The sequence below is a fragment of the Ictidomys tridecemlineatus genome, chromosome Y, assembly GCF_052094955.1.
Source record: "Ictidomys tridecemlineatus isolate mIctTri1 chromosome Y, mIctTri1.hap1, whole genome shotgun sequence".
Lineage (NCBI taxonomy): Eukaryota > Metazoa > Chordata > Mammalia > Rodentia > Sciuridae > Ictidomys > Ictidomys tridecemlineatus.
The window spans coordinates 4117271-4187071 of record NC_135494.1 but is presented as its reverse complement, the minus strand read 5'-3'; the positions used below and the strand labels follow the sequence as shown (position 1 = coordinate 4187071).

Below are 69801 nucleotides of genomic sequence, written 5' to 3'. Positions count from 1 at the left end.
GGCTCAATTGCAGATTAAAAAGAAGAAAAAGGATATGTATGTAAATCCATTAGCCCCATTTATATTATTTATGGATGGCCAAAATGACCATTTAGGTCTCAAGATATTTTGGGGTGCAACTCATGGAAGACGGCAGGGCCCGTGGGTGACGCACTCGGGCTTTGCTTGCTTTGCAGCCAACCTGAGGTTGCGGGCTCCGTTTACGTGGATTCAATGTGGACACTGGAGAGCGCCCAGGAAATGAACCAAGCCAATTTGCCTCCGGCTCCTGAGGAGCAGAGAACTTTAAAAAAAAAAAAAAAATGCTCGCACAAAAATATCCTGACCTGGTACAAACGGCTCTAAAGTGGGACAAATTATATAGGTCAGGCTTTTGCTGCTGCCAAAAGCCGTTAGCTGGGTCTAGACGGTGATGCAGCTTGATACGACGAAAATTAAAAAAGGAAAGGAAGAAAAATTCTTCCTTTTTTTTAAAGAAAGAAATTGTAAAGGATGCCGTTCGGTTAGGTTTTGCACATTGAAATCTTCAGCTCAGTCTGTGCATGAAAATAAGAAAGAGGAGATTCAGCTCTCGGTGTTGGAGTTTCATGTGCACGTGACACATTGAAGGTTCTAGGGGGAGAGCATCTCCTTCCCGGAGGACTCGCGGGCCATCTCTCCGCCATTTTTAGAGAGACCCAGTCGCACCACCTCCAAAGCACAGGACCAAGCGAGCAAAACCAAGGCGCACAGACCACCCTGTTTTCCTGTCTTCCGGAGCAAAGAGTTTTGCAAGAAAACTTCGTATCTAGAAATGGAAGGAAAGGTCTCTCTTACTCCAAGTGCCCCCAGGAACTGCTGAAATAGGAATTAGCTTGTTTTCAAAGAAGAACAAAAAGCCAGGTACGGTGGCACAGCCTTGTAATAACAGCAGCTTCGGAGGCTGAGGCACAAGGATCCCAACTGGAGGCCAGCCTCAGCAACTTAGGGAGGCCCTAAGCAACTTAGCAAGATCCTGTCTCTAAATTTAAAAAAAAACAGAGAGGGCTGGGGATGTGGCTCAGTGGTTAAGCGCCCCTGGGTTCAACCACAGATTAAAAGAAGAAGAACATTGACTTAAATACATGAGCCTTGTTTATATTAGTTAAATTGGAGGCCAGCCTCAACAGTGGACCAGGGCTCCAAGCAAATTATGGAGACCCTGTCTCAAAACGAAATAAAATAAAATAAAATGGGTTGATAAGTAAGTCCACCCTGAAGTCTCTCCTAAGACCTTTTCCATGACATCAACGTAGACCTGGCCCATGAGCCCTTCAATAACTGTGTGTGGGTTCCTCTATTTACCCACTTAATTCCATATGCAGATGCTCAACCACGGAGCAATATTGTAAGAGGCGGGTCCTGTCCACACCTGGATCTCAGGACCTGTGAGTGGGACCTGGTGTGGGAACAGGGTCTCTGGGAAGTCGTTAGTGAAGGGTCCTGAGATGAGCACCTTTTAAACTCTTGAACATGCACATTTTTGGGGGGGAGGATACAATTTATTCAACAACAATGATGAGAATTTTATTTTTAAATCTATAGGTTTCATATCCTAGTAAAGAAAGGAGACTAAGCAACATGTCAACACACTCTGTCTCATCCCCAAAGCTAAATATTAAAAAACGGGGCATGAAGATGTGATTTCAAAGCAGACATATATACGAACAGGACAGTTTATGAATTTTCTCATAATGATTTTCTATTTTATATGATATATATCATAGTTTCAAAAGTATTTTAGCATTTATATTAAATGTGGATGAGCAAAACACGCAAGTGTACCTTGTCTTGTGTCAATTGCACTTAAAATTAGAAGGGGTGGGTCAGAGGGACACAGGTAAGAGATGAGGAGGGAGAGAATAAGAGATAGAAAGGGAGGAAGAGTGGAGTGAAATTGCCCAGCATTTCCTACACACGGATATGAAGAGATGACAGTGATTTCCACCTTTATGCAAATCCATAGTGCATGCATTAGCATATTCATATATGTAAAGAAGAACAGGACAGCATACAAAAAGAACAGGCTTAGGGAGAAGGGGAGGGAACGAGAAAGCCCTGGGGAATCAAGTGCAGCAAATGGTACCCCTTGCATGACCAATTATGTCAGAATAAACACCACTGATTATATATATATATATAATTTCAATGCACTTATAAAAACATTTTTTTTTTAAAAAATACTGTGCACACATTCTCCCAGGGCTCACATATTCCCTTACTGCAGACAAGTTGCCCGTTAATTTCTAGTTTGAGCACGTCTCAGAGAAGGAGTGCAAACCTGTGTTGTGTAAATTGGATTGGGAAGCATCCAAGTGCTGCAGTGTTAATCTCATGGGAACCTGATTGATGAAAACGGGCGTCTATTAAACGCTGTTTATTAAGGCGGACATTCTGAGGAAGGTTTCTCAGCCCTTAAGAGATGTTATCAGAAACGGCGACCAAAGAATCAAGATTTTGGTAGCTAGCTAGATCTGGGGAATGCTAGCTGACGCTCTGACCAACACCCACTTATTCCAACGCCAGATTCCACAATTATGACAATGAAAAGGTCATAATTTCAATTCTTCAAAGGTTGAAAGATATCTACAGGTTTTCCCACGAGTTATTTTTCTCTTTCTTTCCTGTGGCAATATTTGAGTCTAGGTGACATGGAGCACATTTCCAAAACACTTGCCCCAATCTTTTCTCTGTTCACAACATGGCCCCATGTCCTCAAAGGCTAATTCTGATATCCAGGCTCCCAAGGTGGGGTCACCTCTGCAACACTATAGCTCCTCTTATAAGACAAGGGACCAAAAAAAATGCAGATGAGGGTGTGGAGGTTGACTTGGAGCCAATTATACTCCATGCATTTATGATTATGTTCAGTGCAATCCAATATGGTGGAAGGAATGGGGATGGGTGCCGCCATTTTGGAAAGCAGCATGCAGGCTCCTCATGAGATTAAAGGTGGAACTAACCGATAATACAGCACCCCTCTGTTGAATGCACATTCAAAGGAGATAAAACAACCCCCGTGGAGAGACACCCACACGCCCGTGTTCACTGCAGCACGATTCACAACCATGAAATGGAAACTCAGTCCAGACATTCGGAGCAAAGATATGGAAACCACTGGCCTCTTCATGGATGGACAATCAGATAGAGAAAATGAGATCCAGGTTGTAGCTCCCTTATCTGAAAGGCTTTGGGACCTGAGGTGTCACAGACTTGGGAGATTCTCAGATTTGATAATATCGGTGTAGAGTTAAGAATTGGTACGTCCTTCCTTTGAGAATGTGAAATCCCACGCCATCCAAAAACCTGAAATCGTTTCAGAGCCATTCCAAAAAAGATGTTTCCGCACCCCAAATTTACTGCGTGCTTAGAAAGTTTCCAATCTAGAGATCTGATAGTTCCCATGAGCACTAGGGTTAAGGGAATTGTATTGGGCCAGGGATTTTTTTTTGCAAAAATAAAGAGATCTTTAGCTCCACGGGTCCTCAAAAAATATTAATTAATCAAATCCGATAAAAATAAAGTCTGTATTTGCTCAACTTTCCAGTCACTCTCACAAAGAACTGAGAGGCCCAGTTTATAAAGAGAAAGGGTTGAATGGGGCTCCCCCCATTTGGGAGAGGACCGGAAGGCTGAGGTGCTTGAATCCTGTTCATTTGGGAGAAGAGAATGAGAGGGAGGACGAGGAGGGGCTGGGATCCCAGGCCACACCCCCAAAGACCTAAAGATCTCTCATCAAGCCCCACCTCTTAAAGGGCCAACCACCTCCTAATAGCGCCACCTAGGGGACTCAGCTATCCACGCATGGGTCTTTGGGGGAGATTTAGCAGTGCATGAGACGATAGATGATCTAGCCACAAAGATGGTTGCTGCATCCCTAGGACATCCTTTTGCATGCTTGTCTTTATGGTGAAAGCATTCCTCTTTAAATAGGGTCCCCTGTCATTTGCCCTAGTGTCATGTATAGAAATAATGTCATGTGTTCTTTGCTTCTGGCTAGACCAGAAAAACCATGATATAATTTCCAAATTAAATGACTCCTAAAGGCTCGTGTGCAGAAAACTTGGTATAAAAATACCAAACTATCCAAAGGTGGTGGACCCTTTAAGAGGTGGAGCTTCATTGGAGCGAGTCAGGTCCTGGAAGGGGAATGTGAACCGCTGATTTTTTTTTCCCTCTCTCCTTTTTAATCTTTCAAAAAGCCATGAAGGGAGCATCTTTTCTGCACCATGAGGTCAGTGCCATGATATTCTGCCTCATCAAACGGCCCAAAAGTCTAGGATTAAGCAAACGTGGCCTGAAAGCTATAAAACTGTGAGACCAGGTAGACCTTTTTCTCTTATAAAGTGGAATACAACAGGCCTTTGTCACAGTAACACAAAGCGGACTGGCACATAGGGCCTCTGCTGTGCTAATAACGAGCCAAAAAGGGGGAAGCCGGCGTCAAGTGCCAATTTTGCAATATCTCACTAAGAGGAGAAAAAAAAAATCCACTCGATGTAACATAAATTATCTCATTTGCCGTGATCAGGAGCAGAATTGGAATAACCGTCCGTAATTGATGAGCTGGAGATGAGTTACATTACACTTTCAGGGGCGAGGATAAATTTAGACTTTCATGGAACCGCTACGGAAAAGGCTTTGCTTCCTCTGATTAAGGAGGATCTCTATACCTGGAATTAGTCTAATCAAAGAAAAATCATCTTGGTATAGCAAACATAGATGGCTTCTCATCCAATTTCCCACATAATCCTCACCCGGCTGCCTTCCTGATACACGGTTAATCAGGCGGAGGAATCTGCAAGTGTACTTCCCTATAAATATTAACCATGTCTACTTAATGAATATTTTTTTCCCAAAATATATTTCATAAATACCTATTTCTTCAGTGGGGACGCGGGTGTTAATTGCAAATCAATGCATAGTTACTTTTTCGTTTTTATGACTATAACCCTATACCCCTATTTTTTTTTTCTGATACCAGGGATTGAATTCAGGGACACTCGACCCCTGAGCCCCGTCCCCAGCCCTATTTTGCATTTTATTTAGAGACAGGGTCTCCCTGAGTTGCTCAGGGCCTCGCTTTGGCGGAGGCTGGCTTTGAACTCACGATCCTCCTGCCTCAGCCTCCTAAGTCTCTGATCACAGAAAACAAAATCTGAAGATGATACTGAATGCATAATTATTGGTTCATTCTGATAACTTTGATTTGCACAAAATATTTAAACACACACACACATAGCGCTACCCCCAGATGCTCAGAGGCATCCGCTGCATTTTATTGCTAAGAAAATCCTCCTGAGAATAGTAAAGCTGCGAAATTGAGATAGTTCCCGGAGCGTTTCCAGCTATATCTCGGGTGTGGATGTGAATACAGATGGGATCTCTCTTGGTAGAGGCAACTGCCAAAGGGCGGCTGAGATTTACTCAAAGAAAATATCAAGCCCGGATTACGATGTTACTTTTTTTTTTATATGTTAACACTAAGTCGATCTATTCACCTTCAGATTTTAACATTTCTTTTCTTTCTTTCTTTTTTTTTTTAATTTTTGGTACTGGGGATTGAACTCAGGGGTCCTTGAATACTGAGCCCCGTCCCCAGCCCTATTTTGCATTTTATTTAGAGACAGGGTCTCCCTGAGTTGCTTAGGGCCTCTCTTACGGAGGCTGGCTTTGAATTCACGATCCTCCTGCCTCAGCCTCCTGAGCTGCTGGGATGACAGGCATGGGCCACATTTTCCATTTCTAATCCCTTTATTCTGAACATCCTTGCAGCTGCTATTCAGATGTTTTTAAATACGATCTTCCAACATCCGTCTCTGGACTCAAAAGTCATCATTAGATAAATGCCTTCACTATCCCTTGGATCATCTGCCAATCACTTCACCCCTAAAATCTGCTCATATCCATGAGGTTTGGGGGAACACCTCCTATTTGAGCCTTAACCATCTAAGTGGGTCTCCTAATATTTTTTCCACTCTCAGTATGGCTGAGTATTGGAGTTTCATCACCATTTAAATGTAGACGGTCAACGCATCTATAGATGTAGCCTTTACACATTTCATATATGATTTTTGCATTCAATGCATGTTATTTAATCACCTATGAATCTATACACCATCTACGATGTGCGCAGTGTATACATTTTCACCCATGAGAACCTCGGTGAGTACCTACGTGTGCAACAGTATTATGACATTTTTTTGCTTTCCCACTTATAAAAATAAAAGGTACAAAATGGACCCATTATTAGCCTTATGACAAAAAAAATCCGTTATTCAATTAAAGTTGGAGGAGAACGTAAGAGCTTCCCGCGACATGCCCAGGCCAGCCCTCTGCAGATCCGTGTCCAAAGCGCCGACAGTTTGCAGAGTGTAGATCTGTGAGCCTAATATTTTGGGTGCATTTGTGGAAAATTAATGACAGTCTTGGCTGTTTGCTTATCTGTGCATCAATAAAACGGGTACAAATACACACACATGCACCCACACATACACGCACCCACCCTCAGGCATGCACATACACACATGCATGCATGCACCGAAAAAAATTCACCTTATTAAATGGAATTTTTAAAGTTTTTTTTTTTTTTTGGAAAAATTGTAGAGACTGCAGTGTGCAGTCTAGAAAACTTCAAAGAACGAGGCATTTGAAAGTTTCAGAGTTAATGCCGAATTCATTGTGCTCATAGTGTAGACGACTTTATGCATGTAGGTGTATCTACGTATATCGGTTTTTTAAAAATCACTGAGACCAAAAAAAAAAAAATTAGAGGAAAAAATAATCAATCTAACAATGTGTGGTAGATGTGAGGTGCCCTTCAAAACCTCATCTGTGAGACACTGCAAGAAGGCTCAGAGGTGAGGTGATCAGATTATGAGAGTTTTGAACTCATAAGTGGATTAATCCACTTGGATGGACTCACTGGGTGTAGACTGAAAGTGGATTAATCCACTTGGATGGACTCACTGGGTGGTGGCTGCAGCAGGTGGGTGTGGCTGGAGGAGGGGGTCCCTGGGCTGTGCCTTTGGGGTCTCTGTCCTGTCCCTGGTGAGCAGAGCTCTCTCTGCTCCCTGGTGCCCTGTCCTGAGCTGCTCTCCTCCTCCAGGCCCTGCCGCCATCTTGTTCTGCTCCCCTTGGGCCAGAGCCATGGAGTTATAAATAATTACATTTCCTTTACTCCATATTGATTCAGTATCAGAATATTCTACTATATATAGAGATATTATTGCACATACATAATTGCATATAAATAATTGCATATGTGTTTTTGAAATTGTGATCGTTGGTGCAGGAGCACTTAGGTCTACTAAGCATAATCTCTTCCTCTGCATCCCCTTGTATTTCCCCCGAGGAACCTTGGCCCGTTTCCTTGACAATAGCCACCCAGAGCATTTAGAGCCACCTCAGATGTTTCTTCCCAATTACCGCCTCTCCGCTCCGTGTCGATGTCTTTTAACTGGAACGTGAATATTCATCTCTGGCCCCAGTGGGAAGGAGCCTTATTGAACAGAAGCAGGAGCCATGCCGTCTAAATGAGTTGGATAATTCACTTATTTATCGCTGATGTGTTTTTTGAAGGGCTCAGGGTGTAACCAACCCAGGGCCTTGGGTCCACTAAGCAAACCGTCCATCACTCATCTGCACCCCGAGCTCCATGCCACGGATTTTTTCAAGTGTCACCCAATTATGGTCCCTATTTAGGGAACACCATGGGGACTTCGATGCACCTTGGTGTCATGCAGTGACGAAAGGATTCAGGAGCATGCATTTTTGCAGAGCGTTACAAGAGATGCAGGCATTTAAAAAAAAATTAAACCCTGTGCACATGTATTCTAGCTGGAAACCAAATATGTCTCTTTCCTGAGTTATCAGATGCACTTGGATGGATACAGAAAACAATACTCTTAGGGTTGGGAACTGGAGGGTGACCCAGAGTCTCCTGTGGGGCCGATTTGGTCTCCATCCCAGCAAATTGCAGGGGTGAGACATTTGGTTGCAGGCTCAGCTCTCCTTAGTGGATTAATCCACTTGTAGTTTCATAGCTGTCTGGACCATTGCGGGGGGTGCTGGGAATCAGGAGGAGAGACCTCGTGGAAGGGAGTTAGGGACCCGTCCAGATCCCTTCCTCTGTCTCCCTGTCTTCCCACGTACTCTGTACTCAGAGGCTGTCCTGCGCCAATCCCTGCCTCCATGATGCTCTGCCCGTGGAACCAGTCCACCATGAACTGAGACCTGCAAAAAAACCCTGAGCCAAAATAAATCTCCCCTCCTTCCAGTTGCCATGTTTGCCTTGGCGAGGAAAAGAGATCGCAGATGCCTGACTCCTGAGCCTCTTCAGAGAATGCAAACACCCAATTGTGGTCCATAGGTATGGAACCGTAGGGGGGCTCCAATGCACCTTGGTATCATGCAGTGATGAAAGGATTCAGGAGCATGAACTTTTGCAAAGCGTTACAAAAAAAATTAAAATGCAGGCATTTCTTGTAATGAAAATACTCCATGGTAATAATAATAACGAATAATAATAGTGATCATCCTAGAATCAAAAGAAATCAGATTTTCTGTTTCGTTGAAATGCATCCTTGGAGCCTCAAAGAAACAGGTGTTGTGCAATTAACAAGACTCCTGTGCTCCGTCCACACAGAGTTTTCTAAGTCCATCAGCAAACCTCACCCTTACATAATGGCTTTTGCGGGATGGATCCTGCAGAGACAGAGATACCGAGTGCCAAGCGATGTCTGTCCTTCTGATGAATCACTCAAAATATCCTTGTTTCTTGTAGAAAAAAAAAAACAAAAAAGCAAACATCTAACACTGCTCACAGCCAAGGCTTGGTGCTTACTTTGAAAAAGCCATCGAGCAAATTTGAAGAACACTGCTGTTTAAATTGGAAGCACACTCATCTCCTCCAGGTCCTCTGAGTACATTCAAGAGAAGTTGGCCAGTTCCTCTGTGCATTAGAAGAAAAAAAAAGAAAAGAAAAGAAAATTACTTCTTCCCGTATCACCGATGGATCGTTATGTCTTTAAATTGGCAAAAGTGGAGTTGATCACGGGATTTTTATTCTTTAGGCCAAAGGTCTCCACCAAGTGCCCATCATTCATAGATCCAAGAAAAGTAGCCGGCAGTGCATTATTTTACAAGGAATTCTAAATGTGCTCGAAAAAAAAAAAAAAAAAAGAGGCATTTGCTCTGCACGTTTTGCATCACCCAGGAAAGTAAAATCATGACAACTTTAGCTGTTGGAGCTCACCAGAAAACGTTTTCCAGTCCACGAAAGCATTCGCCCGTGAGTGAAGTGGGTTTTAATGATCCATTATTTTGGAACAGATTTTTCAAGCACACGTATTATTAGAAAATATGAAATCGTGCTTTAGTGACCAATTAATTCGAAATGGATTTTGGGTGAAGATAAAATATAAAATACTAATGAATGTGAAACGGATTTTTAACGAAGATAAAAATATAAAATACTCTATCTGTGCAATCTTCCCCTCCTTCTCCTCCTTTTTTCTGCAAGCCCTATCTCTTAGGAGTGGACCCTCCCCTCTGGTTTGATTGACAGGTGGGGAATTCTGCCAGCTGCATTTCCTGGGCATGCATCCAAGCTCCCTGGGGAAACCGTAGCCCGGGACGCACCGGCCGCCGTTCCCGGGCGTGGCCAGCAGGTGGCGCTGGTCCTCCTGTGCGGCACTTAGACCTGCGCAGGGCTCCGAGCCAACCCCAGCTCCGGCTGCAGCCAGTCTCCTTGGCTGAGCGCCCAGATTTTGCAATAGTCAAATGACCCCAAGGAGGAAGAGGAACTTGCCCTTGGCAACCACCGGCTCTCGAGGTTAATCTGAGGGCAAGGGACTCTCTGTGTCCCCTACCTCCAACTGGGAAGCCCTATTTAGCGTATGCCTTGGCTCCACATCACACAAATGTCCACCTGTGAAAGGGTCCAGCCCCAAGATGAAAGGCGTTCTTCTTCTTTAGGAGATGAATTTTTTTTTTCAATGCTAGGACGATGTTTTCAGTCATATAAACAGGATCTTGTTGAAAGATCCCTTTGATCCTCCAGGGCACACAGGAATGCAATTAAGTTTGCAACTTTGCAAATTCATTTCCTAATTCCTGTGGCTGCCCTATAGATTTCTGTTTATATATATATATGATCAACTAAATGTCCTATTTATTAATTTTTGGTGCATTATTATTATTATATTATTATTATGCATCATAGCGAAATTCACGGTGCCCTATCTGTAGGTGAGCATGACATAATTCCACCCACCTCACTTAAGTACCACCCTATGCCCTGACCTGCTTCCTGCCCATGAACTATTTGATCTCCTCTGCTGCTCTTCCTCCTAGTATTATTATTTTTTTTATTTACTGAATTGTAACTATATTAAAGTGGGATTCGTTGTGGAATATCTGTACTATCGCTTCACTTTTTCCTACGCCTCTAAAACCTAGTAAGTAAATATATTTAAGTCTCTTAAATGCAAACACTAGATATTGCAAAAATAGCAAGAGACCTCCAGCATTCTGTTTTGATACTTCTAATCGTGCAGAAAGTGAGAAAATATCACAGCACAAAGATCTCAGATATAATATAGATATGAAGGTGAGCCGTTAGATTATCGAGTAGTGATTTCAATTCCTTTTTTTATAGGCTTCTTTGCCACTTGATGCCAACAGAATGGTTTGCATGGGGCTATTATGAGAACTAAATGCACATTTGAATTTTGCTACAGGAATGCATGGCTCATAGTCAGCCACCGTTACCTTGTGCATGTGATATTTCGTATTATTCAGAACTCTTCATCAACTTTAGCTAAAGTCATGGCACACAGTGACCCCTCAAGAAAAAGCAGTTTTAAAGCAATTGGAAGACGGCTTTGTTTTTATTTTTGTATTTATTTATGTGTGGAGCTGGGGATTGAACCCAGGGCCTTAGTGCATGCGAGGCAAGCTCTCTACCGACTGAGCCTCATCCCCAGCTGTTGGAAGGCAATGGGAAATTACTCAGATTATTTATTTTTAAAACAAATCTATAATCACATCTTTATACTAGGGCGTGAGAAGCTCTTTTCTTTTAACTGCATTAGATGAGCGCTCTGTGAGATTGGAGGTAAAGTATACAAGCAAACCCATATCCCATGAAGGGAGGCGTCTACCCAGTATATAATTAGTACCAGCTGACAGTCTGCATCGTTTTGTTGATTGATTGATTGATTGATTGACAGCTTCAAGGTCTCCAATTCTCAAGGTGATAGATTGCAATCATGGACCACCGATAGAGCTTCTCTCTCTCTCTCTCTCTCTCTCTCTCTCTCTCTCTCTCTGAAGGTTTCACTGTGATCTTGATCTTCATTGTGACCTTCTTCACCTTTCATGAACAGTGGAGGTGTGTTCTAGAGGGACTTGGAAGTTGCAGATTCTCAATTTGTTTTTTTTTTATTTATTTGCCGATGTGGCATCCTGTGACCTGCTTGCTAAAAAAAATCACTTCTAAGGATCACAAGTAATATTTCATCCCGTGGCTCAGAAGGCTGAGGCAGGAGGATCAGAAAGTAGAGGCCAGCCTCCGCAACTTAGCAAGGTCCTACGCAACCTAGCGAGACCCTGTCTCCAAATTAAGAACAAATAAAAAAGGGCTGAGGATGTGGCTCAGTGGTTAAGCACTCCCGGGCTTAACCCTTAGTTAAAAACAAAATTGAGCATTATCAAGAGTCTCAATTTTAATTATTAGCACTGATGGACTCTGAATATAATGGTTCAATTTTGACATTTAATATTTCAGCAAAATGCAAGTCACAATTCACTTAATTATGTGAGAGAACAACTGTGCTTTCTGTTATTTTTCCCCAGTAGGGGTTTTTGCAAGAGCCACTAAGGAATATTTGCCTTTTCGTTCCTGTTTAATTTTAGCTCCGGTGATAAACTGGATTTTAGTGCTTAGTATTACCCATCTGTTGGATTGAATGATGTGTCTCCTGCTTTTTTTTTTTTTTTGAGGGAAAGTGTAGCTGGGATTGAACTCAGGGGCCCTTGAGCACTGAGCCCCACCCTCAGCCCTATTTTGCATTTTATTTAGTGACAGGATCTCACTGAGCTGCTCAAGGCCTCGCTTTGCACTGAGGCTGCCTTTGAACTCACGATCCTCCTGCCTCAGCCTCCCAAGCCAATGGGATGACAGAGGTGCATCAGTGCACCCATGTCCCCTGCTGTTAAAAATCTATAAACATCCCAAAGCCAGACTCATCTGTACAGAGATGACAAACCTTTCTTAGAGCTGAATGCATTCCATTCCCTATGTACCTACCTGTTGAGAGCCACAGCCAAAGGGGCCCCAGCAAACTTCCAGCTGCCGGCTGATGATCCAGCTGCCAGCAAACTTTCAGCTGCCAGCTGATGATTGGCTCACAGCGGCCCCAGCAACATCTAGCTGATTGGCTCCTCTGTGGTGACGCTCATTGGGCTGTTTCCCTGCCGTTTCAGACCACAGAGCTGCTCATTGGGGGACTTCTTTGGCTCCGCCCACACAACCCAGCCAATCAGCCTCAAGAGCAGAAGGATTATGGGAGGTGGTGAGGCTTGTGTGGGTGAGAGGCTTGTGGAAGCCAGTGGTGGCAGTTGGGTTCTGAGGGATTTTTTCCTGAGGAGCTGTTTTGTTTGGCATTTGTAGTTCTAAAAATAAAGTTGGTTTCTTTTGACAAGTGCCTCCTGAATTTTGCCCAGCCAGACTGTGGCATTTGGTGGCCCTTACGGGGAACGAACCCGTGACCTTGGCGTTATCAGCACCACTGCAGCACCTACCCCATTTCCTCTATCCATTTATCTGTTGATGGACACCTTGGCAGCATGCAGTCTCAGCCCCAACTCCAGGATGGACCTTGGAGAGGATCCATGGCTCTAGATCAAGGAACCTGTCTGCAGCAGGAGGTCCTGGAGGCCCATCTGCAAAGCTGGCTCCCTCTGCAATCCCCACCCTGGGCACGTTCTTCAATCCAAAAGGCCTTCTCTACTTCTGTCCTCTCTCCCTCCTACGTGCTTTGTGCTAGCAACTTGGTTAAAAAAAATGGGTTTGACCATGAAGTTCTTGGAGATGAAGGTGACTCTTGGGATGGACCAGGAGATTGTTATCTGCATCACTTATTGGGATGTTGGCAACATGCTGACGTTGACGTGAGCTTATCTGAATTTTACCAAAGGGGAAAGGATTGGATCCTGAGCACTCTGAGCTTATAAGTGGATTAATCCATTGACATATTCATAGGTGAATGAACCACTGAGAGGGGGTGGAAATTATAGGAGGAAACAGATTGGAGGGAGTGGGTCCTTGAAAACCTTCTGTTGGGGACTATATCCTGTCCCTGGCCTGTTCCTTATTCGCTGCTCCGTGGTGCCCTGTCCTGAGCTGCTCTCCTCCTCCAGGCCCTGCTGCGATTTTTTTATGCCTCCCCTTGGGCCAGAGCCATGGAGTCGGCCACCATGGACTGAACCTTGGATACCATGAGCCCCAGATGAACTTTGGCACCTCTAAAATTGTTCTTGTAAGATCTTATGGTCATAGGTTTGAAAAAGCTGAATAAAATAGACTTTTCTGATGCAATGTAAATAATCACATATCACTTGAGAGGTGAGGCTGCATGGCTAGGATAGGTTAAAAAGAGAAAGAAAGAGAAAGAAAGAAAGGAAGGAAGGAAGGAAGGAAGGAAGGAAGGAAGGAAGGAAGGAAGGAAGGAAGGAAAAAGAAAGAAAGAAAGGATCCTTGTCGACTGGAATATTTTCAGAGTCTATATTGGCCTGAGATCAGCAAATATCCAAATCATTATGTGGCTGAGCTGCATGACTGTGCTGCAGGAGGTTGGGCCTGGGTTCAAAATGTCCAGAATGATCCAATTTAGAGAGTTTCTCCTGGTCCCTAGGGGTATATTCCAATATTTCCCAAGAGTGTGGTTCTCAGTCATCAACATGAAAGAGACAGGTACAATCTGATACGAGGCCAAGGCAGAGGATGGGAACCAAGTAAAGGTGACAGATGAAGGACTGTACATATCGTTCTCAAAGCCTAAAGGTTACAGAGAGTCTTATGAATGGCATCTAAACATAATGGGGGAGAGTTCATATTTTTTTTCCCATGGATCAAAGACAATGGGATGCTGTTATGGTTCGGATGTGAGGTGTCCTCCAAAATCTCATGTGTGAGCTCATGCAAGAAGTTGTGGGGCAGCAATAATTGGGTTCTAGCCTTAACGTAATCAGTGAATTAAATCTCTAATGGGATTAACTGGGTGGTAACTAGAGGCAGGTGGAGTGTGGCTGGAGAAGGTGGCATTGGAGACGTGGCTTTGGGATATAGACTTTGTATCTGGAGAGTTGAGTATCTCTCTGCTTCCTGATCTCCATTTGAGTGGATTCCTTCCGCCACACTCGTCCACCATGTTGTTCTGCCTCACCTTGAGCCCCATGGAATGGATTCTGCTGTCTATGGACTAAGACCTCTGAAACTCTGAGCCCCCAAATAAGCTCTTCCTCCTGTACAATTTCTCTTGTAGGGTCTTTTAGTCACAGAGGCACAAAACTGACTCAAGAAGATGCCCACCTGTCTGCAACACTTTCCCTCCAAGCACAAATCTGGATTCTCCTGAATTAGCCCCTGGGCTGGCTGATGGCCGCCATATTGTCCTGGGCTCATATGGTACTGAATATTGAATCCAGGAGAATTTACGATGTGGCTCTTGGAATGTGTACTTCAAAGAGCCTTATCCCCAACATTTTTTATGCTTTATTTTGAGACAGGGTGTCACCAACTTGCTCAGAGCCTCACTATTGATTGTAAAGGTTATTTATGTAAAACCCAAGGTCAACATGGTACAAAATGGAAAAATAAGTGAAAGCATTTCCTCTAAATCTAGGAACAAAAAAAGGCTGTCCACTCTAATCAATACTAGTCAATATAGTCCCTGAAACATTCGCCTGAGTGATAAGGCAAGAAAAGGAAATCAAGGAGATACAAATAGAAAGAGAAGATGAACTCTCTTTGCCAATGATTTTATGCTATAACTAGAAGATGCAATTATCTCTATCAGAAATCTTCTAGGGCTTATAAATGAGTTTAACAAAATAGCAGGATGGAAAATCAACACAGAAAAAAAAATCTATAGATTTCTTATATTCCCACAGTGAAGAGAGAAATCTGCAAAAATCGTCTCATTCCAATAATGTCAAAAAATTAAAAGCTTGGCTATTAAACTAAGCAAGTAGATATAAGAACCCTACAATAAAATTTACAGAACACTGAAAAAGAAATTGAAGAGATCTTAAAACTTGGAAGAATATCCCATGTCCTTTGAAATGTAGAATTGATATTTTTTTAAATGGCCATATTGCCAAAATCAAAAAGCACTTTCAATGCAATCTTTCATAAAATACCAATGATCTACTTCAAAGAATTACAAAAAAAATTTTTCTAAAACTTATTTGAAGAGTAAGATACCCAGAAGAGCTAAAGAAGAAAATCAAAGCGGGAGATGTCGTAATACGGATCTCAAATCATTCTACTGAGTGTTAGTAATCAAAATATTCTGGTATTGCCATGAAAGTGAATATGAAGACAAAGGACTAAGGTAGAAGACACAGAGATAAATTCACATATCTACAGCTATCTCATATATGAAAACATTGCCAAAAATATATCTTGGGGAAAATAGAGCCTTTTAATGTTGTGAACAACCAATAAAAAAATAAAAAATTAAATTAAAAAAAAAAAGAAAAGAAAATAGAGCCTTTTAATAAATGATGTCAGAAAAAATCTGGATAATATCTGTCAGGATATGAAATTATACATCCTTCTCTCTATCTACAGAAAATTCTAATCAATATGCATCAAATATTTAGGAATTAGAAGAAATTTTATAACTACTAGGAGAAAACCATGGTCAACACTCCAACATATAGGTGTACTTTAAAAATTGACATGATCCTCACAGTTGGGGTTCGTATACGTATGAGAGCATGTCTCTTGCTATTTCCAGAGTGATTGTCCCTGGGTTGATCTAGGGTGGCTAATGGGGATAATTCAAGTGGATAACTTGGAAGAAGATGGATATGAATTCCAAGGAAGGCTCATGAATTGATTAAGGGTCAAGTGTTTCCATTTATTATTATTACTAATGAAATGTCTCCATAAATTTAATTATACACTCACGTGAGTGGTTCCTTGATATCTTCTATTCCAGGCATACATGCTGCAATCTAATATGGTAGACCACGGGTACCATCTTGGATTCTAGAATGTTTCTAACAAATATTAGAGAAGTTATACAGGAGCTGGGAATAGATGTTTTGGACTTCATCTTCCACTTCTGCAATCAGGGTCAAAGATGAAATAAATATTAGTGTCCACAGATCAATGGCTGGCTTTGTGCTTCTGCCTCAGATAAAGGTTTATCACTTGCCCAACATTAAGCTGCTTCTAGTACTAATCTCATTAGTTTCATAGCAGATTGTCCTCCACCACTTATCCCTGCCAACCAGGACACACTTGCAGACACAAGGTCTCATGATGAGCCACAATGATTCATTGCCTGCTATGCCAAGCCACCAATGCTATATATAGTCACATCAATACGATTCTCTCCAAGCCCTCAGCTACTCTGAGATCCTGCAAAATCAGAAGACAAATCCCCTCAAGATGAAGATCTTTCTCCTAGCTCTCGGATTTGGTCTGTTTTGTGTCTCATCCCAGTACACCCCTGCAGAGGTACCATGGATGGGCTGATATTGGGGGTTCTCTCTCCTCTCTCTCTGTGTCTCTCTCTCTTTCTCTTCCCACATTTCTCATGTTTATATGATGAGATTTTATAAGCTTCTCAATCCATATATCTTCATATTCTTGATATAATCCTTTTATCATCTCTTTCTATTTTTCCATTAGATGGCTCTTCAAGTAAAATAATGATAATAATATTTTAATAAAGTTAAGTTACCAATGTATTTCCTCGGAGTTTTCATCATATTTGGTGATATTATTTTGGTTCTTCAAAAATCTCTCGATTTTATGGGAATCTGACTCAGGACCTTCTATGGGAATCTGACTCATGACATTATCTGATACGATTCCACTTGGTGGAAAGCTCTCAAGGAATTGGATTTATTTATTTTTCTTTTAACCTAAAGTGTCTCATGGTTGTGAAAAGTGTGGGTGAGAGAAGAGAAAGAAGAGTCAGTATCCACTCCAATGGGGTCTTTCCTCTCCAGATCACGGGGTACTGGCACACGGTTCTCCTAGCTAGTGACGATCCACAGGCCATCAATGAAGATGGGAAACTGAGAGGGCATCTGCGTCACCTGGAGTGTAGTGAGGACTGTAATGAGATTATCCTCGGTTTCTACATCAGGTGAGTGAAACTCTCCTGAACCTAAAGGAACAAGAGAGCTCACCTCCAACACGTGGTCTGTGTTCAAATCTACAGTGAGACGTCTTGATGATGCTCACAGAATTGAGTCTTCTGACCTCTCTTCATGGAACAGTGTTGTAGGCTTGTGAGGAACAAACAAGGACTTCAGTAGGTGGACCCCAGAGAATCTCGTGCAGTGGTGTTTCCTTAGAGGAAATTGTGGTTGTGACTCATGTTGAACCACATCACTCACTACAGAGACTCAGAGGCAGGAAGCAAAGACTCTCTTTTTGGAAGCTCGAACCCAGTGCCAATGGCCATCAGAACCCCAGGACCTGAGTTGGAGCCTTTCCCTTTTACATCTATTGGAAATAGTGGCATCCAATCAGATTATACCATGACTTCAATAGGCAGGACCCCACATTTACCCCTGTCAGCCATGATCCTGCAGCTGACGTTTTGAAAGTCAATATTTAATCAATAAATACATGTTTCTAAAAGTCAGTATTTAGAGAATTGTTAGTATTATGTAGGCATGGATCTGTATATGGGAAATATTTAAATCTGTATATAATATTAATGCAATACTTGTATGAACACACACACATACATATATACTTGTATTTTAAGATGTATGTAAGCAACATATATGCATGGTATATATGTAGATAGACATGTTTTCATGTTACATATTATATATATATATATACATAAAAACACATATGTATATATATATAATTTTTTTATTTACTTTGTTATCTTATGGAAATTCACCCTTGCAAAGCCCTCCAAGGGCTACCATGGAGACCTCTTTGGCTGTCCCAATTGTGAGTGAGAGCTAGGGACATTGTTCGGGTTCAGCTCAGTGATAATACAGCTGGACAATGCCCAGCAGTCTCCAACACCAACATGAATTAACCCCCTAGAAGATAATCAGGTTGGGAAAGTCCAGGTTGAGAAAACCTGTCCTAGAACAACAAATCCAGTTTCAGAATGTGCAGACATTGCATCTGTGTCTGAGTGAAATCACGGATGGTTTTGATCACCTCGAATGCACTGCAATGCCTACAGTTCTACAAAGCAAATATAAAGGAGTGTGCAAAAGAGATGAGGAAAAAAGAGTGTGTGCTCTCTTGGTTTGTCTTGAAGGTTGAAGAAGAAGTGCGATAAGTTCAAAGTTGTGGGGAAGAGAGTCCAGGATGATGTCTACGAAGCTGACTGTGAGTATTTGCTCTTTTGTGTGCTGCATGATCCAAGCCTGCAGGTGTGTTCCAGTGCAGGGTCTTGGGTATAGCACACATCAGGGTGTGTGGGTACTGTCATTCTTTCAGCTTTTATTTGCTATGCAACCTTGGAAATACTGGTAAACATGTGACCATTTGATTCATCAGACCAAGTCAGGATAAGGTACGTGTCATCTCAAGTTGCCTTGTTGGATGTTGGTATTAATTATATGTCAGGATGGTTCCCTGAGTTTATATATATATACCATGGGCTTTTCTGGCATGGAGAGCTTTCTAAAGTAACCTTAAATTATAAAAGTTGTTATAGAACTCGTCTTCCTTTGGTCTGACAATTGAATCACACTGACATATTATTCAATAAACACTTTAAATATGAAGAAGATATGTAATAGGTACACTAACAAAGTATTACCATCTGATTGAAACTCCGAAGGTAAGAATGGACATCCATAAAGTAACAACCCAAACATTCATACTAAATTAGACATAATTTGAATGTTACTTGAAACCAACAAACCTTAATGCTGACTTCTGTATCCATAATATCAAGTAACTGGATTTCAAACACCAATTGTACAAATATTAAATGACCTGAATATTCCATTTTGTGGAAAGAAAATTTACATTTGATATTATCATCTTTGTCTGACACATTTATTTTTATTTTAATATAAATATACAGCGACATTATGTAATATATATATATACAAGACAAGGTGATAACTTGAATATTTAAGATCAACACAATATATTCCAGTCTGTTTTGGTGGAGTTCCATTATTATACTGGCTGGCCTGACCATTGAGTCAGAAAATTGCTGAAAATTAGCTTTTGTGAGATGATTAATCAAGTAGGAGCTGCCCATCTACCATCTTCCTACAGATCTTGCAGCCAGGATCGTTGCTTCCAAGGAACAATATTCAATCCATTAATGACTAGGCAATTTCAAGACTGGAAATCTTGACCATCTGAAGATTGGGATCTGGAATTTCTTCCCTGGATCTGTAGCAACTTATCTGTAGCAACTTAAAGCATTAAGTGCTTTTTAATGAAATAGGATTTATTACGAAAGGAAGGGTCAACATTAAACTGTTACAAGCAAGTAATAGAAAATATATATGTTTTGAAAAAGTGATTATATTGAGTTTTGAGATGTTTATTTTTTTCCCTTCCAGACTCAGGTAAAAATTTCTTCGAAATCAAGTACACCTCAGATCGTGTCACAGCAATATATAATGAAAATACGGATAAGGATGGCAAAGTTAGACACCTTACTGGGCTTCTTGGTGAGTATCATGTCTTTTATTCTCTGGAGAATAGCATAGGTATTTTTTTCTATTTTGTTGGTAAAGAAGAGAAATGTAGGGCTGCATATGAAGAGAAATAGAAAATGAAATGGAAATATACGTATGAATAAAACTTAGAATTCAGTAGACTTTTTTCAGAATTTATGACAAAATACATCATGAACTTTAAATTTTTGTTTTTCCATAATTTTAAAGAGAGGCAAAGCTTGCATGTATTGTTCATGAAATAAAGAGTCAAATCATCCATTCACATACAAGGTTCCCAGGTCTTCTAAAAATAGAGAGTTTGGACTCACACATCATAACCAATGACAGGTCAGGATGCAGAAACGAGGTATCAGATCCACGTATCAAATAGGTGGGGATAAAAGTTTATTTTTTCTTAGATGAAAGAAGAGATACTATTCATTTGTTTCTGTTTGTATTAGCAGAGAGGACCATGGTAATGTGCTCCATGAAAAGTTCAGATCATCTGCTCTCTGGCTATTGAATATTGGACTAGTGGTCCAGAACACCAGGGAATGCATTCATATGTAGAAATAGGGAAAATAAAAAGCCACAGTGTAGAAGAATTTTAGATTCTCAGATCCAAGATATATTCAAGAGAATTTATAAGATTTGGGCAACATTGCATTGACAGAATAAATGGTCTTCAATGTCCTCAGTAGTCATAAGAATTGGTCCATGATAGAATGTTCCATATGTGAAATTCACAGTATTTTCATGTCATCCAAAAGTGACCTGGTACAGTAGGATTAGACACAGCATGGCAATGGTGGGAAAAATGGTTACAGTATGTGACCCAGAGGATGCTTTCTAACAGAAACCCCGTCTGCATTATCCACTTTGAACCATAGCAAAAGAAAAGAGTCTGAGTGAGGAGGAACTGAAGAAATTTGAAGAGCTGACAGTGGAAATGAACATTCCAAAGGAAAACATCAGAAATGTGACAGACACTGGTAAAATCACTTTCCCTCTTCCTGCAGTATAGACAGATATCTGAAATGAAACCAAGGACAGGGAATTTACTTCAGATCCTGCATTTGCAAACTGGCAAACTGTAGACATTGAGCAACCCCAGTGATGATGATTTATATTTTCTTCTCTTTCACAGATGATTGTCCTCCTAACTAAGAACCTTGTTAATGAGGAGACTCTTGAGGTTTGTATCGCGTGACTCTTAGTTCTGTTAAAAATTTCCCCCTTGTGAAAGTTGGTATGAATATTTAATAGTGGAATTGTCCCACTTGAAGTGTGCTGAGATGAGTGTATGGTTTAAAACCTTGACAAGCAAGACTACCTTGGGGTAAAGAGTGTGGTTCTTCAAATCAGAGACAGATTGAGTGAATTTGGTGAAGTATTCTGCCATCAAATTATATTAACACCGGTAAATCCCATTGTGAATAGTGTCTTGTAGCAGCAAAATCTTCAATAACACAAGAGGAGATTTCTCAAAGGCACACTTTTTAAAAATTGTGTTGTGTGGTACTAAAAATTGAACCCTGAGCATGACCACTGAAATGCCCTCCAACCCACCTTATTCTTTATCCTGAGACTGCATGTGTCTAAGATATAGAAGCTGGCCTCAAACTTGAGATATTCCTGCCTCAGCCCGCGAGTCTCTGGGATGCTAGGCATGCACCACTGCTCCATGCACTTGTATCTTAATGCATTGCTGCCTCAGTATTCAACTTAGAAACTCTCAAGGAGTTGCTCATAGTTGCATAAATGTATATTTTCATATAAGACAAATCCCAGTAGAACACGAACCTACCATGTTCAGTGAGAAGAAAAGTGTGTCAGTGTTTGTCCATTTTAGAACAGATTAATGTACTTTGTGTTTTTATTGAAATACTCACCCACATCATGTCATTAAGATCAGCTTGTACATCTCGATGTTTTTTTTGCACCCTCACAGATACTAATAAGATCAGGAATATTCGCAAAGTTATCTTCTCCAAGTCTTCAGATTTATCTATATGAAGAACAAAAAAATATTGCCCACAATTCAAAATCCTTTTTTTTCCTTTTCTGCGAAATTTCAAACTGTGTCTTATGGATTCTCTGTCTGTTCTCTTCTATGTCTCACCTGCTATTCCTGAATTCATAATTGATTAAATAAATTGAATATTATATGCACAAATGTGTGTCTTTGAAGACATTCATGAGAATCTCCATGCACAGAAATACCTATTCCAATGAAAACACTAAACAGCTGGGTGTAGAAGACAATGATTATTTTAGTTAAAACTAGTGGCAAAAGTGCCTCATGACTCCTGAATACAGAGGAAATAATTAGTTCTAACATCACAGATGTGAATGTGGTAAGGTTTACAGAGGAGGGGTCCAGCAAAAAAACTCATGTATGAGACAATGCAAGAAAGTTCAGAGGTGAAAGAATTAGGTTATGAGAGTTGCGATCTAATACTGGATTAATCCAATTCAGTTAACTGGATGGTGACTATAGGCATGTGGAATGTGCTGCAAGAGAGGGTCCCTGGGCTGTTCCTTTGGGGTTTCTATCCTGTCCCTGGTGAGCAGAGCTCTCTCATCTTCCTTGTGCCCTCTCCTGAGATGATCTCCTCCTCCTGGCGCTGCCGTCATTTTGTACTGCCTCCCCTTGGGCAAGGAGCAATGGAGGCAGCCATATGTGGAGTGAACATCTGAAACTATAAGCCCCAGATATATTTCAACTCCTCTAAAATTGTTCTTGTCAGGTCTTTTGGTCATAGTTTTGAAAAAAAGATGAATAAAATAGAATTTTCTGATGTAATGCAAATTATCTATCACGTATCACTTGAGAAGTCATCTGCATGGTTAGAATAGGTTAAAAAAAGAAGACTCATGATGGAAACATACAGGATGCAATACAAATGTCCTTCCTGACATAAATGAGGGAAGGATCTTGGTTAACCAGAATATTTTTACAGTCTACTTTGCCCTGACGTCAGAAAATATTCAAATTATTATGTGGTTGAGCTGCATGAATGTGCTGCACGTGGTAGGGCCTCGGTTCAATAATGTCCTAAAACATCCAATTTAGAAAGTTTCTCCTGGTCCCTGGGGATATATCCCCAACATTTCTCAATAGTTATGTTTCTTAGTCAACACTATAGAAGAGACGGGTACAATGTGACATGAGGCCAAGGCAGAGGACTGAAACCAAGTAAAGATGACAGATGAAGAATTGTTCACATTATTCTCAAAGCCTAAAGGTTACAGAGCGTCTTGTTATCATTAAAGAAACATCATAGACGCTTCTGTTATAAAGCATCAGTCCCCACTGTGTTGACAGAATGCCTAATTTCCAACCTACCATGTACCTCCAAATAACCAATGTTCCACGTAGGAGACAAAGCTCGTCTCATAGAATGTTCCTGCTGAACAGCTTCATTTGGGAGAATCAAAGGATCTGACTTTGATGTCAGGCTCCAGGTCTGTGAGAAGCTAAAATCTTCTGTGTAAACCATTAGGTTGGGACTTTGTCATGCCAGCCCCAGGCACTGACTCATCCCTTACACTCTTCACAGTAATAAAAAGGAAGGGCTTGGAGGATATGAGCATTTTCATTTAAAAAGCTCCCAGGAATCTAGGACTTAACAAACTTGCTGAACTGTAGGTAGGTACCAAAGGATCTTATGAATGGCATCTAAACATAATGGTGAGAGTTAGTGATTTTTCATGGATCAAAGACAATGGGAAGCTGTTATGGTGTGCATGGGAGGTGTTCTCTGAAAGCTCACATGTGAGAGAATGCAAGAGGATTTGGAGCAGAAATGAATGGATTATACATTTAGCCTAATCAGTGACTTAATCCCTAATGGGATTAACTAATGGTAGCTGAGGTTTGGCTGGAGGAGGTGGGCATTGGGACATGGCTTTGTGGTAATGATTTTTTTAAAAAAATCTGGATTCTGGAGACTCTGTCTTTCTGTTTTTTGATTCCATGTGAGCAGCTTCCCTCTACCACACTCTTCCGCCATGTCATTCTGCCTCACCTTGAGCCCCAGTGAATGGAGCCTGTTGCCCAAGAACTGAGACTTCTGAAACTATGATCTCCCAAATGAACTCTTTGTCCTCTATAATTGTTATGATAGGATCTTTTAATCACAGTGACAAAAAGAGCTGACTAAAACAGATGGTCCTCTGTCTGCAACACTTTCCCTCTGTCTAGAAGTCTGGATTCTCCTGAATAATCCTCCTGCGGAAGCTGGTGGCCGCCATCTTGTCCTGGGATCACCTGGTATTCTCTCTCTTCTTCAGGTTCCATACTCTTCCTTGCAAGTTCGCATTTCCCCCTTTTCTATGGACATGATCCAAGTTGAATTAATACACACCCCAAGGGCCTCGTTTTAGCTTGATTAACCACTGGGGACACTGCTCCTGAGGGACAAATTTCAACATAGAAATTTTCAGGCAGGGCTCTCAATTCAACAAATCTCAGAAACTTCACTTTCTCTCTTATGAAATGCTTAATTAATCTTATATCTCTTGGGCAAATCACTTGGTCTGGATGAGTTGACCTTCAAATGTATGGCTGGTTTCATTTATCTAATATTCTGTTACATATTTTTATATGCTTTAGATGAACATATTTCTTCAAAATATATTTTGATTGTCAATTACACACACACACACACACACACACACACACACACACACACACACACACATATATATAGTCCTAAGTGCTGAACACAGGAGAGCTTAGCTACTGAGTCATATCCCAATTCCTTTTTGTATTTCATTTTGAGTCTGCATCCCAATAACTTTCTCAGAGCCTAACTCTTTATTGTAAAGGCCATTTATGACAAACTCAAGGTCGGCATTGAACTAAAAGGAAGAATAACTAAAAGCAATTACTATAAATTCAGGAACAAAAAAGGCTGTCCATTCTCAAAAATCCTATTTGTGAAAATAGAATCCTTGAAATGCTAGCCAGTGTGATGAGACCAGAAAAAGTAATCAAGGGGATACAAATTGGAGAAGTCAAACTATCTCTGCCGAAGATATTATCCTCTAACTAGAAAATATATAAAACTCTACTAGAAGACTATTCTTGAGTTTATAAATGAGTTTAGCAAAGCAGCAGGATACAGATCAACACAAACCAAATCAGTGAATTTCCTATCCTCCCACAGTGATTCAGCATTGAAGGAAATCAGGAAAAAATCATCCCATTCACAAGAACCTCAAAAATTAAATATGTAGGTATTAATATAAACAAATAGGTATAAAAGCACTGCAGTGGAATTTATAGAAAACTGAAGAAGAAATTGAGGAAGATCTTAGAAGATGGAAGGACAGCCCATGTTTATGGATAGGCAAAATTAATATTTTAAAAATGGCCATAATACCAAAAGCAATATCCAGATTCAATGCAATCCCTGTAAAAATAACAATGACATTCTTCACAGCATTAGAAATGTATTCTTAAATTTATTTGGGAGAATAAGAGACCCAGAAAAGGTAAAGAAATAATAACTAGGAAAATCAAAGCAGGTGACATTATCTGAAATTATACTACAGAGCTGTATTTACAAAAGAGTTTGTTATTGGCATCAAATTGTCACAAAGAGCAAAGGAATAAAATATAGGACCAAGAGAAAAATCATATACCTACAGCTGTATGATATTTGGCAACGTTGCCAAAAATATATCTTGGAGAAAAGACCGCCATTTTAACAAATGGTGTTGGAGAAAACTGGATAACTACCTATAGCAACATGAAATGACACCTCAGTCTCTCCACCCACAGATAATTCAAATCAACATGCATCAAAGATTTAGAAATTAGACAAGAAATTTTATAACTGCTAGAAGTAAATTAGGTAAAAATATTTGAGTGTACTTCAAATACTGACATGATCCTCATGTTTGGATCCCCAAGATCCTCACAGTTAGGGTTGGTATACACGTGACAGCCTGTGTCCTACTACTTTCAGAGAGATGGACCCTGGGTTGATCTAATGTGGTCAGCTAATGTGGGCAATTCAACTGGATAACTTGAAACCACATGGATCTCAATTCCATGTAAGGCTTGTAAATTGATTGAAAGAGCATTTGTATTTATTATTATTACTATTGAAACATCTTCTTAAATTGAATCATAGACTTATGTGAGTGGTGCCTTCTCACCTTCTATCTCAGGAATAATTGTTGTAATCTAATATGGTAGACCATGGGTACCATCTTTGATTCTAGAAAGTTTCTAACAACATTCTCCCAAAATATTAGAGAAGTTATACAGGAGCTGGGAATAGATGTTTTGGACTTCATCTTCCACTTCTGCGATCAGGGTCAAAGATGAAATAAATATTAGTGTCCACAGATCAATGGCTGGCTTTGTGCTTCTGCCTCAGATAAAGGTCGATCACTTGCCCAATATTAAGCTGCTTCTAGTACTAATCCCATTAGTTTCATAGCAGAATGTCCTCCACCGCCTATCCCTGCCAACCAGGACACACTTGTAGACACAGGTCTCATGATGAGCCACAATGATTCACTGCCTGCCATGCCAAGTCACCAATGCTATATATAGTCACATGAATACGATTCTCTCCAAGCCCTCAGCTACTCTGAGATCCTGCAAAATCAGAAGACAAATCTCCTCATCATGAAGATCTTTCTCCTTCCTCTCGGATTTGGTCTGTTTTGTGTCTCATCCCAGTACACCCCTGCAGAGGTACCATGGATGTGCTGATCATGGGGGTTCTCTCTCCTCTCTCTCCTCTCTCTCTCTCTCTCTCTCTCTCTCTCTTTCTCTCTCTCTCTCTCTCTCTCTCTCTCTCTCTCTCTCTCTCTCTCTCTCTCCTCTCTTCCCACATTTCTAATTTTTATGTGATGAGATTTTTTAAGCTTCTCAGTCCATATGTATTCATATTCATGATATAACCCTTTTATCAACTCTTTGTATTTTTCCATCAGATGGCTCTTCAAGTCAAATAATCATAGTAATAATTTTAATAAAGTTAAGTTACCAGTGTATTTCCTTGGAGTTTCCATCATATTTGGTGATATCATGTTCTTTCTTCCCAAATCTCTCAATTTTATGGGAATCTCTCTCATGACCTTGTATGGGAATCTGACTCATGACCTTCTATGGTAATCTGACTCCAGACCTTCTACGGGAATCTGACTCATGACATTATCTGGTATGATTCTACTTGGTGGAAAGCTCTCAAGGAATTGGATTTATTTATTTTTGTATGGGATTGTATGTGGATTGTATGGGATTCCTTTTATATGAGTAATGCCAAATGATGAACAAAATTGTTAAAAAAGAGGTAGAAGTATAACCAGGGGCATTATCTGTTTTTAACTGTTTTGGAATTCCTACAGTGGCAAAATTTTGTAAGCAATGAGCTATAACATGTTTAGTTTTTCCTCCGGCATGAAGGGGGCCCATCAAAAATCCAGAAGATGTATCAACTGTTACATGGAAATATTTTAATTTTCCAAATTCTGGCAAGTGTGTGATGTTCATTTGCCAAAAAATGGTTAGGTATCAGTCCTCTAGGATTGACTCCAAGATTAACTTGTGGTAAAAACGTCACACAATTTTGCATTGTTTTATTATTTGTCTAGCTTGTCCCTTAGTTATTTTAAAACACTTTGTAAAGTATTAGCATTGACATGGAACCTTTTAGGAAAATATATAGCTTCTTCTAGTGTAGAGAAAATATGTATGTCATGTGTAGTTTTATCTGCTAAATCATTGCCCAAACTAAGGGCTATATTAGATAAATGAAACCAGCCATACATTTGAAGGTCAACTCATCCAGACAAACTGATTTCCCCAAGAGATATAAGATTAATTAAGCATTTCACCAGAGAGAAAGTGAAGTTTCTGAGATGGGCTGAATTGAGAGCCCTGCCTGCAAATTTCTATGTTGAAATTTGTCCCTCAGGAGCAGTGTCCCCAGTGGCTAATCAAGCTAAAACGAGGCCCTTGGGGTGTGTATTAATTTAACTTGGATCATGTCCATAGAAAAGGGGGAAATGCGAACTTGCAAGGAAGAGTATGGAACCTGAAGAAGAGAGAGAATACCAGGTGATCCCAGGACAAGATGGTGGCCACCAGCTTCCGCAGGAGGATTATTCAGGAGAATCCAGACTTCTAGACAGAGGGAAAGGGTTGGAGACAGATGACCATCTCTTTTAGTTAGCTTTTTTTTGTCACTGTGATTAAAAGATCCTATCATAACAATTATACAGGACAAAGAGTTCATTTGGGGGTTCATAGTTTCAGAAGTCTCAGTCCTTAGACAGCAGGCTCCATTCACTGGGGCTCAAGGTGAGGCAGAACGAAATGGTGGAAGAGTGTGGTAGAGGGAAGCAGCTCATATAGATTCAGGAAACAGAGAGACAGAGTCACCAGTCTCCAGATAAAAAAAAATCATTACCACCAAGCCATGTCCCAATGCCCACATCCTCCAGCCAAACCTCAACTACCATCAGTTAATCCCATTAGGGATTAATTCACTGATTAGGATAAATGTATAATCCATTCATTTCTGCTCCAAATCCTCTTGCATTCACTCACATGTGAGCTTTCAGAGAACACCTCCCATGCACACCATAACAGCTTCCCATTGTCTTTGATCCATGAAAAAAATCACTAACTCTCACCATTATGTTTAGATGCCATTCATAAGATCCTTTGGTACCTACCTACAGTTCAGCAAGTTTGTTAAGTCCTAGATTCCTGGGAGCTTTTTAAATGAAAATGCTTATGACCTCCAAACAATTCCTTTTTATTACTGTGAAAAGTGTAAGGGATGAGTCAGTGCCTGGGGCTGGCATGACAAAGTCCCAACCTAATGGTTTACAAGTTAGATTTTAGCTTCTCACAGACCTGGAGCCTGAGGTCAAAGTCAGATACTTAGATTCTCCCAAATAAAGCTGTTAAGCTGGAAAATTCTATGAGAAGAGCTTTGTCTCCTACGTGGAACATTGGTTATTTGGAGGTAGATGGTAGGTTGGAAATTAGGCATTCTGTCAACACAGTGGGGACTGATGCTTTATAACAGAAGTGTCTATGATGTTTCTTTAACCATAACAAGATGCTTTGTAACCTTTAGGCTTTGAGAATAATGTGAACAATTCTTCATCTGTCATCTTTACTTGGTTTCAGTCCTCTGCCTTGGCCTCATGTCACATTGTACCCGTCTCTTCTATAGTGTTGACTAAGAAACATAACTATTGAGAAATGTTGGGGATATATCCCCAGGGACCAGGAGAAACTTTCTAAATTGGATGTTTTAGGACATTATTGAACCCAGGCCCTACCACGTGCAGCACATTTATGCAGCTCAACCACATAATAATTTGAATATTTTCTGACGTCAGGGCAAAGTAGACTGTAAAAATATTCTGGTTAACCAAGATCCTTCCCTCATTTATGTCAGGAAGGACATTTGTATTGCATCCTGTATGTTTCCATCACGAGTCTTCTTTTTTTAACCTATTCTAACCATGCAGATGACTTCTCAAGTGATATGTGATATATAATTTGCATTGCATCAGAAAAGTCTATTTTAATTATCTTTTTCAAAACTATGACCAAAAGACGTGACAAGAACAATTTAAGAGGAGCTAAAGTGTATCTGGGGGCTTATAGTTTCAGATGTTCACTCCACATATGGCTGCCTCCATTGCTCCTGGTCCAAGGGGAGGTAGAATAAAATGGCGGCAGGTCCTGGAGGAGGAGAACAGCACAGGATAGGACACCAGGAAGATGAGAGAGCTCTGCTCACCAGGGACAGGATAGAAACCCCAAAGGAACAGCCCAGGGACCCTCTCCTGCAGCACATTCCACATGCCTATAGTTACCACCCAGTTAACTCATTCAAGTGGATTAATCCAGTATTAGATCACAACTCTCATTACCTAAGCCTTTAACTGTAAACTGTCTTGCATTGTCTTATACATGAGTTTTTGCTGGGCCCCTCCTCTGTAAACATTACCACATTCACATATGTAATGTTAGAACTTATTATTTCCTCTGTATTCAGGAGTCATGATGCACTTTTGCCACTAGTTTTAACTAAAATAATCATTGTCTTATACAGCCAGGTGTTTAGTGTTTTCATTGGCATAGGTACTTCTGTGCATGGAGATTCTCATGAATGTCTTCAAAGACACATATTTGTGCATATAATATTCAATTTATTTAATCAATTATGAATTCAAAAATAGCAGGTGAGACATAGAAGAGAACAGACAGAGAATCCATAAGACACAGTTTGAAATTTCGCAGAAAAGGAAAAAAAAAGGATTTTAAATTGTGGGCAATATTTTTTTGTTCTTCATATAGATAAATCTGAAGACTTGGAGAAGATAACTTTGCGAATATTCCTGATCTTATTAGTATCTGTGAGGGTGCAAAAAAAAATTGAGATGTAGAAGCTGATGTTAATGACATGATGTGGGTGACTATTTCAATAAAAACACAAAGTACATTAATCTGTTTTAAAATGGACAAACACTGACACACTTTTCTTCTCACTGAACATGGTATGTTCATGTTCTACTGGGATTTTTTATATAAAATATACATTTATGCAACTATGGGCAACTCCTTGAGATTTTCTAGGTTGCATTCTGAGGCATGCAATGCGTTAAGAAACAAGTGCTTGGAGCAGTGGTGCATGCCTAGGATCCCAGAGCCTCTACAGGCTGAGACAGGAATATCTCAAGTTTGAGGCCAGCTTCTATATCTTAGACAGATGCAGTCTCAGGATAAAGAATAAGGTGGGTTGGAGGGCATTTCAGTGGTCATGCTCTGGGTTCAATTTTTAGTACCACACAACAAAATTTTTAAGAAGTGTGCCTTTGAGAAATCTCCTCTTGAGTTACTGAAGATTTTCCCACTACAAGATACTATTCACAATGGGATTTACCAGTGTTAATATAATTTGATGGTAGAGTACTTCATAAAATACCCTCAACCTTTCTCCAAATTGAAGAACCCCACTCTTTACCCCAAGGTAGACTTGCTTTTCAATGTTTTAAACACATACACTCATCTCAGCCCCCTACAAGGAGAACAATTTCACTATTAAATATTCATACCAACTTTCACAAGCGGGAAATTTTTAACAGAACTGAGTCACGCAATACAAACCTCAAGAGTGTCCTCATCAACAAGGTTTTTAGTTAGGAGGACAATCATCTGTGAAAGAGAAGAAAAGAGAAAACATGATCACTGGGGTTGCTCAATGTCTACAGATTTCCATTTTGCAAATGGAGGATCTAAATTAAGTTCCCTGTCCTTGGTTTTATTTCAGATATCTGTCTATACTGCAGGAAGAGGGAAAGTGACTTTACCAGTGTCTGTCACATTTCTGATGTTTTCCTTTGGAATGTTCATTTCCACTGTCAGCTCTTCAAATTTCTTCTGTTCCTCCTCACTCAGACTTTTATCTTTTCCTATGGTTCAAAGTGGATAATGCAGACGGGGTTTCTGTTAGAAAGCGTCCTCTGGGTCACATACTGTAACCATTTTTCCCACCACTGCCATGCTGCATCTAATCCTACTGTACCAGGTCACTCTTGGGTGACATGAAAATACTGTGAATTTCACATATGGAACATTCTATCATGGACCAGTTCTTATGACTACTGAGGACATTGAAGACCATTTATTCTGTCAATGCAATGTTGCCCAAATCTTATGATTCTCTTGAATATATCTTGGATCTGAGAATCTAAAATTCTTCTACACTGTGGTTTTTTATTTTCCCTATGTCTATATATGAATCCATTCTCTGGTGTTCTGGACCACTAGTCCAATATTCAATAGCCAGAGAGCAGATGATCTGAACTTTTCATGGAGCACATTACCATGGTCCTCTCTGCTAATACAAACAGAAACAAATGAATAGTGTCTCTTCTTTCATCTAAGAAAAAATAAACTTGTATCCCCACCTATTTGACACGTGGATCTGATACCTCGTTTCTGCATCTTGACCTGTCATTGGTTATGATGTGTGAGTCCAAACTCTCTATTTTTAGAAGACCTGGGAACCTTGTATGTGAATGGATGATATGACTCTTTATTTCATGAACAATACATGTAAGCTTTGCCACTCTTCAAAAACTTATGGTACAACAAATATTTTAAGTTCATGATGTATTTTGTCATGAATTCTGAAACAAGTCTACTGATTCTAAATTTTATACATACCTATTTTTCCATTTCATTTTCTATTTTTCATCATATGCAGCCCCACATTTCTCTCCTTTACCAACAAAATAGAAAAAAAATACCTCTTGTATTCTCCATAGGGTAAAAGACATGATACTCACCAAGAAGCCCAGTAAAGTGTGTAACTTTGCCATCTTTATCCGTATTTTCATTATATAGTGCTTTGACTCGATCTGAGGCGTACTTGATTTTGAAGACATTTTTACCTGAGTCTGGAAGGGAAAGAATAAATATCTCAAAACTTTATATATATATTCTATTACTTGCTTGTAACACTTTAATGTGGACCCTTCCATTCATAATAAATCCTATTTCACTAAAATGGCACTTTATGTGTTATAACCAGATAAGTTGCTACAGATCCAGGGAAGCAATTCCAGATCCCAATCTTCAGATTGTCGAGATTCCCAGTCTTGAAATTGCCTAGTCATTAATGGATTGAATATTGTTCCTTGGAAGCAACGATCCTGGCTCCAAGATCTGTAGGAAGATGGTAGATGGGCAGCTCCTACTTGGTTAATCATCTCACAAAAGCTAATTTCAAATTTTCTGCAATTTTATGACTCAAAGGTCAGGCCAGCCAGTATTATAATGGAACTCCACCAAAAGAGACTGGAATATATTGTGTTGATCTTAAATATTCAAGTTATCACCTTCAACAACATAATATTGCTGTATATTTATATTAAAATAAAAATAAATGTGTCAGACAAAGATGATAATATCAAATGTACATTTTCTTTCCAAAAAATAAAATATTCAGGTCATTTAATATTTATACAATTGGTGTTTGAAATCCAGTCACTTGATATTATGGATACAGAAGTCTGTATTAATGTTTTGTTGGTTTCAAGTAACATTCAAATTATGTTTAATTTAATATGAATGTTTGGGTTGTTACTTTATTGATGTCCTTTGGAGTTTATCTTACCTTTGGAGATAAAGATTACTTTATCTTACCTTTGGAGTTTCAATCAGACAGTAATACTGTGTTAGTGTACCTATTACATATCTTCTTCATATTTAAATGGTTTATTGAATAATATGACAGAGTGATTCACTTGTCAGACCAAAGGAAGACGAGTTCTAAAATAACTTTTATAATTTAAGGTTACTTTAGAAAGCTCTCCATGCCAGAAAAGCCCATGATATATATATATATATATATATATATATATATATATATATATATATATATATATATATATACATAAACTCAGGGAACCATCCTGACATATAATTAATACCAACATCCAACAAGGCAACTTGAGATGACACGTACCTTATCCTGACTTGGTCTGATGAATCAAATGCTCACATGTTTACCAGTATTTCCAAGGTTGCATAGCAAATAAAAGCAGAAAGAGTGACAGTATCCACACACCTTGATGTTTGCTATACCCAAGACCCTGCACTGGAACACACCTGCAGGCTTGGATCATGCAGCACACAAAAGAGCAAATACTCACAGTCAGCTTCGTAGACATCATCCTGGATTCTCTTCCCCACAACTTTGAACTGATCACACTTCTTCTTCAACCTTCAAGACAAACCAAGAGAGCACACATTCATTTTTCCTCATCTCCTCTTGCACACTCCTTCATAGTTGCTTTGTAGAACTGTAGGCGTTGCAGTGCATTCGAGGTGGTCAAAACCATCCGTGATTCCACTCAGACACAGATGCAATGTCTGCACATTCGGGAATTTGCTTTGTTGTTCTAGGACAGGTTTTCTCAACCTGGACTTTCCCAACCTGATTATCTTCTAGGGGGTTAATTCATGTTGGTGTTGCAGACTACTGGGCATTGTCCAGCTGTATTATCACTGAGCTGAACCTGAACGATGTCCCTAGCTCTCACTCACAATTGGGACAGCCAAAGAGGTCTCCATGGTAGTTCTTGGAGGGCTTTGCAAGGGTGAATTTCCATAAGATAACAAAGTAAATAAAAAATTATATATATATATACATATGTGTTTTTATGTATATATATATATATATATAATATGTAACATGAAAACATGTCTATCTACATATATACCATGCATATATGTTGCTTACATTCATCTTAAAATACAAGTATATATGTATGTGTGTGTGTTCATACATGTATTACATTAATATTATATACAGATTTAAATATTTCCCATATACATATCCATGCCTACATAATACTAACAATTCTCAAAATTCTGACTTGTAGAAACATATATTTATTGATTAAATATTGACTTTCTAAATGTCAGCTGCAGGATCATGGCTGACAGGGGTAAATGTAGGGTCCTGCCTATTGAAGTCATGGTATAATCTGATTGGGATGCCACTATTTCCAATAGATGTAAAAGGGAAAGGCTCCAACTCAGGTCCTGGGGTTCTGATGGCCATTAGCACTGGGTTCGAGCTTCCAAGGAGAGAGTCTTTGCTTCCTGCCTCTGAGTCTCTGTAGTGAGTGATGTGGTTCAACATGAGTCACAACCACAAATTCCTCTAAGGAAACACCACTGCACGAGATTCTCTGGGGTCCACCTACTGAAGTCCTTGTTTGTTCCTCACAAGCCTACAACACTGTTCCATGAAGAGAGGTCAGAAGACTCAATTCTGTGAGCATCATCAACACGTCTCACTGTGGATTTGAAAACAGACCACGTGTCGGAGGTGAGCTCTCTTGTTCCTTTAGGTATAGGAGAGTTTCACTCACCTTTTCTGGAAAACAAAGACAATCTCATCACGATCCCCAATACACTCCAGGTGACTCAGTTGCCCTCTCAGTCTCCCATCTTCACTGTTTGCCTGTGGATCATCACTAGCTATGAGAATCGTGCGCCAGGACGTTGTGTACTGGAGAGAAAAGACCCCATTGGAGTGTACACTGACTCTTCTTTCTCTTCTCTCTCCCACACTTATCACAACCATCAGATGCTTTAGGTTAGAAGAAAAATAAATCCAATACTTTGAGTACTTTCCACCAAGTGGAATCGTATCAGATAATGTCATGAGTCAGATTCTTATAGAAGGTCATGAGTCAGATTCCCATAGAAGGTCATGAGAGAGATTCCCATAAAATTGAGAGATTTTGGAAGAACCAAAATGATATCACCAACGATGATGGAAATCCAAGGAAATACATTGGTAACTTAAGTTTATTAAAATATTATTATCATTATTTTACTTGAAGAGCCCTCTGATGGAAAAATACAAAGAGATGATAAAAGGATTATATCATGAATATGAAGATATATGGACTGAGAAGCTTATAAATTCTCATCATATAAACATGAGAAATGTGGGAAGAGAAAGAGAGAGTGACACACAGAGAGAGGAGAGAGAATCCCCAATATCAGCCCATCCATGGTACCTCTGCAGGGGTGTACTGGGATGAGACACAAAACAGACCAAATCCGAGAGCTAGGAGAAAGATCTTCATCTTGAGGGGATTTGTCTTCTGATTTTGCAGGATCTCAGAGTAGCTGAGGGCTTGGAGAGAATCGTATTCATGTGACTATATATAGCATTGGTGGCTTGGCACGGCAAGCAGTGAATCATTGTGGCTCATCATGAGACCTTGTGTCTACAAGTGTGTCCTGGTTGGCAGGGAAAGGCGGTGGAGGACAATCTGCTATGAAACTAATGGGATTAGTACTAGAAGCAGCTTAATGTTGGGCAAGTGATCGACCTTTATCTGAGGCAGAAGCACAAAGCAAGCCATTGATCTGTGGACACTAATATTTATTTCATCTTTGACCCTGATCGCAGAAGTGGAAGATGAAGTCCAAAACATCTATTCCCAGCTCCTGTATAACTTCTCTAATATTTTGGGAGAATGTTGTTAGAAACTTTCTAGAATCAAAGATGGTACACGTGGTCTACCATATTAGATTACAACATTTATACCTGAGATAGAAGGTGAGAAGGCACCACTCACATGAGTCTATGATTCAATTTAAGAAGACGTTTCAATAGTAATAACATTAAATACAAATGCTCTTTCAGTCAATTCACAAGCCTTCCTTGGAATTGAGATCCATGTGGTTTCAAGTTATCCAATTGAATTACCCTCATTAGCTGACCACATTAGATCAACCCAGGGTCCATCTCTCTGAAAGTAGTAGGACACAGGCTGTCATGTGTATACCAACCCTAACTGTGAGGATCATGGGGATCCAAACATGAGGATCATGTCAGTATTTGAAGTACACTCAAATATTTTTACCTAATTTACTTCTAGCAGTTATAAAATTTCTTGTCTAATTGCTAAATCTTTAATGCATGTTGATTTGAATTTTCTTGGGGTAGAGAGACTGAGGTGTCATTTCATGTTGCTATAGGTAGTTATCCAGTTTTCTCCAACACCATTTGTTAAAATGGCGGTCTTTTCTCCAAGATATATTTTTGGCAACGTTGCCAAATACCAGACAGCTGTAGGTATATGATTTCTCTCTTGGTCCTCTATTTTATTCCTTTGCTCTATGTGTCAATTTGATGTCAATATCAAACTCTTTTGTAAATACAGCTCTGTAGTATAATTTCAGATAATGTCACCTGGTTTGATTTTCTTAGTTATTATTTCTTTACCTTTTCTGGGTCTCTCATTCTCCCAAATAAATATAAGAATACATTTGTAATGCTGTGAAGAATGTCATTGTTATTTTTACTGAGATTACATAAAATCTGGATATTGCTTTTGGTAGTATGGCCATTTTTAAAATATTAATTTTGGCTATCCAAAAACATGGGCTGTCCTTCCATCTTCTAAGATCTTCCTCAATTTCTTCTTCATTTTTCTAAAAATTTCACTGCAGTGCTTTTATACCTATTTGTTTATATTAAGACCTAAACATTGAATTTTTGAGGTTATTGTGAATGGGATGATTTTTCCTGATTTCTTTCCATGCTGAATCACTGTGGGAGGATAGGAAATCCACTGATTTTGTATGTTTTGATCTGTACCCTGCTACTTTGCTAAACTCATTTATTAACTCTAGTATAGTGTTCTGGTAGAGTTTTATGCATTTTCTAGTTAGAGGATAATATCTTTGGCAGAGATAGTTTGACTTCTCCCGTTTGTTTCCCCTTGATTACCTTTTCTTTTCTCATTACTCTGGCTAGCATTTCAAGGATTATATTCTCACAAATACAATTTTTGAGAATGGACAGCCTTTTTTGTTCCTGAATTTATAGGAAATGCTTGTAGTGATTCTTCCTTTTAGTACAATGCTGACCTTGAGTTTGTCATAAATTACCTTTACAATAAAGAGTGAGGCTCTGAGAAAGTTATTGGGATGCAGACTCAAAATGAAATACAAAAAGGGATTGGGATATGACTCAGTAGCTAAGCTCTCCTGTGTTCAGTACTTAGGAATATATATATATATGTGTGTGTGTGTGTGTGTGTGTGTGTGTGTGTGTGTGTGTGTGTGTGTTGGTGTGTGTGTGTGTTTGTGTGTAATTGACAATCAAAATGTATTTTGAAGACATATGTTCATCTAAAGCATATAAAAATATGTAACAGAATATTAGATAAATGAAACCAGCCATACATTTGAAGGTCAACTCATCCAGACAAACTGATTTCCCCAAGAGATATAAGATTAATTAAGCATTTCATAAGAGAGAAAGTGAAGTTTCTGAGATGGGCTGAATTGAGAGCCCTGCCTGCAAATTTCTATGTTGAAACTTGTCCCTCAGGAGCAGTGTCCCCAGTGGCTAATCAAGCTAAAACGAGGCCCTTGGGGTGTGTATTAATTTAACTTGGATCATGTCCATAGAAAAGGGGGAAATGCGAACTTGCAAGGAAGAGTATGGAACCTGAAGAAGAGAGAGAATACCAGGTGATCCCAGGACAAGATGGCGGCCACCAGCTTCCGCAGGAGGATTATTCAGGAGAATCCAGGCTTCTGGAGAGAGGGAAAGTGTTGCAGACAGAGGACCATCTGTTTTAGTCAGCTTTTTATGTCACTGTGATTAAAAGATCCTATCATAACAATTATAGAGGACAAAGAGTTCATTTGGGAGTTCATCATTTCAGAAGTCTCAGTCCTTAGACAGCAGGCTCCATTCACTGGGGCTCAAGGTGAGGCAGAACGACATGGTGGAAGAGTGTGGTGGAGGGAAGCAGCTCACATGGAATCAGGAAACAGAGAGACAGAGTCACCAGTCTCCAGATTAAAAAAAAAAATCTATATCAGAAAGTCATGATCCCAATGCCCACCTCCTCCAGCCAAACCTCACCTACCATCAGTTAATCCCATCAGGGATTAAGTCACTGATTAGGCTAAATGTATAATCCATTCATTTCTGCTCCAAATCCTCTTGCATTCGCTCACATGTGAGCTTTCAGAGGACACCTCCCATGCACACCATAACAGCTTCCCATTGTCTTTGATCCATGAAACAAATCACTAACTCTCACCATTATGTTTAGATGCCATTCATAAGATCCTTTGGTACCTACCTACAGTTCAGCAAGTTTGTTGAGTCCTAGATTCCTGGGAGCTTTTTAAATGAAAATGCTCATATCCTCCAACCCTTTTTTTTTTATTACTGTGAAGAGTGTAAGGGATGAGTCAGTGCCTGGGGCTGGCATGACAAAGTCCCAACCTAATGGTTTACACAGAAGATTTTAGCTTCTCACAGACCTGGAGCCTGAGGTCAGAGTCAGCTCCTTTGATTCTCACAAATGAAGCTGTTAAGCTGGAACATTCTATGAGAAGAGCTTTGTCTCCTACGTGCAACTTTGGTTCTTTGGGGGTAGATGGTAGGTTGGACATTAGGCATTCTGTCAACACAGTGGGGACTGATGCTTTATAACAGAAGTGTCTATGATGTTTCTTTAACCATAACAAGACTCTCTGTAACCTTTAGGCTTTGAGAATAATGTGAACAATTCTTCATCTGTCATCTTTACTTGGTTTCAGTCCTCTGCCTTGGCCTCATGTCACATTGTACCCGTCTCTTCTATAGTGTTGACTAAGAAACATAACTATTGAGAAATGTTGGGGATATATCCCCAGGGACCAGGAGAAACTTTCTAAATTGGATGTTTTAGGACATTATTGAACCCAGGCCCTACCACGTGCAGCACATTTATGCAGCTCAACCACATAATAATTTGAATATTTTCTGACGTCAGGGCAAAGTAGACTGTAAAAATATTCTGGTTAACCAAGATCCTTCCCTCATTTATGTCAGGAAGGACATTTGTATTGCATCCTGTATGTTTCCATCACGAGTCTTCTTTTTTTAACCTATTCTAACCATGCAGATGACTTCTCAAGTGATATGTGATATATAATTTGCATTGCATCAGAAAAGTCTATTTTAATTATCTTTTTCAAAACTATGACCAAAAGACGTGACAAGAACAATTTAAGAGGAGCTAAAGTGTATCTGGGGGCTTATAGTTTCAGATGTTCACTCCACATATGGCTGCCTCCATTGCTCCTGGTCCAAGGGGAGGTAGAATAAAATGGCGGCAGGTCCTGGAGGAGGAGAACAGCACAGGATAGGACACCAGGAAGATGAGAGAGCTCTGCTCACCAGGGACAGGATAGAAACCCCAAAGAAACAGCCCAGGGACCCTCTCCTGCAGCACATTCCACATGCCTATAGTCACCATCCAGTTATCTCATTCTAGTGGATTAACCCAGTATTAGATCACAACTCTCATAACGTAATTCTTTCACCTCTGAATTGTCTTGCATTTTCTCATTCATGAGTTTTTTCCTGGACCCCTCCTCTGTAACCTTACCACATTCATATCTGTAATGTTAGAACTTATTATTTCCTCTGTATTCAGGAGGCACTTTTGCCACTAAGTTTAACTAAAATAATCATTGTCTTATACACCCAGCTGTTTAGTGTTTTCATTGGCATAGGTACTTCTGTGCATAGAGATTCTCATAAATGTCTTCAAAGACACATATTTGTGCATATAATATTCAATTTATTTAATCAATTATGAATTCAGGAATAGCAGGTGAGACATAGAAGAGAACAGACAGAGAATCCATAAGACACAGTTTGAACCTTCACCGAAATGAATAAAAATAATTTTGAATTGTGGGCAATATCTTTTTGTTCTTCATATAGATAAATCTGAAGACTTGGAGAAGATAACGAGTATTCCTGATCTTATTAGTATCTGTGAGGGTGCAAAAAAACATTGAGATGTACAAGCTGATTTTAATGACATGATATGGGTGAGCATTTGAATAAAAAGGCAAAGTACATGTGTTGTAAAATGGACAAACACTGACACACTGGATTTACCAGTGTTAATATTATTTGATGGAGAGTACTTCATAAAAGTCCCTCAACCTTTCTCCAAATTGAAGAACCACACTCTTTACCTCAAGGTAGTCTTGCTTTTCAATGTTTTAAACACATACACTCATCTTAGTCCCCTTCAAGTAGGAAAATTCCACTATTAAATATTCATACCAACTTTCACAAGTGGGAAATTTTTAACAGAACTAAGAGTCACGCAATACAAACCTCAAAAGTCTCCTCATCAAGAAGGTTCTTAGTTAGGAGGACAATCATCTGTGAAAGTGAAGAAAAGAGAAAACATGATCACTGGGGTTGCTCAATGTCTACAGATTTCCATTTTGCAAATGGAGGATCCGAATTAAGTTCCTTGTCCTTGGTTTCATTTCAGATATCTGTCTATACTGCAGGAAGAGGGAACATTACCTGTGTCTGTCACATTTCTGATGTTTTCCTTTGGAATGTTCATTTCCACCGTCAGCTCTTCAAATTTCTTCTGTTTCTCCTCACTCAGACTTTTTTCTTTTGCTATGGTTCAAAGTGGATAATGCAGACGGGGTTTCTGTTAGAAAGCATCCTCTGGGTCACATACTGTAACCATTTTTCCCACCATTGCCATGCTGTGTCTAATCCTACTGTACCAGGTCACTTTTGGGTGACATGAAAATACTGTGAATTCCACATATGGAACATTCTATCATGGTCCAGTTCTTATGACTACTGAGGACATTGAAGACCATTTATTCTGTCAATGTGATGTTGCCCAAATCTTAATTCTCTTGAATATATCTTGGATCTGAGAATCTAAAATTCTTCTACATTGTGGCTTTTTATTTTCCCTATGTCTATATATGAATCCATTCCCTGGTGTTCTGGACCACTAGTTCAATATTCAATAGCCAGAGATCAGATGATCTGAACTTTTCATGGAGCACATTACCATTGTCCGCTCTGCTAATACAAACAGAAACAAATGAATAGTGTCTCTTCTTTCATCTAAGAAAAAATAAACTTCTATTCCCACCTATTTGACACGTGAATCTGATACCACAATTCTTCATCTTGACCTGTCTTTTGTTATGATGTGTGAGTCCAAACTCTCTATTTTTAGAAGACCTGGGAACCTTGTATGTGAATGGATGATATGACTCTTTATTTCATGAACAATACATGTAAGCTTTGCCACTCTTCAAAAACTTATGGTACAACAAAAATTTTAAGTTCACAATGTATTTTGTCATGAATTCTGAAACAAGTGTACTGATTCTAAATTTTATACATACCTATTTTTCCATTTCATTTTCTATTTTTCTTTGTATGCAGCCCCACATTTCTCTCCTTTACCAACAAAATAGAAAAAATACCTATTCTATTCTCCAGAGGGTAAAAGACATGATACTCACCAACAAGCCCAGTAATGTGTCTAACTTTGCCATCTTTATCCGTATTTTCATTATATATTGCTATGATTCGTACTGAGACGTACTTGATTTTGATAACACTTTTACCTGAGTCTGGATATATATATATATATATATATATATTCTATTACTTGCTTGTAACAGTTTAATGTGGACCCTTCCATTCATAATAACTCCTATTTCACTAAAATGGCACTTTATGTGTTATAACCAGATAAGTTGCTACAGATCCAGGGAAGCAATTCCAGATCCCAATCTTCAGATCGTCAAGATTTCCAGTCTTGAAATTGCCTAGTCATTAATGGATTGAATATTGTTCCTTGGAAGCAACGATCCTGGCTGCAAGATCTGTAGGACGATAGTAGATGGGCAGCTTCTACTTGGTTAATCATCTCACAAAAGTTAATTTTCAAATTTTCAGCAATTTTATGACTCAATGGTCAGGCCAGCCAGTATTATAATGGAACTCCACCAATATAGACTGGAATATATTGTGTTGATCTTAAATATTCAAGTTATCACCTTGTCTTGTATATATATATATATACATATATTGCCACAGTCTGTCTGGGCCCAATTCAGGAGCCACTTGTCAAAAGGAACTAACTTTATTTTTAGAACTACAAACGCCAAAAAAAAAAAAAAAAAACAGCTCCTCAGGGAAAAACTCTCAGAGCACAACTGCCACCACCAGCTTCCACAAGCCTCTCACCCCCACACCAGCCTCTCCACCTCCCACAATCCTCCTGCTCTTGAGGCCGATTGGCTGGGTCGCGTGGGCGGAGCCAAAGAAGTCCCCCAATGAGCAGCTCCGTGGAGGAGCCAATCAGCTAGATGTTGCTGGGGCCGCTGTGAGCCAATCATCAGCTGGCAGTCTGAAGGGCAGGGAAACAGCCCAATGAACATCACCGCAGAGGAGCCAATCAGCTAAATGTTGCTGGGGCCGCTGTGAGCCAATCATCAGCCGGCAGCTGGAAGTTTGCTGGCAGCTGGAAGTTTGCTGGGGCCCCTTTGGCTGTGGCTCTCAACACTTCTAACCTAAAGTGTCTCATGGTTGTGATAAATGTGGGTGAGAGAAGAGAAAGAAGAGTCAGGATCCACTCCATTGGTCTTTCCTCTCCAGATCACGGGGTACTGTCGCACGGTTCTCCTAGCTACTGATGATCCACAGGCAATCAATGAAGATGGGGAACTGAGAGCCCATCTGCATCACATGGATGACTTTAATGAGATTGCGTTCGGTTTCTACATCAGGTGAGTCAAACTCTCCTGAACCTAAAGAAACAAGAGAGCTCACCTCTGACACGTGGTCTGGGTTCAAATCCACTGTGAGACGTCTTGATGATGTTCACAGAATTGAGTCTTCTGACCCGTCTTCATGGAACTGTGTTATAGGCTTGTGAAGAACAAACAAGGACTTCAGTAGGTGGACCCCAGGGAATCTCGTGCAGTGGTGTTTCCTTAGAGGAAATTGTGATTGTGATTCCTGTTGAACCACATTATTCACTACAGAGATTCAGAGGCAGGAAGGAAAGACTCTGTCCTTGGAAGCTCAAACCCAGTGCCAATGGCTGTCAGAACCCCAGGACCTGAGTTGGAGTCTTTGCCATTTTACATGTATTGGAAATGGTGGCATCCCAATCAGATTAAAGCATGACTTCAATGGGCAGGACCTTGCATTTACCCATGTCACTCATGATCCTGTACCTGACATTTTGAAAGTCAATATTTAATCAACAAATACATATTTTTAAAAGTCAGTATTTATAGAATTGTTAGTATTGTGTAGGCATTTTCCTGTATAAGGGAAATACTTAAATCTGTATATAATATTAATGTAATACTTGTATGAACACACATGTATATATATATATATATATTTTAAGATGTATATAAGCAACATATATGCATATATATATATATATATATATATATATATATATATATATATATATATAGTTTTTTTTAACATTGTACCCTCATAGCAAATCACCCTTGTGAAGCCCTCCAAGGGATACAATGGAGACCTCTTTGGCTGTCTCAATTGTGAGTGAGAGGTAAGGATGTCTTTGGGTCCAGGTCAGTGATACTACAGCTGGACAATGCCCAGCAGTCTCCAACACCACCATGAATTACCCCACCCACAAGACAATCAGTAAAACCAGTCACAGAACAGCAAAGCAAAATTCAGAAAGTGGAGACATTATATCTCTGTCAGTGTGAAATTGTTGGGAGTCACTGCAGCTCCAAAAACTAATTTCCCCCTCACCCAAGAAGAGACGTTCAATCAGAGCCCTGCTTTCTCACATGATCCTTACCCACCAATCAGAGCCCTGCTGGCTCACTTGATCCTTACCCTCCAATCAAAAAGCACCCATGCCAACTGTCAAACCACCCCTGGCTCTATAAATATGCAGAGCTGTTCCTCAATAAACAGGCATTTGCTCCGAGGACAAGCCTTGTTTGTTCTTTTAGAAATCATGGATGGTTTTTAGGACCTTGAATGCACTGCAACTCTTACAGTTCTTGAAAGCAAATATAAGGGAGTTTGCAAGAAGAGATGAGGAAAAAGTAGTGTATGCTCTCTCGTTTTGTTTTTAAGGTTGAAGAAGAAATGCCATAAGTTCTTAGTTGTGGGGAACAGAATCCAGGATGATGTCTACAACGCTGTCTGTTAGTATTTGCTCTTTTGTGTGTTGCATGATCTAACCCTGGAGGTATGTCCCAGTGCAGGGTCTTGGAGATCACACATATCGGGGTGTGTGGATACTGTCACTCTTTCTGCTTCTATTTGCTAATGCAACCTTGGAAATGCTCATGAAGTTGTGAGCATTTGAGTCATCAGACAGAGTCAGGATAAGGTACATATCATCTCAGGTTGCCATGTTGGATGTTGGCATTAATTATATGTCAGGATGGTTCCCTGGGTATATATTTCATGTGCATTTCTGGAATGGGGAACTTTCTAAAGTAACCTTAAATTATGAAATTTACTTCAATGGGAGTTTTGCTCATGATCACACTACCATTTCATCAAAAGATGAGTAATGCACACGCTATCAATGAATTATGGTATAATTGACAGAAACCCCAAAGATAAGAGTGAGAATAGTTAAAGTAACCACCAGAAAATTTATATCAACTTGCAAATAATTTGAATGTTAGTTGAATCCAACAGAAACAAAATTATAGACTTCTAAGATATCAAATATCTAATTTTCAAACACCACTCCCAGTATACTAAATGACCTAATGCATTATTACTTTATTTTATGCATAGAAAAGGAAGAATGCAATATTGCAATCTTTGTCAGACTCATTTTATTTTCATTTAAATATAGACATACAGCAATATGTTGCAATAATATACACACATATATATCTAGCATTTCCTGAGGCCTTTATTGGCATATCTTTTCCTTGGTAATCTACTATAATAGAAAATGATACTTGGAGCATTTTAAGTTCAACATGATATATTCCAGTCTATATTGGTGAAGTTCCATTATAATACTGGCTGGCCTGACCATTGAGTCATAAATTTGCTGAAAATTTAAAAATTGGCTTTTGGGAGGTGATTTAAAAAAGTGCAAGGTGCCCATCTACCATCTTCCTACAGATCCTACAACCAGAATTGCTGCTTCCAAGGAACAACATTCAATCTGGTAATGAATAGGCAGTTCCAAGACTGGGACTCTTGACCATGGGGATCTGAAATTGCTTCCCTGGATCTGTAGCTATTTACCCAATTCTAACAAATTAGGTAGAATTTTAGTGAAACAGGGACAATTATTGAAGAAAGGATCCATATTAACGTATGACAAATAAGTCAAAGCATATGGTCTTTTTTAAAGCTGACTATATTGAATTTTGAAGTGTTTCTTTTTCCTTCCCAGACTTGGGTAAAAATGCCTTCCAAATCAAGTACTACACATATCAAGTTGTAAAATTTTATAATGAAAATACGGACCAAAACGGCAAAGTTGTACGTGCGACTGTGCTGGCTGGTGAGTATCATGACTCTTACCCGCTAGGGAACAGTATAGAAATTTCTTCTGTTTTTTTAACACAGGAGAGAAGTAGGAGCATGTATTTAGTTTTGCATAACTATACATAGATCTATAATGCACCAGCAAAAATACAAAATGAATTGAATATATGAAAAAATACGTATGTATGAAATGTTGGATTCAGTAGACTGGTTTCAGAATTCATGGCCACATTCATCTTGACCTTAAACTGTTTGTTCTAGCCTAAGATTGTGATCAATGGCAAAGCTTACATTATTTGCTCATTAAATAAACAATCACATGAGCTGTTCACACAGAGTGTTCCCGGTTCCCCCTAAGAACTTGTAGTTTGGACTCATGCCTCAGAAAAAATGACAGGTCAGTATGCACCATTGTGTTATTAGATCCACGTGTCAAATTTGTGGGGGTAGAAGTTTATTTTGTCTTAGATGAAGGAAGAGATGGTTCTTGTTTGCTATTTTTTATATGCAGCGACAATCATGCCAATGTGCTAGATAAATAATTCAGATCACTTTCACTCCTGCTATTGAATATTGGATTTGTGGTCCAGAGCACAGAAGAGTGGATTCTAATATGTAGACACGGCAAAAATGAGAAGCAACAGGGTAGAATAATTCCAAAACCTCAGGCCATTGTTTTCTTATGGAGAAAGCACAAGATTTGGGCAGGTTTGAGTTGACAGAATAAAGGGTCTTCAATGTCCTCAGTAGTCATAAGAATGGGGCCATGATAGAATGTTCCATATGTGGATTTCACAGTGTTTTCATGTCCTTAAAGAGAGATCTGGAACAGTAGCCTTAGACACAGCATGGCAATGGTGGGAATAATGGTTACACCATGTGACCCAGAGGACGCTTTCTAACAGAAACCCCGTCTGCATTATCCATCTTGAAACACAGCAAAAGAAAACAGTGTGAGTAAGGAGGAACAGAAGAGATTTGAAGAGCTGACGGTGAAAATGAACATTCCAAAGAAAAACATAAGAAATGTGATGGAAATTGGTAAAGTCACTTTTCCATTTCCTGTGGTATAGACAAGTTACCTGAAATGAACCAAGAACAGTGAGCTTGACTCTGATCTTCCATTTGCAAAATGAAAATCCATAGACATTGAGCAACCCCAGTGATCATGGTTTCCTTTCCCCTTTCTTTCACAGATGACTTTCCTGCTACCTAAAGACCTTGTTGATGAGGAGACTCTTAAGGTTTGTATCACCTGATTTTTTAGTTCTGTTAAGGATTTTCCACCTCGTGATATTTGGCATAAGTATTTAGTAGTGAAATTGTCCCCATTGAAGGGGGCTGAGGTGAGTGTATGTGCTTAAAACATTGACAATAAAGACTACCCTGGGGTGCAGAGTGGGGTTTTTGAATTTGGAGAGAGACTGAGGGAATTTTGTAAAGAACTCAGCCATCAAATAACATTGTCTTTGGTGGACTCCATTGTGAATAAAGTATGTTACAATGGGGACATCTTCAATAACCCTAGAGGAGATTTCTCAAATCGTGTGTGTGTGTGTGTGTGTGTGTGTGTGTGTGTGTGTGTGTGTGTGTGTTGGGGATTGAATCCAGGGACATTCTGCCATTAAGTCACAATCCACCTCTACTTTTTATGCTGAGGCTGCATCTCACTAATGTGCCGAGGTTGGCCTCCAATTTGAGTTCCTTGTGCCTCAGCCTCCCATATCACTGGGATTACAGGCATGCACCACTGCTCTCGTCAAGTAATTTTTAATGTGTTGTGCACTTCAGTATGCACCTTAACCCCTCTCAAAGTGAGGTGACCATCTTCCTGCAAAAGTGTATTTTCCTATAAAAATCTTCCCTCTAGCAGCTGAACGTAAGCATACACTAACATGTGAAAAGAAACCTGTGTGAGCGTCTGTCCACTCTATTACACATGAATAGATTTTTGCCTTTTTATTCAAATATTCAATCACATCATGCCATTAAGATCAGATCAGATACTTATTATTTTTTTTTAATTTTACATGCTTACAGATGCTATTGAGATCAGGAATATTTGCAGTATCATCTTCTCAAGAACTGCAGAATAATCTACATGAAGATAAAACATCCCATGTTTTAAACATATGTAATTTCTTCTTTTAAGTTGCAAATATGTCTTGCTAATTTCCTATTTCTCTTCTTCTATATTTTATTATACTTGTTTCTGTATTCCTGATTAAATAATTTGATATTCTATGCACAAATATGTGTCTGAAGAAGTTCATTTGAATTTCAGAAACACTTATGTTAATGCAACAATTAAAAAGATGGATTTATAAGAAAACAGGAAATCATTCTTCTTAAAAATAATTGCATAGCTGGGCATGGTTGGTGCATGCCTCTTATCACAGAGGCTCAGGAGGCTGAGGCAGGAGGATCCTGAGTTTAAAGCCAACCTCAGTAATGGCAAGATGCTAAGCAACTCAGTTAAACCCTGTCCCTAAGTAAAATACAAAATAGGGCTTGAGATAGGGCTCAGTGGCTGAGTGCCTCTGAGTTCAACTCCTGGGACCCCCTCATCCAAAAAACTACTTGCATAAATGGTAACTGCATCATGAGTATAGAGAAGAGGATGAATTGTACCATCATGAGTGTAAATCTATTATGCTGGGAATATGAGCTCTCACCCAAAAGCTAATGCAAGAAAGAAAGTTCAGAGGTGAAATGGTTGGATAATGAGAGGTATGGCATAATAGAGAATTAATTCCCTGATATGGACTAACTGGGATGTGACTGCAGGCAGGTGGGTTGTGGCTGGAGGAGGGGGTCCCTGGGCTGTGCCTTTGGGGTCTCTGTCCTGTCCCTGGTGAGCAGAGCTCTCTCTGCTCCCTGGTGCCCTGTCCTGAGCTGCTCTCCTCCTCCAGGCCCTGCCACCATATTGTGAAATGATTGGGTTATAAGAGGTGTAGACTAATAGTGGATTAATCCACTTTAATGGACTCAATGGATGGTGACTGCAGTAGGTGGGTGTGGCTGGAGGAGTGGGTCCCTGAGCTGTGCCTTTGGGGTCTCTATCCTGTCCCTGGTGAGCAGAGCTCTCTCTGCTTCCTGGTGCCCTGTCCTGAGCTGCTCTCCTCCTCCAGGCCCTGCCACCATTTTGTTCTGCCTCCCCTTGGGCCAGAGCCATAGAGTTGGTCAACCATGGACTGAATCTCTGAAACTATGATCCTCAGATAAACTTTACCTCCTCTAAATTGCTCTTGACAGGATTTTTAATCACAGCAGTGTAAAATCTGAATAATACACCTTTCTCTGTGCAATTCAAGTTTTCTACTACATATCAGTAGAGAGGACAGGCTTACGGCCAGACTGCTGATAACATTTTTTAAAAAGCAATTAAAATAATTTAATAAAATAACTATAAATTAAAAATTATGGAAATACAAATATATATTTTTAAATGTTTTATTCTAACTTGTTATATATGATATCAGAATGCATTGTAATTCTTATTACACATATAGAACACATTTTTTCATGTCTCTGGTTGTATAGAAAATATATTCACAATATTCGTGTCTTCATATATGTACTTAAGGTAATGATGTCTATCTCATTCTAACTTCTTTTTTACCCCCCTGCCCCTCCCTTTCCTTACCCCCAATCTGCCCTATCTAGAGTTTGTCTATTCCTTCCATGCTCCCCCTCCCTATCCCACTATGAATCAGGTTCCTTATATCAGAGAAAACATTCAGCATTTGTTTTTCTGGGATTGGCTAACTTCACTTAGCATTATCTTCTCCAACTCCATCCATTTACCTGCAAATGCCATGATTTTACTCTTTGTTATTGCTGAGTAATATTCCATTGTTATATATGTCACATTTTCTTTATTCATTCATCTACTAAATGCCATCTAGGTTTGCTCCATACTTAATCTATTGTGAATTGTGCTGCTATAAACATGGATGTGGCTGTGTCCCTGAAGTATGTTGTTTGTAAGTCCTTTGGGTATAGTCCAAGAAGTGAGATAGCTGGATCAAATGGTGGTTCCATTTCCAGATTTCCAAGGAATCTCCATACTGCTTTCCATATTGGCCACACCAATTTTCAGTCCCACCAGCAATGTATGAGTGTTCCTTTTCCCCACGTCCTCACCAACACTTATTGTAAAGCCATGTTATTTTCAAATTAGTTTTCCAATCTCAGCATGTGAAGGGTTGAGTGTGTGAGAACTTCAATGTGTGATTGATGAATCAACTCCTGACCTGAATCTTCACACACTTGTGCCTTCCTGGGTGCTAATTCTCATGAGTTCCTAGTGTTGGTTTAAAAATGATATATTTTCAGGGATGTGTCAAGTTTCTATTTAAATGTCTATGACAAAGTCATTCATTTATTCACACTTTGTGATTAGATTAACCATTGCATAATTCTTATGTGCATTGATGTCAGTTGAACCATAAAGATGAGACGTTATAGATACCCATATATGATATGTGTAACACACCTGTACATACATATGTATTACCTATATATGTTACACATATATTTTGTATAGATTTTAAGTTTTTGCCACACTGTCACAATGTCCACATGATGCTGACCATTCTAGAAATATCGACTTCCTTGTAGAGGTGTATATTTCTTGATTCAAGATTGCACAGAAAGTATCAGGTGGAGAATCATGATTGACATGGATAAATGTGCAGATCCCTGCACATTGAATCCACCCTTAAAGCTAAATGGATGCAATCTATTTATAATAAACACAGCTCTGGCTTCCAAGAAAAGATTCTTTCCTTCCTGTCTCTGAGTCCCTGTGTGAAGTGATGTGGTTCAACAGGAGCTCACAACCAGAGTACCCTTTGAGGAAACACCACTCCATGAGATCCTCTAGGGTGATGTCCAGGTTCCTCACAAACCTACAACACACTTCCATGTAGAGGGCTCAGAAGAGTCAATTTCGGGAGATACTCAAGATGTCTCACTCCTCATTTGAGATCAGCACACCTGTCCAAAGTGAATAATTGTGTTCCTTTACGTGGGAGGAAATTGCATTCTTGTTGAAAAGCGTGACCTCTGACTTGTTGCATCCATCACTACACTCAAAGTGATGGAAATAGACTCTCAGCTCTCCACCTTTATTGATCTCTACATTGTCGGTCGCCATATATAAGGTACGCCAGTCCCCAGTGATCTGGAAAGGAACGATCCCATTGGAATGATTACTGGCTCCTCTTTCTCTTCTCTACTACCTACTTATGAGCCACACAAAGCTCTGCTCTCCACAAAGTAAAGACATACAAGATGTTGTCATGATGGAGATTCCCATGGGGAGCATAAAATGGAGAGATTATAAAAAAAAAAACTAATGCCACATCACCAAATATTATGGAAACTGCAAGGTCTATACTTTGGTGACTTAACTTTCTCTGTTTACTTAGCAATCTGGTGGAGAAGTCAAGTTGAAATGATAGACTCTTTTATGAATGTGGATGTATGTGGACTGAGATGCGTATAAATATCTCATGTGTATATAAAATTGAGATATATGGAGAAGAGAGAGACCGAGACAGAAAGAGGCAGAGAGAAGACAGGTATATACAGATGGATATCACCCCAAGATCAGCCCATACATGTACCTCTGCAGGGTCAAACTGAGATGAAGCACAAATCAGACCAAATCCAAGACCAAGCAGAAAGGTCTTCATCTTGAGGAGATCTTTCTTCCTCTTCTGCAGAAACTCAGAGTAGATGAGTGATTGGAGAGAATGTGTTGGATGTAATTTTATATAACATGGATGGCATGGTGTGGCATGCAGTGAATCAATAGGTGATCATCATGACACCTTCTTCTGCATGCACAGTGATTCCTGGTTGGCAGGGATGAGCTGTGCATGACACTCTGTCATTTAACTAATGAGATTAGTGTTTAAAAAAAGCAAACTTAGGCAAGATCATTGACCTTCATGGAATACAAAAGCAGAAAGTATGTCAAGTATCCCAAGGACATCAATATTTATTCCATCTTTGATCCTGATGGCTGAAATGGGAGATGAAGGATAAGAAGTCCGTTTCCAGCATCTGTATCACTTCTTTAATATTTTGGGAGAATGCTTAAAGTTACTTTCCAAAATTAAAGATGGTACCCTGTGGTCTCACCAAATTACGTGGTAGCATCTATACCTTGAAGAGAAGGTACAAAGGTGTCTCTCAAACAAGTCTATGTTTAAATTTAAGAAGACATGTCAAAAAAATACTTGCCTTTTAGTCATTATGAGTTATTTTATTTAATTTTTTTTTTTTTTGGAGTTGAGATCCGTGTTCTTTCAAGAGACCCAGTTGAATTTTGCCCATGGGTCAACAACCACATCAGATGGACCACAACCAATGACTCTGAGAGTATCAGGACTTTGCTATGGGATCTACACCAAGAGTAACTGTGAGGATCCTGTCAAATGTTTGTTCTTCCAAATGCATTCAGAATATTTTTTCACAATTCTGTGATAAATGTCATTGCTATTTTCATGATGAGTGCTATAAATCTGTACATTACTTTTTTTTTACAATTTTAATTTTGCCTATCCAAGAACATGAGAGGTCCTTCCATTTTCTATTGTGTTCTTCAATTTCTTTCTTCTGTGTGTTCAATGAATTTCATTGTACAGCTCTTCTACCTACTTGCTTAGATGATCCTCAAGTATTTAATTTTGGGGGATTATTGTGAATATAATGGTTTTCCAAATTTGCTTACCTTTGGCAATATAGGAAATCTACTAGTCCGTGTGTGGTGATCTTGTATCTTTCTTCTTTGCTAAGCTCATTTATAAACTCTACAACTCTTATTATGGAGTTTTTTTTGCATCTTCTAAATATGATAATACCATCAACAATCAGTGAGTGTTGGATTTTATCTTTTCCTATTTGCATATTTGATTTTCTTTTCTTGCCTGATCAATCTGGCTAATGTTTCCCAGGCTGTATGAGATAAGATGGTGATGGTGAGGAGCCCTGTGTTGTCTCTAAATCAAGAGGAAATTCTTTTAATATTTTTCCCCATTTAGTCTGATGTGGACCTGTGTTTGTCATAAATTGTTGAGAGCCACAGCCGAAGGGACCCCAGCAAACTTCCAGCTGCCAGCAAACTTCCAGCTGCCAGCTGATGATTGGCTCACAGTGGCCCCAGCAAACTTCTAGCTGCCAACTGATTGGCTCCTCTGCGGTAATGCTCATTGGGCTGTTTCCCCTCCCTTTCAGACCACGGAGCTGCTCATTGGGGGACTTTTTTGACTCCGCCCATGCGACCCAGCCAATCGGCCTCAAGAGCAGGAGGAGTGGGGGAGGTTGAGAGGCTTGTGGGAAGCTGGTGGTGGCAGTTGGGCTCTGAAGGTTTTTCCTGAGGAGCTGTGTGGTTTGGTGTGTGTGTTCTAAAAATAAAGTCCATTTCTTTTGACAAGTGGCTCCTGAATTGTGCCCAGCCAGACTGTGGCAAGAAATGGTCTTTATATGTTTGAGGTAACTCCCTTCAATCAATAGTGGGATGCTAAGCAAGGTCATGAGACTCGGTCTCAAAATAAATTTTCAAAAGGGCTGAGGATATGACTCAGAGATTAAGCTCCCCTCATTTTTGTCCTTGGTACCAAAAAAATATTCATGGAAATCAAAATATATACATCCATCCAAACCATATAAAAATATGTAGCATAATATCAGCTAGATAAAGCCAGCTATACATTTAAGGTTAACTCATCCTGATCAAGTGATTTACCCAAGAGATAGAAGATGCTGTAGCTCTCTGATAATCAATCAATTTAATTAAGCACTTTATCAGAGAGAGAAGGTGGTTTTTATGGCATGGGCTGAATTTAGTTTCTTGCTGGCCAATTTCTATGTGGAAATCTGCCCCCCAGGACTACTGTCCCCAATGGATAACTTAGCCATACTGAGGCACTTGGGGTATGTACTAACTCAGTATGGATCATGTCCATATAAAGAGAGGAAATGTGAACTTCCAAGGAACAGCATGGATGGTGGAGAAGAGAGAGAACCATGTGAGCCCAGAACAAGATGGCGGCCATGTGCCAGCCCACGACGGAGCTTCAGAGGAGCCAGGCCTGCCCACTCACTGGAACGGTCATAGATGGACAGCTTCTCATCATCTGTGATCCATGAAAAGATCACTGACTCACACCATTATGTTTTCATGCCATTCATAGGACCAGTGGATACCCACATGAAGATCAGCAATTTCCTTTTTGATATCTGAGAATTTTTAAATTAAAACACTCTTGTCCTTCACACCCTTCATCTTTACCTACAGTGAAGACTGTGTGGGATGAGTTAGTGGCTGGGGTTGCAATGACACAGCCCCACTCTGCTGGCTTATAGGGCAGGTGTGTCTTCCCACAGCCCTGAGGGCTGACCTCTAAGTGGGCACCTCTGGGACCAATGACCTTCACCTCTGGGCAGAAAGCACTTCTCTGCATCTTCTGAGTGTTCACCCAACCAAGTTTTCTGGGAGTTCCAATTTCCTGTGGCTTCTCTCCATTCCCCTGATGAGCCATGCATGTGAATGCCTGAGGTTTTCCTACCTTTTGGAGGCTCTTGAAGTTTCAGGTTCCTGATTTAAATTTTTGTTCTCCAGTCTAGGAAGCTTTCAGCCAATACAGAACCTACATTCGATGAATGATTTTGCTGAATTGAGTCTTTCTTCTCTTTCAACACTTTGAAAGGGTTTTTCTGGTCTCTCTCTCCTCTCTCTCTCTCTCTCTCTCTCTCTCTCTCTCTCTCTATATATATATATATATATATATATATATATATAAAACAACATATAAGTATATATGTATTTATATTTATTTATTCATTTACATGTTTGTTTATTTATTTATTTAACTTTTGCTATACTGGGGATTGAGCCCAGGCGTGTCCTATCACTGAGCTACATCCCCAAACAATCTATTTTTTTTTTTATTAAGAGACAGGAACTGATTAAGTTCCTGAGGCTGGCTTTGAACTTGAGATCCTTCAGCATCAGCTTCTTGTATACCTAGAATTACCGAACTGCGACATAACATCCCACTGGATTATGATAAATATGAAGAGATACAACAATTTATCATTTTATTTTTGTAGTCATATTTCTGGTGCTGCTTTCAAGCTATTCTGTTGTTTTAGATTTTTTTGCACATTGGAACATCATGTATCTCAGTGTGTTTAGACATCTCCTTAATGGAACTTCTTTGAATACAAGAAGTATAGAAAAACGGTTTCCTATAAACTTTTTTAGTCAGATTTTTCAATTTTTTGACCCCAAGTTCTTGGAAGACCAATTTTAGAGGAAAAATTTATTTAGGTCTCATGGTTTCAGAGATTCAGTCCATGATGGGCCAACTCCATGCCTCTGGCCCAAGGTAAGGCAGAACAAAATGGCAGATAGGGCCTGGAGGAGGAGAGGAGCCCAGAACAGGGCACCAGGAAGCAGAGAGAGCTCTGCTCACCAGGGACAAGGTATAAACCCCAGAAGTATAGCCCAGTGGCCACCTCCAGCCACACCTTCTGCTGCAGTCACCACATAGTTAGTCCATTCAAGTGGATTAATTCACTGATTAGGTTACAGAGTTAGGTTATGTCTTATCATCTTTAACTATCCTTGCATTATCTCACACAGGAGCTTTGGAGGGACACCCCATATCTAATCTAACACACTCACATCTGTGATGCTGCAGCCCATCCTTTCCTCTATCCTCATGATGAAATCAGCCATCACGCAATCCTCCTTAACTAAAATGACCTCCTGCTTCTTATAGATCTTGCTCTTTAATAGGTACAGTGAAGTAAGTATTTCTATGCATTTAAATCCTCATTAACTTATTCAAAGACACATAGTTGTGCATATAAGATCAAATTTATTAATCAGTTAGGAATACAGGAATAGCAGGCAACCCCTATGCCCCTCAATAGATGAATGGATAAAAAAATGTAGCATTTATACACAATGGAGTACTATGCAGCATGAAGAAATGACAAAATAATGAAATTTGCAGGGAAATGGATGGAATTAGAGCAGATAATGCTAAGTGAAGCTAGCCAGTCCCTAAAAAACAAATGCCAAATATCTTCTTTGATATAATGAGAGCAACTAAGAACAGAGCAGGGAAGAAGAGCATGAGGAAAAGATTAACATTAAACAGAGATGAGTGGGGTGGGAGAAAGGGAGGGAGAAGGGAAACTGTATGAAAATGGAAGGAGACCCTTATTGTTACACAAAATTACATATAAGAGTTTGTGAGAGGAAAGGGGAAGAAAAACAAGGGAGAGAATTAAACAACAGCAGATGGGATAGAGAGGGAAAATGAGAGGGAAGGGGAGGGGGGATAGTAGGGGATAGGAAAGGTAGCAGAATACATCAGTCATTAATATGGTATTATGTAAAAATTTGGATGTGTAACCAATGTGATTCTGCAACTTGTATTTGGGGTAAAAAATGGGAGTTCATAACCCACTTGAATCAAATGTATGGAAGATGATATCTCATGAGCTTTGTAATGTTTTGAACAACCAATAAAAAAAGTGTTCTTTTATGATAAAATACAATAAAAATTGTTTTGATCATATATAAATTAAGAGACCAGGCTGTGTGCCAAGACTGTGCTTAAAAAGAAAAAAAAGAATAGAAAAGAAAATATGAAATGATAGAGACCTACAAGATGCAATAAAAATGTTCCTTATTATATGAATGAAGTTGAAGAGTCTGTTTGGCCTAAAAAATGTCCGTTAAGTGATATCAGACAATGTTCAAATCTTGTTGTGTGTCACCTGCATGAATGTATTGAAAGGATTGGGAGTGTGATTCAGAAATGTTCTCAATGATCTGGTTTAGAGTTCCTCCTGGTTTCTACAGGGTTTTGTGTTGATATATATTATGAAAGAAATACACAGAAGAATAGAGGAGAGAGAGAGAGAGAGAGAGAGAGAGAGAGAGAGAGAGAGAGAGAGAGAGAGAGAAAGACTGGGCTACATTTCCCAGGACTGAAGTTCTTTATCATCATGATGCACAGGAGAGGTGAAATCTGATATGAGGTTGAGGCAGAAAAATAGCCTCAAGTAAAGATTCCATTTGCAGACTTGGACAGATCCTTCTCAAGTCTAATGACTGCAGAGGTCTCCTTTGATCAAGGAACCATCATCATAAGATACTGGCATAAAGTAAAGGTCGCTTGTATGTAGACAACATGCTCATGACCAGTCAAAAAATTCTGTGTGTTTGAGGAAACCCAGTGGATTGTTCCAAATGATTGAAAAGAAAGGAATGTCTCTCCCTAAGTCAGATGCCTTCTAGAAGGAAGGAGTTGTGTTGTGCCAATCCTAGATGACAACCATCAGAAGAGAGTGCTTGGCAGCTTCCAGCATCTGAAGAGAGTTTCTTCTGGATTTGGAAAGATAGGTGCAAGATCAGGGTGCTCTGAGTTCAGGAAACCAAGGGGAGAGCTCCAATTAACAAGGAATCTGAAATTAAAAGAGACTCCAATGGTAAGATCAACTGAGTTATTTCCTTGGACTGTTCATCAGGGGAATGGGGAAAATCCAAAGGAAATTTGCACTCTTAGAAAATTTGTTTGCTAGAAGGCTCAGAAGATGCAGAGAAGTTTCTTGTGCCCAGAGGTGAAGAATATTAGTACTCAGACGTCAGCCCTCATGTCTCTGGGAAGATAAACTGCCCTATGAGAGAGCAGGGTGAGGTTTTGCCATAGCAGCCCCGGTCACTAACTCATCCCTTACCTTCCTCACCATGGATAATGAGGAAGGGATTGATGGACATGAGCATTCTAATATAAAACTCTCCATTATCAAAAAGAAGCATAGTGAACTTCATGTAGGCATCAAGTAGTGCTGATGACATGAAAATGTAATGGTGAGAGTCAATGTTATTGTCATGGATCACAGATAGTGGAAAAGCACCTACTGTGGTTTTTGCAGCGAGTGGGCAGGCCTGGGTACTCCTGAGACTCCCTCCTGGGATGGCAAATGGCCGCCATCTTGTCCTTGGATCCCTTGGAATTCTCTCACTTCTCCAGCATCCATTCTGATTCTTGGAAGTTCACATTTCCTCTTTTGACATGGGCATGATCCAAAAGAAGTGGTCCAACCAACAAGCACTTAATTTTAACTTAATTCCCACTTGGGACCTTGGTCCTGTGGGACAGATTTCAGTATAGGAATTGTCAGAGAGGGAACTCAATTCAGCTCCTACCAGGAACTTCATCCTCTCTGACAAAGTGCTTAATGAAATTAATTATCGGATAACTACATCATCTTATATGTCTTGGGTAAATCACTTTTTTCAGGAGAAGTTAACCTATAAATGTATGGCTGGTTTCATTTGGTGGATATTACACTATCTATTTCTCACTGCTTTGGGTGGACATAGGTTTTCTTAATATAATTTTATTCTTAATTTCTTTGTTACTAGGGAACAAAATGAGAGGAGCTAAATCACTGAGCTACATTCTCAGCCCTTTTTATATTTTATTTTGAGACAGAATCTCACTAAATTGCTTAGAATCTCACTATTAATTGAAGGAGCTTATATCAACCACATAAAGGCCATTTATGACAATCCCAAAGTCAATATAGTACTAAATGGAGGAAAAACTAAAAGAATTTCTTCATAATTCAGGAACAATATAAGTGTGTCTGCTGTTACCATCTTATTATATATAGTCCTTGAAACATTAGCCAGAGTGATCAGTCAAGAAAAGCAAATAAAAGATACAAAAAGTAAAAAGAGAAAGCCAACTATCTGTGAATGCTGACAACACTATCATATTCACAAAATTAAAAACTACACCAGAAGTCTTCTAGAGTGTATAAATGAGTTTATCAAAGTGGCAAGATACACATGTAAACCAATCGACTGCCTACACTGCCATAGTTAATACAGTAGGAAAAGAAATTTGGAAAACCATTCCAATCATAACAATGACAAAAAATATATATTATTGGAAATTATCTAAGCAAGATTTTAAAAGAGCCCTACAAGGAAATTCACAGATCATTGAAGAAAGAAATTGAAGAAAACCATAGAAGAAGAACATTCCATGTTATGGATAAGATGAATTAATATTATAAAACTAGACATCCTTCCAAGAGCAATAAATAAATTCATAGCACTTGCCATTAAAATATGAATGACATTTTTATTAAACTGGAAAAAATATTTTTAGCAAAGTGGCAGGATATAAAATCAACATGCATAAATCAAAGGCATTTCTGTATATCAGCGACAAAACTTCTGAAACAGAAATGAGAAAAAACACTCCATTCACAATATCCTCAAAAAAAAAAAAATACTTGGGAATCAACCTAACAAAAGAGGTGAAAGATTTATAGAATGAAAACTACAGAACCCTAAAGAGAGAAGTAGAAGAAGATCTTAGAAGATGGAAAATATACCCTGTTCATGGATAGGCAGAACTAACATTATCAAAATGGCGATATTACCAAAAGTTCTCTATAGGTTTAATGTGATGCCAATCAAAATCCCAATGGCATTTCTTGTAGAAATATATAAAGCAATCATGAAATTCATATGAAAAAATAAAAGACCCAGAATAGCAAAAGCAATTCTAAGCAGGAAGTGTGAATCAGGCGGTATAGCGATATCAGATTTCAAACTATATTACAGAGCAATAGTAACAAAAACAACATGGTACTGGTACCAAAACAGGCGGGTGGACCAATGGTACAGAATAGAGGACACAGACTAATCCACAAAGTTGCAACTATCTTATATTTGATAAAGGTGCTAAAAGCATGCAATGGAGGAAGGATAGCATCTTCAATAAATGGTGTTGGGAAAACTGGAAATCCATATGCAACAAAATGAAACTGAATCCCCTCCTCTCGCCATGCACAAAATTTAACTCAAAATGGATCAAGGAGCTTGATATCAAATCAGAGACTCTGCGTCTGATAGAAGAAAAAGTTGGCTCCAATCTACATATTGTGGGGTCGGGCTCCAAATTCCTTAATAGGACACCCATAGCACAAGAGTTAATAACAAGAATCAACAAATGGGACTTACTTAAACTAAAAAGTTTTTTCTCAGCAAGAGAAACAATAAGAGAGGTAAATAGAGAGCCTACATCCTGGGAACAAATTTTTACTCCTCACACTTCAGATAGAGCCCTAATAACCAGAGTATACAAAGAACTCAAAAAATTAGACAATAAGAGAACAAATAACCCAATCAACAAATGGGCCAAGGATCTGAACAGACACTTCTCAGAGGAGGACATACAATCAATCATCAAGTACATGAAAAAATGCTCACCATCTCTAGCAGTCAGAGAAATGCAAATCAAAACCACCCTATTTTTAAATGCATTTGTAAGCATAAGACAACCTGAGCAGGGAAAGAAATAGTAAGCAAAACTATCCAAGGAGAAGACACCAAAATACCTGATCTGAAAAGGACTTTACTGAGCTATTAAGCAAACAGAGCATGGAAATTCCACCAATATGGGCATGAAGACCAAAAATAGAATAGTGGACACTGAGACAAATTCCTATGACTATAGCTATCTGATGTTTGACACGTTGCTAAAAATATATTCTGGGGAACCAGAGATGCTTTACAAAATGGCGTAGGTCAACTGGGTAGCCATTGGTAGTAAAATAAAATAGGACCCATTTTCCTAACCCTGCAAAAAACCTTTATCAAGTTGTTCAAATATGTAGGAATTAGACAAAAGACTTAAAAACTTCCAGAAGAAATCTCAGGTCATAAATCCAATGGACAGGTGTATTTTAGTTGTTGATAGGATCCTCTCCATTGCCCTTGGTGTAGATCCTATAGCAAGTATGCTAATACTTTCAGAGTGATTGGCTGTGGTTCATCAAATGTGGTTCTTGACCCAAGGATAATTCACCTGGATCACTTGAAAGAGCATGGATCTAAATAAAACAAAACAAAACAAACAGAATCATACATTTGCAAGAGGCTAGCATTTGTATAATTTTTATCATTTTTTGTAATATAAATTTAAACTTTGACTTGTTTGAGAGATGCCTCGTTACCTTGCAGTTGAGGTAGAGATACAATAATCTAATTTGTTTAGGCCGCAGGGTACCATCTTTCATTTTAGAAGTATCTGTGAGCATTCAACTAAAATGTTAGAGAAGTGATATAGGATCTTGAATAGATGTTTGGTTCTTTATCTTCCATTCAGCCATGGGGAGCAAAGAGGAAATAAACATTATTATCCTTGGGATCAATGATAGGCTTTGTGTGAGAGCCATACATAAAGGTCAATTATTTGGCCAAACTAAAGCTTTTCCAATATCCATACCATTATGTAAAGAACAGGAGTTCTTAGAGAGCTTATCCCTGCCAACCAGGAAACACTGAGCAGACAGAAGATCTCAGGATGAAAACAATGGGTTCATGTCAAGTCACCAATGCTATATAAAGGGGCATCCAGCTCGTTCTGTCCAGTACCCACCTCCCCTGAGCTTCTGCAGAGTGGAAGATTGATCTCATCAAGATGAGAATTTTTCTGATGGCTCTTGGATTCAGCCTTATCTGTGCTTCATCCCAGGTCGACCCAGCACAGGTATCTGGATAGGCTGATCTCAATCTCTCTCTCCTTCTTTCTCTCTCTCTTCCCACATTTCTCAATTTTATGTGACATGGTATTTTATGAGCATCTCATTCCACATACATCTATATTCAGGATTTTAATCTTCCCTGTTCATGTAATCCAACTCTTTCTATGACTATCACATTCCTCTTTAAGTAAATAAATGTAAAAAAAATTAATCTGCCAAAGTGCTATCCACTACTTGCCATATATTTGTTGATATCACTTCCTTGTTTCAGACCCTCTCAACTCCATGCTTCTGTGACTTTATCTAATACAATTCTACCTTGTGGAGTGCAGAGCTTGCATGACGACCTCTTTCCCATCTCAGTTACCTTCTCACTCATTTCCTTATTCGAGTGAAATATAAAGATTTTTGCCTCAATAGACAAGCAAAAAATGGCTTCTCTTGGTTTGTATTCAAGGTCCAATGGGGAGTGTCAGAAGGTCTTAGTCAGATCATCAAAAGGCCCTCATGATACTTACAAAGCCAAGTGTGAGCATTTTCTCTAAGGTGGACACCATGACCCAAGCCTTGAGGGGTGTTTGAGTTTATGGTCTTGGTGGGCACACACATCTGTGGGTCTGGACACTGGCCACCATTAGCAAACTTCTCCTTGCTCATGCAACCTTGGAAATGCTAGTGAACTGGTGAGCATTGGAGTCAACAGAGAGAGTTAGAATAAGGTCCATATCATCTCAGGGTCTCAAGTGGCATGTTGGTATTAATGATGAGTCAGAAGGGTTCCCTTTTTATATAGCTCATGGGATTCTCTTCATGGAGAGCTGTTTAAAACGACTTTAAAGTACAACAAAAATTTTCAAAATTAGCTTTCCTCTTGTATGACAGATATGATCACTCTTGTTTTCATTGAACAAGTGATCTGAATATTAAAAAGATGTGTAATATACATATTATCAATGAATTATGATCCAACAGCCTGAATTGCCAAATGTAAGAATGAGAATAGTGAAAATAACAGCAAAATGTTTAAACTAAATTCAACCTTATTTGTACTTAAGCTAAAAGCCACCCACAAATAATAGAGACTTCTATATTTATCCTTGAAAATAACAAATTTTCAAAACTACTTCCTACCATGATTCTGCAGATCCTGCAACCAGGATCTTGGCTCTCAGGAATCCAGTTATCATCCACGAATGCCTAGGTGATTCAAAGGATGGGGACCCTTTCCATGTTCAGATGGGGACATGGAATTGTTGGCCTCTCTCGGCAGCTTCTGTGCCTGATTCTAACACAGGACGTGGAACGTTAGTGAAACAGAGATTATTCTGGACCAAAGTGTTCACAATAGTGTGTTGTCAGCAAGTCACACTAAAGAATTTATTAAGGAAGGTGATAATTTAGTGTTTTGAAGTGTTTCTTGTTCTATCACAGACAAAGGGCAAAATTTCTTCAAAATTGAATACTTGTCTGATGGTGTAATAGTATTTTATAATATACATGTGGATGGAGAAGGCAAGGTTACCCATATGACTGTGCTTGCTGGTAAGTATAATTGACATTTATCATCTGAAGCACAGCATAGTGATTTTTATTTATTCATTTTTTTTGTAGCTGGGATTTGAATCCAGGTGCTTGTGTATGGGAGGCAAGCACTCTACCAACTGAGCTACAGCTCCAGCCACTCTAGTAATTTATTCTGTGTTATAAGTTCGGGAGAGAAGTATAAGCATAAATGCATTTTTTATCTAAAGCTAGTATAAAGATTGTACTAAAAGCTAGTACTAGTACCAAAACATTAGGCAGGATTGATTTCACACAATAAAGGGACTTGTGTGTCCTCAGTAGTCCTAAGGATTACAAGATGATATGATGCTCCATAAGTGGAATTTACCCACGTTCCCATGTCACTCATAAATGACTGCAAGTAGTGTTAGTCAGAGCATGGAGATGGTGGGATCAACTGGTCTACCTGGGACCCTGAGGATGCTTTCGAACAGAAACCTCTTCCACATTTTCCCACATGAAATAGCTAAGGAAGACAGTCTCAGTGAAGAAGTTCAGCGAAGTTTGAAGAGCTGACGGTGGAAAATATTCTAAAGGAAAACATAAGACATGTTATTGAAACAGGTAAAGTTGCTTTCCCTGTTCCTGTAGTATTCTGAAATGAACCAAAGGACAGGGAGCTTGATTCATATCTTCCATTTCTAAATCCAAATCTGTAGGCATTGCCAGCCCCACTGATCTAGATGTCTCCTTCCCTTCTCTTTCCCAGATAATTGTCCTGATGCCTAAGGACCTTGCTTGATGAGCAGACACTTGAGGTTTGTACTTCCTGATATTTTGTTCTCTTAGGTACTTTTCTTCCCCTTATGATACTTTGCATCTATTGTTGAGTGAAATCGTCCCTCCTTCAGGTTTTTGACATGAGTATATGTGTTTAAAATATGGATCAAACAACACCACTTTAGTTTTCAGAGTGGGGTTCATCAATTGGGAGATAGTAGAAGAGCTTTCTGTGAAGTCATGGAGAATGGAATAGTCACAACATTAGTGATTTCCTGTGTGAAAAAAGTACTCTGCTTTGGAAAATCTCCAATAACCCTAGAGGAGATTTCTCAAAGACTGCAGTTCTGGAGGAGGGTAAGTAGGGGATGAACCCAGGGAATTTCTACCCCTGAGTTACATCTCCATCCCATGTTAATCTTTATTCTGACACAGCATCTAATACTCAGAAACTCACCTTGAACTTGAGGTCCTCATCCCGCAGCCTGCTGAGTCCCTGGGATTACAACCATGCACCATTGCTCCAGGCACAAAATTTTGAATTTATTGCACACATCCAACGGCCTCTTAGAATGTCTCAAAGCAAGAGTTGACCTTGAAAACGTAGATAGATTTTCCTATGAAAATGATCCCTGTAGAACCCATTGATGAACAGACAAGGTACAGAAAGAAGAGCTGTGTGTGAGCAGCCCTGCACTCCACTACACATGAGTGGATTTTTCATTTTCATTGAAATGCAATCCAATATTATTCAACTAAAATCAGCTTTGCCATATTTTTATTTTTTTAAATATTCACAGATCCTAATGAGATCAGGAATGTTCGCAACATCATCTTCTAAAGGACTTCAGAATATCTATATGAAGACAAAATATTCTCTTTCTTTAAAATTATGATTTCATCTTTCCTGGGAAGGAGCACATTCTGTCTTAGAGATTTGCTCTGTTCTCTTCAATATCTTTCCTGCTATTTATGTATTGCTAATTGATTACTACATTTGATCTTATATGTTCAAATATGAGCCTTTGAATAAGTTAATGAGGATTTAAATTCACACAAATGTATTCTTCACTGTATCTATTAAAGAGCAAGTTCTATAAGAAAACAGGAGGTCATTTTAGTTAAGGAGGAATGCATGATGACTGACTTCACATGATGATAGGAGAAAGGTTGGGCTGTAAAGTCACAGAGGTGAGTATGCTGTTGTTAGATATGAGGTGTCTCTCCAAAGCTCCTGTGTGAGATCATGCAAGAACAGTCAGAGGTGACATCATTAGATGTGAATGTTGTAACCTAACATATGGATGAATGCACTTGAATGGACTCACTGGGTGGTGACTAGAGTCAGGTGGGGTGTGGCTGGAGGAGAAGGTCCCTGGGCTGTGCCTTGGGGGTCTCTATCCTGTCCCTGGTAAGCAGAGTTCTCTCTGCTCCCTGGTGCCCTGTCCTAAGCTGCTCTTCTCCTCCAGGCCCTGCTGCCATATTGTTCTGCCTCCCCTTGGGCCAGAGCCATGGAATTGGCCAACCACAGTTTGAAATTCTGAAACCATGGGCCCAGATAAACTTTTCCTCCTCTAAAAATAGTTCTAGTAAGGCATTGCATCACCACAGTAAGACAGTTGAGTAAATTCACTGATGCAGTGAATTTATTTTTTTTTAAGTAGATGTCACATGGGAGGCCAGGCTGCATGTTCACTGCTTAAGGAAAAAGAGAAAGGAAAGTCACAGAGACTGAGAGAATGTAAAGCAAATGCCCACCTGACAGGGATGAAGGAAGGATCCTCATTAGTTACAATCCTCCTAGTGTCAGATAATAATCAGATCATTATGTGTTTGAGCTGTAGGGCATTGCCCTGGGTGTTTGGGCAGAGGTTGAGAAATGTTCTGAACACCAATATTGAGAAAGAGTCCCTTCTGTCCCTAGAGAAATATTCCCCATATTTCCTGGGACTGTGGTTCTTAGTCATCGTGTGAGAGAAACAGGTGACATCTGACATGGGGCCAGGTCAAAAGGAGATGACCAAGGAAAGTCTCCATTTGCAGACTTGGACACATCATTCACAGAGTCCAAAGACTACAGAGGGTCTCATTATGATCAAAGAACCATCATCAGAATGTACTGGCATATGTCATTGTCCCTTAGGAGGTGGATAAAATGCTAATAGCAGGGAAAAAAAAAACATTGTCCCTTTGAAAAGAAATCTCCCTTTAAGAGATGCATCTCCCTAATACAGATGCATTGGAGGAGAACGGAGGTGGGTGCTACCAAACTTACAGAAGGACAGTCATCAGAGACAGAACCAGGCAGGTGACATGTGTATAGACAGGTGCCTGGGGACTTGGAAACCTCGGGCAAAATCAGGGGATGTGAATCCAGGAAACACAGACCAGAGCAGGAATCACCCACAGCTAGACGTGAAGTCTCTGGGCTCTTCTCCACCATCCATGCTGCTCCTTGGAAGTTCACATTTCCTCTTTTTATATGGACATGATCCACACTGAGTTAGTACACACCCCAAGTGCCTCATTATGTCTAAGTTCTCTCTTGGGGAGCAGCATGGATGGTGGAGAAGAGAGAGAACCATGTGAGCCCAGGACAAGATGGCGGCCATGTGCCAGCCCAGGAGGGTGCTTCAGTGGAGCCAGGCCTGCCCACTCACTGGAACGGTCACAGATGGACACTTTCCTATAATCTGTGATCCATGAAAAGATCATGGCTATTAATCTCATTAGTTAAATAAACAGAAGGTCCTGGACAGCCCATCCCAGCCAACCAGGAAACACTGAGCAGACATAAGGTTCAGGATGAAAAACAATGGATCCATTGCTGCTACCAACGATCAATACTATATAAAGAGGCATCAAACTCGTTCTCTTCAATCACTCATCTACCCTGATCTCCTGAAGGACAGGAAGACAGATCTCATCAAGATGAAGACCTTTCTGCTGGCTCTCGGATTCGCTCTGATCTGTGCTTCATCCGCGTTTGACCCAGCAAAGGTACCTGGATGGGCTGATCTTGGGGGTGATCTCTTCCTCTCTCCTTCTTTCTCTCTTTCTCCCCAAATATCTCAATTTTAAGTAACATGGGATTTTAGGAGCATCTCAGTCCACATACATCTATAATTATGAGATGATCCTTCTTTACTTCTGAATTTTTACTCTTTCTGTGACTATCACATTCCTCCTGAAGTAAGTAAGTTAATAAAATGTTAAAGTGCCACAGTGTCACCTACTAGATCCCATGCATTTGGTGCTGATGTTTCAGAGCCTCTCAATTCCATGCTCCCTGTGGAAATCTGACCTTTTCTGATGGGATTCTTCCTCTGGAGAGCAGAGCTTGCTTGGCTACCTCCTGACTGGGTTTGTTGTTTTCTACTGAGCTAAACCAGCTGCCATGGTTCTAATAAGTATGGATGAGAGACGAGAAGGAGGAGCCAGTAGCCATTCCCAGGGAAACTTTCCTTTGCAGATCACTGGGGAATGGCGCACCATTCTCAAGGGAGCTGATGACGTAGAGAAGATTAGTGAATATGCAGATATGAGAATCCGTTTACGTCACCTTGAATGTATTGATGATTGTGAGAAGTTAGCCATCACCTTCTACGTTAAGTAAGTGAAAATTGTCCCCATGTTAAGGAACTAAAGAGTTCACTTCTGATATGGGCTGGGCTTCAATCCATGGTGAGATGTCTTCATGATGCTTACAGAATTGAGTCTTCTGACCTCTCTCATGTATGTGTGTTCTTGCATGTGAGGAAGATGGACATCAACAGGAGCACCCTAGAGACTCACCACTAGTGGTGTTTACTTGAAGGATATTGTGGTTTTGAGATCCTGTTGAACCACATTTCTTACGTAGAGACTCTGAGACAGTTTGCAAAGACTCTTCCGTTGAAATCCTGAGCTGAGTGCAAAGGTCCATGTGACCCCAGCATGTGTGTTGGACTCTTTCCATTTTCTGTCTATTGCAAATAGATTGCATCCATTAGCTTTAAGGATGAATTCAAAAGAGCAGGATGTACACATTAATCCATGTCAATCATGATTCTCCAGCTGAAATTTTCTATGATGATATTGAAACAATCGATATATATTTAACATGGAAATTAATATTTGTAGGATGATTAGTATTATGTGGATATTGGGATAGTGAGGCAAATATTTAAAATCTATATAAAATATACATGTAACATATAGGTTATATAGAATGACTCATCTTCATGGTTCAAATTGAAATCATTGCACACAAGAAAGACTCAATCGTTACACCAATGCCAAAGTGTGTATAAATAAACTCCCATGCCGGTCCTTGAAATAACTTCACAAATATGACAATTACATCCTGAAAGACTTGAATATGTTTTAACCAAGACCTAGGAGAAATTAAAAATGAGAAATCATTCATAGGAAGCATAGTCTGTTACAATTCAGACCATGAGTTTCAACATCAATTGGTCATTGAAGTTTTCAAAGATGCATCTCTTAGAATGCTGATGGCAAAAAAAAAAAAAATTGAAAAGACCATATGGAACCAAATACCTCCTGATAAATGATTATTGATGAAGGTGAAGGTGAGTTGAATTTTGAGATATCTGTATTGAGTCTTCTTCAAGCCCATTAAAAATTTTTTTGCAAGAATAGATGAGTAAAAAGAAACCTTCTCTTGGTTTGTTTTTAAGGCCCAACGGGGAGTGTCAAAAGGTCTCAGGGGTCGCCACAAAAGGACCTCATAATGTTTATGAAGCCGAGTGTGAGTATTTGCTCTAATGTGGACTGCATGGCCCATGCCCTGAGCACTGTTCATATTTGTGGTCTTGGTGGGCACACACATCAGGGGGTCTGGACACTCGCCACCATTAGCAAACTTCTCCTTCCTCATCAACCTTAGAAAGGCTAGTGAACATGTGAGCATTGGAGTTACCACAGTGTTCGAATAAGGGTTGTTGGTATTAATGATGAGTCAGAAGGAAACCCTTTTATATAGCTCATGAGGTTCTCTGCATGGAAAGCTGTTGAACATTTCTACAAAATTAGCCTTTTTCTCTGACAGATATGATCACTCTTTCTTTTCTTTGAACAAATGTTCTGAATATTAAAAAGACGTGTAATCGACATATTATCAAGGATTTATGATCTGACAGTCTGAAATCCCAAAAAGTAAGAATGAGAATAGTGAAAATAACAGAGAAATATTTCCACTAAATTCAATCAAATTTTAACTTCAGCCAAAGGCAACATAAAAAAATAATAGAGACTTCTATATGTTTGCTTTGACATAACAAACTTTCAAAAACACATCCTATAATATTAAAAGATCAATTTCCTACATGTTTCAATTGATGGAGACAAAAATGTCACATGTGGTATTCTAGTCTTGATCAGAGAAGATTTATTTCTCATTGGAAGATGAGTATACAGCAAAATGTTTCAATAAGGTACAACTATATTATAATATGCATATATTTGCATATTTATACATAGATGTATGTATGTGTTAAAAAAACAGAAGGGGGACTTTTTTATTACATATATATATATATATATATATATATATATATATATATATATATATATATATAGAGAGAGAGAGAGAGAGAGAGAGAGTTAGAGAGATTTAGCTCTTTCTATGCTTCAAGTTGAAAAGTTGAATGTGATGTATTGATTTGGCTTGGGTGGAATTACATGACAATATTGCTTAGACTGCATAAATGGGTCAGAAAATTGCTGAGGATTTGAAAATTGGTTCTGTGGAATGAGTCAGAAAATGTGAGCTCCCAACCTACCATGATTCTGCAGATCCTGCAACCAGGATTTTGGCTCTCAGGAAACCACTTGCCATCCATGAATGCCTAGGCAAATCCAAGGATGGAGACTCTACCCTGTTCAGACTGGGACATAAAATTGTTGGCCTCTCTATGCAGCTTCTGTGCCTAATTCTAATTCAGGACGTGGAACGTTAGTGAAACAGAGATTCTTGGGAAAAAACGGTCCATGATAGTGTATTACCAGCAACTCACAGCAAATGACTTTAATAAAGGTGATAATTTAGAGTTTTAATGTGTTT

The 69801-nt window shown here is 39.4% G+C and overlaps 4 protein-coding genes across 5 annotated transcripts in view; 3 read left to right on the top strand and 1 right to left on the bottom strand.

Annotated features, from left to right (window-relative positions):
* Positions 1-16667: 16667 nt before the first annotated feature.
* On the top strand, positions 16668-22057 carry LOC144371819 (lipocalin Cav p 3.0101-like). The gene is made up of 7 exons (XM_078035168.1): positions 16668-16774; positions 17272-17411; positions 18561-18631; positions 19831-19941; positions 20820-20921; positions 21077-21124; positions 21881-22057. Exons 1-6 carry the CDS (start codon positions 16706-16708, stop codon positions 21094-21096), a joined length of 513 nt encoding a protein of 170 aa, XP_077891294.1. The 5' UTR covers positions 16668-16705; the 3' UTR covers positions 21097-21124; positions 21881-22057.
* Positions 22058-29541: 7484 nt separating this feature from the next.
* On the bottom strand, positions 29542-35637 carry LOC144371818 (lipocalin Cav p 3.0101-like). 2 transcript variants are annotated; one of them, XM_078035167.1, is made up of 7 exons: positions 35527-35637; positions 34870-35009; positions 33643-33713; positions 32275-32385; positions 31294-31395; positions 31091-31138; positions 29542-29662 (listed from the first exon to the last, which is right to left on the bottom strand). In XM_078035167.1, exons 1-6 carry the CDS (start codon positions 35593-35595, stop codon positions 31119-31121), a joined length of 513 nt encoding a protein of 170 aa, XP_077891293.1. In that variant the 5' UTR covers positions 35596-35637; the 3' UTR covers positions 29542-29662; positions 31091-31118. The 2 variants fall into 2 exon arrangements, with proteins under 2 accessions (XP_077891293.1, XP_077891292.1); XM_078035166.1 differs by lacking the exon at positions 29542-29662 and adding an exon at positions 30112-30337.
* An 895-nt stretch (positions 35638-36532) lies between these two features.
* Positions 36533-47064, top strand: LOC110597389 (lipocalin Cav p 3.0101). Its single transcript, XM_078035555.1, has 6 exons — positions 36533-36589; positions 42981-43111; positions 44460-44530; positions 45754-45864; positions 46788-46889; positions 47045-47064. The coding sequence occupies exons 1-6, from the start codon at positions 36533-36535 to the stop codon at positions 47062-47064; spliced, it is 492 nt and encodes a 163-aa protein (XP_077891681.1).
* A 19475-nt stretch (positions 47065-66539) lies between these two features.
* LOC144372149 (lipocalin Cav p 2.0101-like) overlaps positions 66540-69801 on the top strand; it is a 3402-nt gene continuing 140 nt past the window's right edge. The window contains exons 1-3 of the mRNA XM_078035554.1: positions 66540-66734; positions 67207-67346; positions 68417-68487. Of these exons, the coding sequence (XP_077891680.1) occupies positions 66540-66734; positions 67207-67346; positions 68417-68487 (406 nt within the window). The remainder of the gene's footprint in view (positions 66735-67206; positions 67347-68416; positions 68488-69801) is intronic.

What these genes read in the sequence shown, in the direction of transcription:
- LOC144371819 (XM_078035168.1), top strand. Translation starts at nt 16,706, where the DNA reads ATGAAGATCTTTCTCCTAGCTCTCGGATTTGGTCTGTTTTGTGTCTCA. An exon ending in TGATGTCTACGAAGCTGACT is followed by an intron (nt 18,632 to 19,830) that starts GTGAGTATTTGC and finishes TTTCCCTTCCAG; the next exon opens with ACTCAGGTAAAAATTTCTTC. An exon ending in CAGAAATGTGACAGACACTG is followed by an intron (nt 20,922 to 21,076) that starts GTAAAATCACTT and finishes TCTCTTTCACAG; the next exon opens with ATGATTGTCCTCCTAACTAA.
- LOC144371818 (XM_078035167.1), bottom strand. Translation starts at nt 35,595, where the DNA reads ATGAAGATCTTTCTCCTAGCTCTCGGATTTGGTCTGTTTTGTGTCTCA. An exon ending in GTCTTTGTTTTCCAGAAAAG is followed by an intron (nt 33,714 to 34,869) that starts GTGAGTGAAACT and finishes TTTGTCTTGAAG; the next exon opens with GTTGAAGAAGAAGTGTGATC. An exon ending in TGATGTCTACGAAGCTGACT is followed by an intron (nt 32,386 to 33,642) that starts GTGAGTATTTGC and finishes TTTCCCTTCCAG; the next exon opens with ACTCAGGTAAAAATGTCTTC.
- LOC110597389 (XM_078035555.1), top strand. Translation starts at nt 36,533, where the DNA reads ATGGCGGTCTTTTCTCCAAGATATATTTTTGGCAACGTTGCCAAATAC. An exon ending in TTGCCAAATACCAGACAGCT is followed by an intron (nt 36,590 to 42,980) that starts GTAGGTATATGA and finishes TTTCCTCTCCAG; the next exon opens with ATCACGGGGTACTGTCGCAC. An exon ending in TGATGTCTACAACGCTGTCT is followed by an intron (nt 44,531 to 45,753) that starts GTTAGTATTTGC and finishes TTTCCTTCCCAG; the next exon opens with ACTTGGGTAAAAATGCCTTC.